The 72,089-nt window shown below is 42.8% G+C and overlaps 1 protein-coding gene across 1 annotated transcript; it reads right to left on the reverse strand.

The window, feature by feature from the left end:
* Positions 1 to 427: 427 nt before the first annotated feature.
* Positions 428 to 50,839, reverse strand: LOC134933981 (olfactory receptor 6F1-like). The gene is made up of 5 exons (XM_063929510.1): positions 50,726 to 50,839; positions 48,892 to 49,509; positions 1,972 to 2,065; positions 699 to 749; positions 428 to 501 (listed from the first exon to the last, which is right to left on the reverse strand). Exons 1-5 carry the CDS (start codon positions 50,837 to 50,839, stop codon positions 428 to 430), a joined length of 951 nt encoding a protein of 316 aa, XP_063785580.1.
* Between the last annotated feature and the right edge of the window lie 21,250 nt (positions 50,840 to 72,089).

Genomic DNA, 72,089 nt, shown 5'->3' on the forward strand with positions numbered 1-72,089 from the left:
TAACTTACAGACTGTAGCTGTTGGGATGATCATTACTATAAGTCCTAAGAGCCAAACCCAAACCACGAGGTGGTTACGAGTCCTGATGTTTATAATTGAGGAATATCTCAAAGGGTTGCAGATGGCCAGGTATCTGTCATATGCCATAACTGTAAGGAGAAGACACTCAGCACATCCAGTTGACGTTCCCAAGTAGAGCTGAGAGATGCAACCATAGAAGGACATGGATCCTCCATTCCACCACACAATATAAAGTATGTTTGGCATAATAATGGAGATGAAAAGCATTTCACACACAGACAAATTACAGAGAAAAAAGTACATTGGAGAATGGAGCCTTCGGCTGTAAGTTATCAAAATAATAATAAGAATATTTCCAGAAAGAGTGATGAGATAAACTATAAGAAATAGAGAAAAAAACAAATTATTAAAATGTTGGAGATTTCCAAAACCCAGAAGAACGAACTCCATCACCATGGTCTTGTTCATTCCACATGAATCCTGTAAAAAAATAACAAATAAATACTTAAATATTAAATACTGTATATAGCAGTGTTACTTTATATAGTAAGAAGTGGTTGTTGTTATTATTATTATTATTATTATTATTAATATTATTCACAATCAAATGCTGCAGACAAGCATGACTGGGGAGCCAGAAAATGATGATACCAGAAGTGGAGTACAAATTGATGTACCTCTTACTGAACTAGAAAATCCTGTTGAACCAGTTGATGGTCTGCTTTGATCTTAAAGTCAGAAAAAAGATCTTTGCCTTAGAGCAGATCAATGACCCTACTCTTAAAAGCTACAGAGTATGTAGTCGTGAATGACGGAAAACACGTAGACTTTGATAGTCAGCTGTCATATCCTCACATGGAAGTATGTCAGGATTTTTTGTACTAAGTGACTAAAAATGGGGAGAATATTGTGGAACAATTGGTAGTTCCTAAGGCATATAGGAGAACAGTGTTAGACTTAGCTCATGGTCACATAATTGCAGATCACCTAGGGATAGAAAAAACACTGACATAATTGTACAAAGGTTTTTATGGCCCAACGTCCATAAGCAGTTTCTGAAAATTGTGCATCATGCCCAAAATGTCAGTATCATGCTCCAAGGCCACATTTTAAGTCTGCTTGTCCCATTACCTATACCAGAGGTTCCGTTTGAGAGAATAGCTATGGATTTGGTTGGATCACTAATACACTATATGGACAAAAGTATTCGTACTCCTGACCATTACACCAACAGAGACTGTAATGAGATTGTTTTCAAATGATACTTCAATATGGAGTTGCACCCCCTTTTGCAGCTATAACATCTTCCATTCTTCTTTGAAGGCTTTCCACAAGATTTCGTATTGTTTCTGCGGATATTTGTGCCCATTCATTCTGTACAGCATTTAGGAGGACAGGCAATGATGTTGGACGATAAGGCCTGGCTCACAATCTCCATTACAGTTCATCTCAAAGTGCAGGCCAGTCAAGTTCTTCCACACAAAACTCATCAAACCATTTCTTTATAGTCCTTGCTTTGTGCACTGGTGCACAGTCACATTGGAATAGAAAAGGGCCTACCCCAAACTGTTGCCACAAAGTTGGAAGCATAGAATTGTACAGATATCTTGGTATGCTTAAGCATTGAGATTGCTCTACACTGGAGATAAGTGCACTAATCCAAACCCCGAAAAACAGCCCCATACTATTATCCCTCCTCCACCGAAAGCATGATTTGTCACTCCACAGAACATGTTTTCACTGCTCCACAGTCCAGTGTTGGTGTGTTTTACACCACTCCATCTGACGCTTGGCATTAGACTTGATGATGTGAGGCTTTCACACAGCTGATCGGCCATGAAAACCCATTCCATTAAGCTCCCACTGCACAGTTTGTGATTACAATCATGCTATTGGAAATTCAGAATTCTTCAGAATGGAATCAGCAGAGCATTGGTGACTTTTACGCACCATGTGCCTTAGCAGTCGTTGACCCACTGAGTGATTTTACATGGTCTTCTGCTTCATGATTAAGTTGCTGTTTTTTCCTAAATGCTTCCACTTTCTAATAATATAACTTACAGGTGACTGTGGAATATCCAGCAGGGATGAAATTTCACGAATCGTCTTTTTGCAAAGGAGGCATCCTATCACAGTACCATGCCGGAAGTCACTGAGCTCCTCAGAATGACCCATTTTGTATCACAAATGTTTACAAATGTAGACTGCATGGCTAGGTGCTTGATTTTATACACCTGTTGCAATGGGCCTGATTGAAACAACTGAATTCAGTAATTAACAAGTGTCACCAAATACTTTTGTCCATATAGTGTAACATCCATCTGGGGCCATCAATATATTTTGGTGACAATGCATAAAGCTAACAGATATCCAGAAATGATACCATTGCACAATACGTCAACAAAGACCATTGTTAGATAACTAGTATATGTCTTCAGCAGATTGGGAATACCTAAGAAAATCCTGATTGACCAGGGTACCTCATAACTCCCATGCATAGGCACCATCTTCACTCCGGCTGTGGAGAGTGTACTGTGTGGCATGTGGTGTGTGTGCCCTGTCTGCTGTATCTAAAAGGGGTGCTCTCTTCCTGCTGTATCTGAAAAAGTGGTGCTCACTCTTTTTGCAGTATCTGAAAAAGTGGTGCAATCTCTGTCTTCTGTATCTAAAAGTGGTGCTCTGTTTGCTGTATCTGGAAAAAGGGGTGCTCTCTTTTCCTGCTGAATCTGTTCGTCCATCCGGGGGCTCTGCCCCAGTGTAAAATTAAAATAATAAAAGCTAAAAACAAAACAATTAAAATTATAATTATAATATATATATATATATATATATATATATATATATATATATATACCAAACGAAAACAGGTGGCACTCACAGACTTGTAACTGGGTGGAAAACATTCACCCCGTGAAGATATTTATTGAAAACAACAGGTAACGTTTCGGGGACGTGTCCCCTTCCTCAGAGAACTCTTGGAACTTAGCTTGTCTATATGTTCATTTGCAAACTTCAAATGCTGATTTTTGTGGTGAGGACGTAGAGGAGGTTTTCTTTTGATGACTCTTCCATGAAGAAGTATTTGTACAAGTATCTCTTTATAGTGGAATAGTGTACCACAACTCCAGTGTCTGACAGATCTTCCTGGAGGGATCGTGCAGTCAAACGTGGATTTTGACTTGCTTTTCTCACAATCCTGCGAGCTGTTCTGTCTGATATTTTTCTTGGTCTTCCAGATCTTGCTTTAACTTCCACTGTTCCTGATGACTGTCATTTCTTAATTACATTCCGAACAGAGGATATGGGCATCTGATAACGCTTTGCTATCTTCTTATAGCCTTCTCCTGCTTTGTGAGCGTCAACTATTCTCAGTTTCAGTGTTCTACACAACTGCTTAGAGGAACCCATGGTGCTGATTGTTGGAGCAAGGTCAGATGAGTCTGGGCTTTTAAAACCTTTGAGATTGACATCACCTGGTCTTTCCAGACGATGATTGAGAACAATCCATGACACTGCCAGGTCTCAGCTGTCCAAAGGGGGCAGTACAAGGTATTAACTCTGCAGGGTGCCCAAACTTTTGCAGACGCCATTTTTTGTTTTCTGTTCTTTTAATAGTGTAAATGATGGAAATAAAATCAAACTTTTTTTGACGTGTTATAAGAATGTCTAATCTGTAATTTGATGCCTTTTGGAGATTCTTCCATCTTTCCTTGGCTTCTGTTTGCACATTAAAATGAATTTTTGCCTGGGGTGCCCAAACTTTTGATCCCCACTGTATATATATTGTTTGTGCTTTACCCCAGTGTATTATACAATTTTTATTTTATTTTCATAAGTACTATGACACTGCCAGTAAGACCACAGTATATTATTTCCTACTCATACAAGTATTGTGCGAAGGTCAACCGCAGTGTGTAATTATTATAAATATATTTCTGACTCAATTATGCGACACTGTAACTGCAGTGTATGATATAAAAAATACTTATACATATTTCTGACTCATTTGTGCGACGCTGGCGGTGAAGTCAACTACAGTGTGTAATTATTAGATAGATTTCTGACTCATTTGTGTGACAATGTAACCTCCGGTGTAGGTGTGTGATATAAAAGATACTTCAACATATTTCTGACTCATTTATGCAACACTGTAACTGCAGAGTGTGATATAAAAATAATATATATATATTTTTATTTAAATTAATATTTTGTGCTGTGTCATCTCAGTATACATCCAGGGACTGCAGCTGCTCCACCAATCTAGGGGTGATCTGTCAGTCCACCCAAAATAAAACATATCTATTTTTTTATATAATTTGTGCTGTATCCTCCAAGTATACAGCCATGCGTACTCCGTCCATTTCAGGATGCTGTGTCTGTAGCTCATATTCTTATGTTATAACTTATTGTCCTATTTTCATAATTCTTCTTATGACCACATTGTGATTCATTCAAATTAATATTATTAATAATATTTATAAATTAACTAAAATTAAATTAATATAAATAAACTCTCCACACTTGTATAGCAAACCTTCTGCATATCAAATGTATTTTCGAGTAAATGAAGAATTGGATCCAAAATAATAAATTAAAATCATGATTACAGCATCTAAAATATTGTCTTTTTTTATTTTTCTTTGCCTTAATCATCTTTTTGTGAACTGAAATCTTGAGCCTTGCTTAATGAGTCTTTTTTTTAAATACAGTAGATTCTTTTTTTTATATTTTGTGCTGTGTCCGTCCTCCCAGTATATACATCCAAGGGCTGCTGCTGCTCCATTCACCTACCTTAGTGCAACCTTTTGGCTTTAACTGGATATAAACAATATTGTGAGCTATGAGGTGTTCAGACTAGACTAGAAATAATTGGAAATTAATGTATTGAGGTCAATAATACTGTAAGAACAAAAACACCCCCAAATTCTGTTATTTTAGCTGATTTTATGACCTTAAAAAAAAATACAGATCCAAAATGAAAACCAAAACCTGCAAGGGCGGTTTTGGCAAAATCAATCCAGATCCAAAACCACAACACAGAACCCGAAAAATGGCCCGGCACACACCCCTATTATAAAATGTACCAGATCGGGAAAAGTAATCCAGAACAGATCTACCATGTAAGACTCTTTGGAGACTTTCCTCTAGTTTTCAAACCTTCAAGCTTTCCCTGAAAACCCACCTACAGTATTCAGACAAGCTTATCAAATTCTGGAACCACCCACAACCTTCATAAGCTTCCCTATCCAATTATATCAGCACTGTGCAGTCCACACATATCCCCCACATATTTTATCTTTCTTCCCTATCCCTCCTGACCATGGTTTATCATTGCTGTGATGTGATATCATGCAGCCCACCAAGAAACTTTGCAATCTGGTGGACAACTATACAATATACAGCAATTATCTTTGTGTATCAATCCCTATTGCCCCTAGATTGTAAGCTTGTGAACAGGGCCCTCCTACCTCTATGAATGTTTGCTATTATCCAGTTTTGTCTTATCATTGTGTCCAGTTGTAAAGCGCAATAAAATTTGCTGCGCTATCTAAGAAACTGTTAATAAATAAATAAATAAGTAAATACATAAATAAATAATGTAAATCATATAAAACCTTGGAAGGATAGAGCAGCTACAGTATGTCAGCCATCCCATTCCCTCCTGTAAACCCAGTGCCTTTGGTTCCCAAAGAAACAATAGCTAAACCTCTCTCAACTGTTCAACAGCACAAGGCTAAAGAATTTCTTATTAGAAATAAAGTTTTGGTTTTCAGACATACCAGGTAAAACAACAGTATTAAACATGACATAATCACTGACCTAGGGGTTAAGGTTAACATAAAGCCCTATAGAATACCAGAAGCACAACATGAATCACTGTGTAAAGAAAATAAAAGAATATTGGAGTTGGGGGTAATTGAAGAGTTAAAGAGTGAGTGTTCAAGTCCCATTGTGCTTATTCTGAAGCCAGAAATGAGTTTGCACTTCTCCAATGATTTCCATAGCTTGAATAATGTGTCGGAGGTTACATGCCTACCCAATGCTTCCGGTGGATAAACTTATTGAAAGATTAGGAACAGCAAGGTACATGACCACTCTAGACTTAACCAAAGGGCATTGAAAAGTGACATTAACTGAGAATGCCAAAGACAAGACAGCTTTTTCTGCATCAGAAGGGTTGTTCCAAAACAAGATGTTGCCATTTGGGTTACATGGATACACCTGCCACCTTTCAAAAGACCATGGATAAAATTCTAAGCCCATGTACGCAGTATGCTGGTGATAAATCCCCAACTTAATAAACTTGAGGCAATACAAAATTGGCCATGATCCCTAAATAACAAGCAGGTGAGAGCATTCTTAGGAATCTTGTGGTATTATAGAAGGTTTATACCCAATGTTGCACCATTGAAGTCTCACTGACATATTTTTCCAAGGGTAAGCAGAAATTTATGGTTAAATGGAGTCCTGAAATGGAAAAGGTTTTTCAGGCATAGAAGTTAGCATTGTATGTACCCAGCGAGTTCTGATGATGCTTGATTTTTTAAGGGAATTTATGTTGCAAACTAATGCATCGGATGTAGGGATAGATGTGGTCCTGTGCCAGAACAAAGATGGTGAAGAACATCATCTTATTTACTTTAGCAGAAAGTTAAATGTACATAAGAGAAACTATGCCACCATCGAGGCAGAAGCATTGGTAATAAAATGGGCATTAGAAACTCTCAGGTACTACCCGCTGGGAAGCAAATTCAGGGTGATCACTGATCATGCCCCATTGAAATTGATTTCTAAGAATAAAGAGAGGATTGGGAGAGGTGGTTCTTGGTATTGCAAAACTTTACTTTTTTATATATTCTTTATTTCATTTTTGTCAAAAGAAGTTCAGACAGTACAAACAGTACAAACATTTCAAAATTAATAAGGCTATATACAGACTGATAGAACAAGATAGTGTATCAATATGACAATACAATACAATAAAATTGTGTATATTTAATCCTGCAAGAAAACAACAGAATTAAGCATTGCATGCTGAAAAACCATCTGAAAAAGATAAATTCTGTATAATCTATAAAAATAAGAAACAAAAAACAAATACAATAAAATACAGAAAAATCTGAACCGGAGAAACAAGAATATGACATGACAGAGGATAAGGGGAAGGGAAGGGTAAAGTCAGGAAAGAGAAAAAGGGAGGGAGGAAGGGGTGGGGGTTGGGCAAACTAAGTGCATTCGATAACCAGTGTATATCCAGCTAATGTAACAGTCTATACAGGTTAACAGCATTATGGGGAATCTAACTGTATCCAGTTTTTATAGGCGGAAGTAGTTTTAAAAGCTAACAGGAAAACCATGTAGCGACATGATCAGAATGCTTTTTTAGTGCTGAATAATAAATATCTTCCATGGTTCTATCAAACTCAATTCTTTGGAACCATTCTCATATCGTGGGAGGGTTTGGAAAAATGCCAGTGAACCGGTATTACAGCTCTCGCTGCTTTATTAAGGTGTTTAAGAAGAGAATGTTTATATTGGGTTAGTGAAGTTGTAGTGTGGGGGAGCAACCAGAAATCGAGCTCAGTAGGAGCCTGGAACCCCAAGATATCAGAAGTTAGTTGAATAACCTTACTCCAAAAGGTGGTAATCAGAGGGCAGTCCCACCATATATGGAGGAGAGTGCCATTTTCTTTACCACACCTCCAACATAGGGGGGATACAGAAAGGATGAACTTATGTAGGAGGGAGGGGCAGTGATACCACCTAGTAAGCAGTTTGTATTGTGTTTCTATCACCTTCAGGCTCGTGGAACAACGGGACATAGTTTCACAGTGTTTTTTCCTATTGATATGTATTCCTCGAGGAATGGGGTCAGCGTCCCACGCTTTACAGAAAGAGGGGTCCTCAGTGAAATGACCATGTAAAAGTATCTTATATATACCCGATATAACATGGGTGGGTTCAGAAGACTGGGAGCACATGACTTCGAAAGGTGTGAGGACTCGTGTTAGTGCAACCACTGTCCTTTGTGTGGAAATGAAATGGCATATTTGGAGATAAAACCATAAATCTGCTGTGGGAATGTCAGCACCCTCACAAATGTCACTAAAAGGTGTAATCTTCCCCTCTGAGAGTAAATGTGTTATCCTAGACAGAGCCGCCAATCTCCAGCTGGTGACCACACGTCCCTTAAGACTCGGAACAAATAATGGATTGTGACGAAATGGAAGGAGCAGGGAATTTGATCAAGAAAGACCCAATTTGTAGCGTAATGATTTCCAGAGAATCAAAGTAGGTCCAACCGTCAAATGAGGAGAGCGGTTAATGGCCTGAAGCCAGGTGACCGCTGACAGGCATAAACCGGAGGACCATCCATATAATTCCACCCACTGTTTAGAGCTAGTAGCAGGTCTTGACCAATCTAAAATCCTGTGTAAAATTGTGGCTTGATAATACGCTGATATGATCGGCAACTGTTGACCACCCTGGGCTTTCCTACTAAATAAATAACAGTGCTTAAATCAAGGTCTCCTTCCACTCCAAACAAAATGGCTAATTCCTTTGTGTGCATCTACCAAAAACTGAGGGGGGAGCTTTAAAGGAATAGTCTGAAAAAGATATAACAACCTCGGCAGTATATTCATTTTCACAATATTCATACGGCCTAACCAGGAAAATGTCTGCGTAAGCCATTGTGATATTTCCCTACGAATCTTCTGCAATAAAGGAATATGATTCATAGTCACAGTTGTGGACAGAGAGGAGGGGAGTAATATGCCTAAGTATTTAATATGAGTGGAATGCCAGGAAAAGGAAAATGCGCCACTGAGAGAAGGAACTAATTCTACAGGGAGAGAAATATTGAGAGCCGTTGATTTAGCATCATTAATCTTGAAATTAGATAATGCTCCAAAGCGTGATAATTCTTTCATGAGATTTGACAATGACACAGTAGGATTTGTAATATCTGCCAGGAGGTCATCTGCAAATAGAGCGATATTATGTTCAGTATCACCGACCGTCAGGCCCGTGATATCTGGATTCAATCTATTGGCTCTAGCTAAGGCCTCCATGCAAATAACAAATATTAATGGTGACAAGGGGCAGCCCTGTCTGGTCCCATTCAAAATAGTAATGGGATCAGAGAGCAATCCGTTCACCCACACCTGTGCCGAAGGAGCCAGCTACAATGCAAGGATTTTTTGCAGGAATACCTCGCCAAGGCCTAAGCGCCGCAATGTTGCTTCCATGAAAGCCCAGTCTACGCGGTCAAAGGCTTTCACGGCGTCTGTAGAAAGAATCATCGTAGGAGCCTTAATCGTCTGGGTGTGTGCGCTATCAGATCAATCACCCTAATAGTATTATCCCATGCCTCCCTACCCCGTACAAAACCACCCTGATCTGGATGAATCACCCTCAGTAACAATAAATTTAGGCGGTTCATCCAAAAACTTTGCATTTTTCAGTAGAGAATAGACCAGGAAGCCAACTGGCCAATGCAGACGCTTTGTCTTGTGTGATTTGTTTGGGGGCTGCAGTTATTCTTCCCCACAAATCAAAACAAATGGAGGGATATGTGATAAAAGCATGAGCAAAGTGATAAACAGGAGATATTTTTATCTCTGATTTTTCACCAAAAGATGGATCCACGCTATTCGTGGCTCCGCCTGTGCCTGGGCACGCCAATCCCAGCATCCGGGCTGCGCGTGCGTCTGTGATGCACACATGCCCCATTCACAACAGTGGGAGCAACTCTGTGCACTCCCGTAGAGGGGCTAGGTGCCGGGTCGCCTAGTCCCGCCGGGAATGCACGTCTGCGATGCAGCCACACTAGATAAGTGTGGCTCCATCTGTATGTGATGTAAACCATCAAGAAAGGTCTGTTTCTGCTAAATAGACTTATTCGAGTCTGGTTGGCGCTTGGCAGAGCCGGCCATAGGCATAGGCAAACTAGGCAATCGCCTAGGGCATTTGATATGCCTAGGGGCATCAGCAGCTTCTGCTGAGTAAAATGATATGCGGCATGCCTATATTCTGTGTGTAGCATTTCATATGCAGATACAGCCACAGTCTCACACAGTATATAGGCATGCTGCATATCAGTTTAATCAGCGGAAGCTGCTTGTGCATCCTAGCCACATAGCAATGCAAATAAGATTCATTTTCATAAAAAAAATGTGCGGACGTTAGAATTGAGGCAAGATTTATGAGGACACATCTGTATCCAAGCAGAGGCCGAGGTCACAGGTCACAGTGTTAGTGGCAGTGTGAGTGCTGTGTGCATGTGAGTGGGTTGGTTGTGCAGCAGTGTTTGTAATATGTGTAAGGAGCATTATGTGTGTCATGTAAAAATGCATTAATAATGTGCAACATATGTGTAAAGGGCCACTATGTGTGTCATCATGTGCATAAGGGCATTAATAATGTGCGGCATATGTGTAACAGGGTACTACTGTATGTGTGTCATTATGTGTATAGGGGCACTAATAATGTGCAGCAAATGTGTAGGGAGCACAATGTGTGTCATTATGTGTATAAGGGCATTAATAATGTGCAGCATATGTGTAAGGGACATTGGCCCTCATTCCGAGTTGTTCGCTCGCTAGCTGCTTTTCGTAGCAGTGCACATGCTAAGTCACCGCCCTCTGGCAGTGAATCTTAGCTTAGAAGAATTGCGAACTAAGTATTCGCAATATTGCGAAATTATTTTTCTGTGCAGTTTCTGAGTAGCTCGAGACTTACTCTTCAAGTGCGATCAGTTCAGTCAGTTTCGTTCCTGGTTTGACGTCACAAACACACCCAGCGTTCGCCCAGACACTCCCCCGTTTCTCCAGCCACTCCCGCGTTTTTACCAGAAACTGTAGCGTTTTTTCACACACACCCATAAAACGGGCAGTTTCCGCCCAGAAACACCCACTTCCTGTCAATCACACTCCGATCACCAGAACGAAGAAAAAACCTCGTAATGCTGTGAGTAAAATACCAAACTTCTTAGCAAATTTGCTTGGCGCAGCCGCAGTGCGAACATTGCGCATGCGCAGTTAGCGGAAAATCGCACCGAAGCGAAAAAAAATAATGAGCAAACAACTCGGAATGAGGGCCTTTATGTGTAAAAGGGCATTAATAAAGGTTGTCATACTGTGTAAGGTGCATTATGTTTATAAGGACATTAATAATGTGTCTCATATGTGTAAGGGGCTTTACTGTCTGGCATTATTTGAATAAGGTGCTATACTATGTGGCATTGCACAAAGAAAGTGCACTACTGTGTCGTCTAATGTGAATAAAGAGCAATAGGGTGTGGTGTAATGTGAATAAGGAGCAATTCAGTGTGATGTAATGTGAATAAGGGGCTCTACTTTGAGGAGTAACGTTTATAAGGTAAAGCGATACTACTGTGGGATGTAATATGAATTATGGACACTATCGCATGATCAAATGTGAATAAAGTTGCAGTATTGTGTGGCATCATTGGAATTGGGGTTACTATTGTGTGGCCATTCCTCTTGCCAGCAAAAACACCCTCCTTTTTGGCCTGTGCGCCAAATGTGCAACTGTTCCTATTTAAAATATAGGAGGTACAAACACCAAAATAAGGAGTGCTATGGATGAGGGGTGGTGGTGCTGGGAAAGAGGTGCAAGGTCAGAGGCGGAATCAGTGGTGGTGCTAGGGGGCACCAGCCAAAATCTTGCCTAGGGCATCATATTGGGTAGGGCCAGCTCTGGCGATTGGAGTTATTCGGAGAGAATAAACATAGCTAACACTAACCATTCATGACAACACTCCTGGATATCATTTGGACTTTGCATCCACATCTGGACCAGCTTAAAATAATTACAGAGAGAACCACATCCCATGTTAACTCAGGTTACCGGCACCAAGTGAGACAATTCCACAGACAATCTGCATGGATTGCATACCTCTGACTGGGTAAAATATCTCCCGATTACTGAGCATTATTCCGGATTTAAACTTCATGCATTTTCCAATTATTGTGATATGCTTGTCTATTCTTAAAGACTGAGGGAGTAATTCTGATTTAATCGCAGCAGCAAGTTTGTTAGCAATTGGGCAAAACCATGAGCACTGCAGGGGGGGCAGATATAACATGTGCAGAGAGAGTGAGATTTGGATGGGTTATATCGTTTCTGTGCAGGGTAAATACTGTCTGCTTTATTTTTACACTTCAATTTAGATGTCAGTTTGAAAACACCCCACCCAAATCTAACTCTCTCTGCACATGTTATATCTGCCCCCCTGCACTGCACATGGTTTTGCCCAACTGCTAACAAATTTGCTGCTGCGATCAACTCAGAATTAGGCCCTGAGTACTATGATTAATACTTTTTCATTCATTATTTAAAAAAGAACTCAGAATTATGTTATCACTTACAGTATATCCTTGATTGGATTTTTTAATTCAGAGACTGCCTCTGGAAGGATACCCTATGTGGCTGCTCTAGTTTTTTTAACAGTGTCAAACTTATATTATATGTTGAATGTCGTAATAAATTGTAAAATGTAAATTGTAAAATGTTTTAATTGTACCGCAGTTTTTATGTTTATTCTCTCCGAATAACCCCAAGCGCCACCATCATTTGTGATAATACTGTATATTTAAAGAGAGATCCACAGACCCCTTCATGGCAGATGATAGTTGCACTGTGTCAGCCTTTTTTTTCTTTTAGATTTATTCGAATTTAGGCGTTTAGTAAAAGCTAGATAATGGGTCCTGGGGATATGGGTGTGTGAGAGAAGGGAGGGCTCCACACATAAAGCCCATTTTGGGTTTTTAGTCTTCTAGCCTGAGATCAGGCTCATTAGAACTGTACCTGCACCTGTAATAGGGTCATATTCACTGTGCCAGGGTGTTGCTCATGGTCTCACTACCTGGGGCAACAGACAGCAGTCTTGTTATGAGACACTGATTTACTGACTGTAAGTACTGAGCATATGCCTATGTGTGTGGTTGGGGCATTAGCTCCTACCACTCTTATGTTTTGTTTTTATACTGTACAACAAAACTAGCCACGGCTAGATTGCTCAAAAACCCTGGACAGGTGTGTTGTTTTTCTAGCTGCTCTGTGTTTGGAGGTGCCCATCTAATCCAGAAGGGAGCACTCCTACCCTGATCTCCTCACACAACATATAATCCAATATTTTAACTGCATTCTTCAGTATTCTAAACTGTAAAAAAAAAAATTCCTAAAAATCCAACTCAGTGAGTTCACACCATGGTGGTCATTCCTAGTTGTTCGCTCGCTGCCGATTTTCGCAGTGCAGCGATCATGTGAAAAAATGGCAAAAATGTGCATGCGCATGGTACGCAGCGCACATGCGCTAAATACTTTCACACAAAACGTTGTAGATTTACACAAGCTCGAGCAACGTTTTTTCATCGCTCGAGTGATCGTAGTGTGAGTGACAGGAAGTGGGTGTTTCTGGGCAGAAACTGGCCGTTTTCAGGGAGTGTGTTAAAAAAAATGCAGGAGTGCCAGGTAAAAATGCAGGAGTGGCTGGAGAAATGGGGGAGTGGCTGGCCGAACGCAGGGCGTGTTTGTGACATCAAACCAGGGACTAAACGAACTGAGGTGATCGCAGTCTAGGAGTAGGTCTCGAGCTACTCAGAAACTGCAGGGAATTATTTAGTAGCAGTTCATCTAATCTTTCGTTTGCTATACTGCTAAACTAAGATACACTCCCAGAGGGTGGCGGCCTAGCGTTTGCAATGCTGCTAAAAGCAGCTAGCGAGCGAACAACTCAGAATGACCACCCATATACAATATCAGGGTTCATTTTAATATGTCCCTTACATGTAGGGTTTAGCATGGAATTTCACAATACATATTCAGTACTATAATGTACGACTGTTAGAATACTGAAGATTGCTCTAAAAAAATGTGAAATGTGTCAGAATCAAAGTGCTGGTTGCTCTCGCTAATATAATCCATCCACATCATAATAACATACTGATTTTACTGCACGTTAATGTTGTACTATACTGTATCTGTTGTGTGGGTCAAATCCTTCTTTTACATCGACATAACACTTTGCAATAGTGGCACAGGCATTGTAAGGTGCTATACAGGAATAAAAACCCAATATATAGACATGGGGTGGCTGGACTTTTCAGACCCAGGATCTACTTTTTGTTCACTAGCCTACCAGTGATGTACTGGCGTCCATGCATTGAAACTTGGCTGTTTCAACGCTTGACTGTTATTATAAGAATGACGCCATCAAATAACACCAAAAATAACATGCACATTTAAAAAAAAACATTAATAATTTACAAAATGAAATAATAGCACCACTAGGAATGTTCATATTACAAAAAAAAAATCTTTAATATTAATTAGAGATAAGTGGGTTTGGTTCCCTGAGAACTGTACCCTACCGGACTTCACTACCCAAGCCCGGCTCGGGTTTTCCCACCTAACTCGGAAACCAGAACAGGGCAAAATGTCATCATCCCGCTGTCAGAATCTCGCGGGGTTTGGATTCCATATAAACAGCCGCGCGTCGCCACCATTTTCACTCCGGCATTGGAGAGTGTAGAGAGAGGACGTGTCTCCGTCCTCAGTGTCCTGCATCAGTTTAGTGTTAGTGTCTTGTGCTGCATCAGTCCAGTCACAGTGGTGGTGTCCTCTGCTGCCATATGTCCAGTGCTGCTGTATAAGTCCAGTCCAGTGGTGCTGTGTTGTGCTGCATCAGTACAGTGGTGGTGTCTTGTGCTGCATCAGTCCAGTTACAGTGGTGGTGTCCTCTGCTGCCTTGTGTCCAGTGCTGCTGTATAAGTCCAGTCCAGTGGTGCTGTGTTGTGCTGCATCAGTCCAGTGGTGGTGTCTTGTGCTGTATCAGTCCAGTTACAGTGGTGGAGGCCTCTGCTGCCATATGTCCAGTGCTGCTGTATAAGTCCAGTCCAGTGGTGCTGTGTTGTGCTGCATCAGTCCAGTGGTGGTGTCTTGTGCTGCATCAGTCCAGTCACAGTGGTTGTGTCCTCTGCTGCCATATGTCCAGTGCTGCTGTATAAGTCCAGTCCATTGCAGTGGTGCTGTGTTGTCCTGCATCAGTACAGTGGTAGTGTCTTGTGCTGCATCAGTCCAGTCACAGTAGTGGTGTCCTATGCTGCCATATGTCTACTGTGGTGCTGTGTTGTCCTGCATCAGTCTGTTGGTGTCCCTGTGCTGCTGTATATGTCCAGTGGTACTGCCGTATATGTTTAGTGATCCTGCCATATAATTCCAGTGATCCTGCCGTATAATTCCAATGATCCTGCCGTATAATTCCAGTGATCCTGCCGTATAATTCCAGTGGTACTGGCGTATAAATCCAGTGATCCTGCCGTATAATTCCAGTGATCCTGCCGAATAATTCCAGTGGTACTGGCGTATAAATCCAGATAACCTGCCGTATAATTCCAGTGGTACTGGCGTATAAGTACAGTCCAGTGATACTGCTTTATATGTCCAGTGGTACTGCAGTATAAATAAAGTGGTACTGCCGTATAATTCCAATGATCCTGTTGTATAATTCCAGTGGTACTGGTGTATAAATCGAGTGATCCTGCCATATAATTACAGTGGTACTGGCGTATAAATCCAGTCCAGTGATTCTGCCGTATATGTCCAGTGGTACTGCCGTATAAGTCCAGTGGTACTGCCGTATAATTCCAGTGGTACTGGTGTATAAATCCAGTGATCCTGCCGTATAATTTAAGTGGTACTGGCGTGTAAGTCCAGTGTTCCTGCCATATACTTCCAGTGGTACTGGCATATTATTCCAGTCCAGTGATACTGCCGTATATGTCCTGTGGTACTGCTGTATAAGTACAGTGGCACTGCCGTATGATTCCAGTGATCCTGCCGTATAATTCCAGTGGTGCTGGCGAATAAGTACAGTGATCCTGCCATATACTTCCAGTGGTACTGGTGTATAAATCCAGTCCAGTGATACTGCCGTATATGTCCTGTGGTACGGCCGTATAAGTCCAGTGGCACTGTCGTATAATTCCAGTGATCCTGCCGTATAATTCCAGTGGTAGTGGCGTATAAATCCAGTGTTCCTACTGTATAATTCCAGTGATACCTGCGTATAAATCCAGTGATCCTGCCATATAATTCCAGTAATCCTGCTGTATAATTCCAGTGGTACTGGCGTATAAATCAAGTCAAGTGATACTGCCGAATATGTCCAGTGGTACTGCCGTATTATTATTATTATTATTATTATTATTATTATTATCCTTTATTTATATGGCACCACAAGGGTTCCGCAGTGCCCAATTACAGAGTACATAAATAATCAAACAGGAAAACAGCAACTTACAGTTGATGACAGTATAGGACAAGTACAGGGTAAATAAACATAGTTACATCAGCAGATGACACTGGAAAAAGTATCAGGTGGCAGAAGACTGCTGGATGTGGTACAGTTGAAGATTATTAAATTAAGACAAAGGATAAGCACATGAGGGAAGAGGGCCCTGCTTGTGAGAGCTTATAATCTAAAGGGGAGGGGTAGACAGACAGGGTGACACAGATGGGGTACATAGAGAGCGTGGAACAGAGGCTTAGGATGAGATTTGGTGGGGCTTGGTGAAGAAGTGGGTCTTGAGAGCCCTTTGAAGTTTTGTAGAGAGGTGGAGAGTCTGAGGGGGAGAGGTAGGGAATTCCAGAGAAGTGGTGCAGCACGTGAAAAATCTTGGAGGTAGGAGTGGGAGGAAGTAATCCGTAGGCAGGAGAGTCGTCGTGCATTAGCAGAGCGAAGAGGACGGGTGGGAGTGTAAAGGGAGATAAGGTCAGAGATGTAGGTGGGAGAGGAGTGGGTGAGGGCTTTGTAAGCGAGTGTGAGAAGCTTGAAATGGATTTTGAAAGGGAAGGGGAGCCAGTGAAGGTCTAGTAGGAGAGGAGAGGTAGACGTAGTGCGTTTGGTGAGGAAAATGAGCCGGGCAGCAGCATTGAGGATAGATTGGAGTTGAGAGAGGTGTATGTCAGGAATGCCAGTCAGGAGGAGATTACAGTAGTCCAGTCTGGAGATGACCAGTGAGTGGATAAGAGTCTTAGTAGCATCCTGGGTCAGAAAGGGTCTGATCCTGGAAATACTTTTTCGATGAAAATGGCAGGTTTGTGAGAGGTGCTAAATGTGTGGTTTGAAGGAGAGGGAGGAGTCAAGGATTACTCCAAGACAGCGCACTTAGGGGCTAGAGGAGATAGTAGTGCCATCAATAGATAATGAGATTGTACGAGGTGAGGTTATGCGGGAGGGAGGGAAGATGATCAGCTCGGTCTTAGACATGTTAAGTTTAAGAAAGCGCTGGGACATCCAGGAAGAGGTAGCAGAGAGACAGTTGGAGATACGAGTGAGGAGAGCAGGGGAGAGGTCTGGAGAGGAAAGATAGATTTGAGTGTCATCAGCATAGAGATGATATTGGAATCCAAAAGAACTAATGGGTTTACCTAGTGAGGATGTATCGAGAGAGAAGGGGTGGTATTCAGTATGCCGAATGTCGGGATACCGGAGCACGGTATACCGGTACCGGAATCCCGACAGATATTCTCCCTCGTGGGGGTCCATGACCCCCCAGGAAGGAGAATAAATAGCATGGCGCACGTAGCGCGCCACCGTGCCCACAGCGTGGCGAGCGCAGCGAGCCCACAATGGGCTCCTTTGCACTCGCCACGATGTTGGTATGCCTGCGGTCGGGCTCCCGGCGCCGGTATGCTGGTTGCCAGGAGCCCGGCCGCCGCCATACCATACTACACCCGAGAGAAGAGAAGAGGAGCAAGGACAGAACCTTGGGGTACACCTACAGTTAGTGGAAGTGAGGCGGAGGTGGAGTCATGAGAGGAGACAGAGAATGATTGGTCAGAGAGGTAGGAAGACAGCCAAGAGAGGACAGTGTCACGCAGACCAATGGAGTGAAGGATTTGCAGTAGGAGAGGATGGTCCACAGTGTCAAAAGCAGCAGAGAGATCAAGTAGAATAAGAAGATTTAGCAACACGGAGGTCATTGCATACTTTTGTAAGGGCAGTTTCAGTGGAGTGGAGAGGACGGAACCCAGACTGGAATGGGTCAAGTAGTGAGTGTGAGGAAAGAAAGGAAATAAGGCGGTTGTAGACAATACGCTCAAGGAGTTTGGAGGCAAAAGGGAGGAGAGAGATGGGTCGGTACTTGGAGAGAGTGTTTGGATCAAGGGTAGGTTTTTTTAAGAATAGGAGAGATGAGTGCATGCTTGAAGGCAGAGGGGACAGTGCCTGATGAGAGGGAGAGATTGAGAAGGTGGGAAAGATGGGAACAAGCAGAAGGAGAGAGATAGCAGAGGAGGCAGGAGGTGATAGGGTCAAGTGGGGAGGTGGTGAGGGGATAGGAATGAATGAGGGCCATGACTTCCTCTCCAGATGCATGGGAGAAAGATGTCAGAGTTGGTGGGAGGGATGGGGAGGGGAGGTAAGGGATGGGAGAATGCTGGTTACTGATGGTATGGTGTGATGTGATGTCCTTACGTATGGAGTCAATTTTGGATGTGAAGTAAGTGGCAAAGTCAAGAGCAGAGAGTGAGGAAGGGAGACGAGGTGGAGGTGGGCAGAGGAGTGAGTTGAGAGTGGCAAAGAGGCACCGGGGGTTGGAAGACTGGGAGGAGATGAGGTTCTTGAAGTATGACTGTTTAGCAAGAGAAAGGGCAGCATTGAAGGATGAGAGCATAAGTTTGAAATGGAGGAAGTCTGCCTTAGAGCGTGATTTCCTCCAGTGACGCTCAGCAGTACTTGAGCATTTTTGCAGATATCTGGTGCATTTGGTGTGCCAGGGTTAAGGTTAGTGATGTGCACCGGAAATTTTTCAGGTTTTGTGTTTTGGTTTTGGATTCGGTTCCACGGCCGTGTTTTGGATCCGGATGCGTTTTGGCAAAACCTCCCTGAAAATTTTTTGTCTGATTCGGGTGTGTTTTGGATTCGGATGTTTTTTTACAAAAACTCCTCAAAAACAGCTTAAATCATAGAATTTGGGGGTCATTTTGATCCCGTAGTATTATTAACCTCAATAACCATAATTTCCACTCATTTCCAGTCTATTCTGAACACCTCACACCTCACAATATTATTTTTAGTCCTAAAATTTGCACCGAGGTTGCTGGATGGCTAAGTTAAGCGACCCATCTAGGAGTGGCACTGCAGTGTCAGACAGGATGGCATATTTAAAAAATAGTCCCCAAACAGCACATGATGCAAAGAAAAAAGAGGCGCAATGAGGTAGCTGTGTGACTAAGCTAAGCAACCCAAGTGGCCGACACAAACACCTGGCCCATCTAGGAGTGGCACTGCAGTTTTCTAGCGAGAGGATGAGTACTTCCATCCTCATGTGAATCTGAACCACTAGCCATGAACATAGGCCAGGGCCTCAGCCGCTCCTTGCCACTCCGTGTCGTAAATGGCATATTGGCAAGTCTACGCTTCTCATCAGACGCTTTTAATTTTGATTTTTGGGTCATTTTACTGAACTTTTGTAGTATACTTGACGACACAGAGGTAGAGCAGTGGAATACTGTACCGTACTGCTATATATATACTGGTGGTCACAGCAACATTCTGCACTGTCCCCTCCTACTATATACTGCGCACAACTAAAATGCAGCACAGGTACGGATGGATAGTATACTTGATGACACAGAGGTAGAGCAGTGGACTACTGTACCGTACTGCTATATATATATATACTGGTAGTCACAGCAACATTCTGCACTGTCCCCTCCTACTATATACTGAGCAGCCATGAACGTCAGTAGTCCTGCAGGCAATGTCCCTGGCAAGACTGAGGAGTCCTCTCCTAACCGGGATTCCTTGGGAGGATCCTTGAGTGGTACGCCTGCTGTTGCTGCCGCTGCTGTTGTTGCTGCTGGTAGTCGATCGTCAACGCAGAGGGGAAGTCGGAAGACCACTTGTACTACTTCAACTAAGCAATTGACTGTGCAACAGTCCTTTGCGAGGATGATGAAATATGACAGCAGTCATCCTTTTGCAAAGCGGATAACTGAGGCCTTAACAGCTATGTTGGTGTTAGACGTGCGTCCGGTATCCGCCATTAGTTCAGTTGAACTTAGAGAATTGTTTGAGTTACTGTGTTCCCGGTACCAAATCCCATCTAGGTACCACTTCACTAGGCAGGCGATACCAAGAATGTACAGAGACGTCAGAAAAAGTGTCTTCAGTGACCTAAAAACTGCACTGCTTTGACGTTGGCTATCCCTGATTCCCCAGTGCCGATTTTCAAATATCTGGTACCCAAAGAAAAAGGGGACCCTCAACTATCAGCCTAGGGCCCTTATCCAACTGCCTATTGAGCCCATACAAAAATATGTCCCTGTCTCTATGCAGAACAACCCTGTATGCAATGCACCCCTCTGCGCAGATACTCTCATGTGAAGCATACCCCCCTTTCATTCCCATTGCAAAACAGCCCGCTGTGCAACATACCCCCCCCCCACCATGTGGAGAGTCCCTGTCTGTGCAATCACCCCACCCCGTGCAGAATACCCCCTCCTCCTCTGTGTAGATCCCCGCCTTGTCTAGATTTTCTCCTTTGCAATATAACCCCCCTCCCAATCCAGAATAGCCTGCTGTGCAACTCATTGTAATCCACGCTGGCTGGCTCCCTGCTATGATGCTTCAAGACGCTGCTGACTGGATCCAACAGTGCACAGGCTCCTCAAATCGTGGTCCACGGGAGCTTTGCGAGCTACCGGTAGTAAGCGATAGACGTTTTGGCCGCCTCTGACCATTTTTTCTCCATCTATAAAACTGTATTTGCTGGCTCAGTTACTAAAACCCCTGCAATCTAACATGGGCCCTTATTCCGAGTTGTTAGCTCGTTCTTTTTCTTCGCATCGGTGCGATTAGTCGCAAACTGCGCATGTGCAATGTTTGCAGTGCGGCTGCGCCAAGTAAAATAGCACAAAAGTTTGGTATTTTACTCACTGCGTAACAAGGTTTTTTCATCGTTCTGGTGATCTTAGTGTGATTGATAAGAAGTGGGTGTTTCTGGGCGGAAACTGGCCGTTTTATTGGTGTGTGTGAAAAAACGCTGGCGTTTCTGGGAAAAACCTGGGAGTGTCTGAAGAAACAGGGGAGTGTCTGGGCGAACGCTGGGTGTGTTTGTGATGTCAAACCAGGAACGAAAAGGACTGAACTGATCGCAGTGGCAGAGTAAGTCTCGAGCTACTCAGAAACTGCAAAGAAATTTCTATTCGCTATTCTATTCGCAATTCTGCTAATCTTTCGTTCGCAAATCTGCTATGCTAAGATTCACTCCAAGTAGGCGGTGGCTTAGCGTATGCATTTCTGCAAAAAGTAGCTAGCGAGCGAACAACTCGGAATGAGGGCCATAACGCAGCTTAAAGTGCTCAATTTAAAATACAGTACTGTCGTCGGGGCATTAAAGCTGTTATCAGTACATTCATTCTGCTGTTAAATCCTAAAAATTCTATGTCCAAGATTTCTACAACAACAAGAAACTGCGGCTGTGAAATACAGTATTTAGTATATATTTTGTATATGAATTTAAATGCATGATTGCAATACAATTTAATTAATTGATTAGGTATCTTCTTATGTAATGCTTCATAAAATTAATTTTGCCTTCACAAACAACAGGATTACTAATGTAACGTGGGAGTTATCACTTCATAGTCACAGATGGTGCTTTATCCTTCATTTTATATAGTATATATGGATTTTAATTGTAAGTGATTTACCGTACATATATATTGTATTTTTACACAATACAGAGATTTTGGAGTCTTTTCTCTATTCCCACAATCACTTCCATTTTTTACATTTACCTGTCTTTATTAGTAAGGTGTACATTTTAACACTCCTGTAAGATACAATTAATGTATAGTGATTACCCCCCCCTTAAGAATCTTTTTTAATTGTTTCTTTAGAATCTTATTTCTTTACCACATAAACAAAGATACATTGGATTACAAATTAATTTGAATTACTATAGTGGTTTTGGAGCGTGAGGGGGAAACAAGATCATCAGAGGAAACTCAGGTTACCACATGAAGAACATGCAAACCCCACAATGATAAGGCCTTGGTCAGAACAGAACTCATAGAACTGTTATGTTAAAGACTAAACATTTGCCGCCTAATATATCAAGTCAGGCTACACACTATAGAAACTTTGTAGATGTAAGAAATACGCTGGGAGAATTAAACTATGGGAAAGTTAGTGACATATTTATCATTTGGAAATGGAGACGGACTTACCATACTCTTTAAGTCTTTGCCCATACAATGGTTCCCCCACTGACAGCTGCGCCAGGGCCGGCTCTAGGCATGTTCGAATAGAGCGGCCGCGCAGGGCGCCACCCTTAAAGGGCGCCGCGCGCTGGCGCCGCCATATTCGATGCTGGAGCCGGCCCTGTGTGTGCAGCATTGGCCCGTCCCGCCCGTGTGTGCGCGCTGCGCGGCGCCGGTGTCTAACGTCAGACGCCGGCAACGCGCATAGCGCACACAAGTGGCCGCCCGCACCCGGACCCAGGCTCAGGGCTAAAACACACTACCCGGTTTCTGCCGGCCGGGAAAAAGCCGGACGGCTTTTTCCCGTGCCGGCATTGTAGTTAACAGTGTGAGGGCTAGGGTCCCTTCACACTGCACGGCCCCGGCCCGGCTGCCGGGTTGCAGCCGGGTCTCACCACTGGAAGGGCGGGCGGCCGCCGGGCCGTCTTTGCAGCCAGTGAACCGTGTGTGTGAAGGGGAGCTTTCACACATACAACGTTTTTTTCTCAAGCCGTGTCTGATGCTGCGCATGCGCACAGCATTACACACGGCTCAAAGCCGTCCTGTGTGCGAGACTCTGCCGGTTTCTCCCGGATGGCAAAAAGCCGGACAAAGTTTGTCCGGCTTTTTGCCATCCGGGAGAAACCGGCCAGTGTGTTACAGCCCTCACTCGCCTGCCCGCCCGCCAGCACTCCCGCCCGCCAGCACTCCCGCACTCGGACAGGCGGACAGCAGTACTCCTCCCCAGCGCCGCAGGTATTTGGGGGGGGGGGGATCCGCACTGTGGGGGCATTTATCTGGCACTGTGGGGGCATTTCTGGCACACTGGGGGCATTTTTGGCTCTGTGGGGGGCATTTATCTGGCACTGTGGGGGCATTTCTGGCACACTGGGGGCATTTCTGGCTCTGTGGGGGGCATTTCTGGCACTGGGGGCATTTATCTGGCACTGTGGGGGCATTTCTGGCACATTGGGGGCATTTCTGGCACACTGGGGACATTTCTGGCACTGTGGGGGCATTTCTGGCACTGTGGGGGCATTTATCTGGCACTGTGGGGGCATTTCTGGCACACTGGGGGCATTTCTGGCACACGGGGCATTTCTGGCTCTGTGGGGGGCATTTCTGGCACTGTGGGGGCATATCTGGCACTGTGGGGGCATTTATCTTGCACTGTGGGGGCATTTATCTTGCACTGTGGGGGCATTTATCTGGCTCTGTGGGGGCATTTCTGGCTCTGTGGGGGCATATCTGGCACTGTGGGGGGCATATCTGGCACTGTGGGGGGCATATCTGGCACTGTGGGGGCATATCTGGCACTGTGGGGGCATATCTTGCACTGTGGAGGCATTTATCTTGCACTGTGGGGGCATTTGTCTTGCACTGTGGGGGCATTTATCTTGCACTGTGGGGGCATTTCTGGCTCTGTGGGGGCATATCTGGCACTGTGGGGGGCATATCTGGCACTGTGGGGGGCATTTCTGGCACTGTGGGGGCATATCTGGCACTGTGGGGGCATATCTGGCACCGTGGGGGCATTTATGTATCAGGCACTGTGGGGGCATTTATGTATCAGGCACTGTGGGGGCATTTATGTATCTGGCACTGTGGGGGCATTTATGTATCTGGCACTGTGGGGGCATTTATGTATCTGGCACTGTGGGGGCATTTATGTATCTGGCACTGTGGGGGCATTTCTTGCACTGTGGGGGCATATCTTGCACTGTGAGGGCATTAATGTATCTGGCACTGTGGGGGCATATCTGCGCTGTGGGGGCATTTATCCATCTGGAACTGTGTGGCCATTTATGTAGCTGGCACTGCTGGGGGGCATGTCACGTGTAGCTGGCACTGCTGGGGGGCATGTCATGTGTAGCTGGCACCGCTGGGGGGCATATCATGTAGTGTTCCCGCTAGGCGTCTGTGGCTGGGCAGTGTGTCTCAGTGCTCTACCTGGCGCAATGTGTCTAACGTGCTCTTATAGGAGGTTCTACCTGGTGCAATGTGTATTAGCTGCACTACTGTGTGGTGTAATGTGAATTGCCACTATAATGTGGCTACGCACCTTCCCCACGAAGTAACTCCCCTAAATATTTGCTGCGCGCCTTCGGCGCGCACTGTCCATGCTTTAGCGTGTGGAAATGGGAACAACAAGCATTACAAAATGTACATAATTTTGCCCACCTAACTTAAAAATGTGCCCTCCCTGTGATCAGAAACCTGCCCTAAAAAGTGAACACTATCATGTGTAGCTGGCACTGCTGGGAGTCATGTCACGTGTAGCTGGCACTGCTGGAGGGCATGTCATGTGTAGCTGGCACTGCTGGGGGGCGAGACCACGCCCACTTTTCAGGAGGCCACACCCACTTTTCCAGGAGCGCGCGCGCGCCTTCGGCGCGCGCATGGGGGGGGCACTTTTAAATTTTCTCGCTCAGGGTGCTAGTAGGCCTGGAGCCGGCCCTGAGCTGCGCTTCCCATTCCCTGTGCAATACAGTGACCGGACACAGCACACGGGGAAGCTGTTGTATGTTACTGCTTGTGATTTACTGTGAAGCCATCAGGTTTTATAAGTTAGGTAGTCTCATTATAGCTACCGTGCAGGTGGGGAATAAGGCACAGTACACACGGATGACAACATAATTGGAGATGAATTAAATCTGTGCCAGTTTTAATTAATACCCTAATGACTTTTATGGAAATTTGTGTAAAACAAGTTAAATCTTAGCCAGGTAATATTCAGACAAGGATATACAGTGGTAGTAGAAATCTATCTCCTTGCGTTCGATCTTCAATAATTTATGATAAAGGTCCTCAGAGGGTATAGATTCCTGTTGATCCTGTAGTGATTCTGTATAAAGAATATTTTCAGCCTCAGCTTCTGAATAACTACTGTATCCACATCACCTAGTGGGTAATCCACAAAGTAGGAGCCACTCTCCCAATGATACAGAGTCAGCCATTACAGAAAGAAGGCAGCATACTTCCTGGAGATGTAGCCTGCTGAAATACTGTATATAAAGATGTTGCTCCTCATTTACAGACGGAGCCGCACTCATCTAAGGCGGCTACAATGCATATGAGCGCTTCTGGCATGACTAGGCGATCCGTTCGCCTAGTCACGCCTGGAGCACACAGAGATGATCCCATTCTAGTGAATGTCGCGTGTGCGCATCACGGAAGCATCTGCGCCCCCCTGACGTGGCAGTTGGCCCCACAGATGGAGCCACGATTAGTGTGGCTTTGTCTGTATATGCAGGTTCAGTGGCGCACCCAGGGGGGGGGTTTCCGAGCACCCAGAAACCCCCTCCACAAAACAAATAAAAATATTTTTTTTTATTTTTTTTAGCTGCATGAGTATTATGAATGGCTGTCTAGCGTCCTCTGCAGCCTGCTGTCTTCCTGGTGGCACTTGTAAGTGCAATAAAAGTTTACTTTATTTTAATTATAGTACATATATATCCATGTGCATACATATATACACATGTATAATATACATACATACATATAAACACACACACACACACACACACATACATATGATAGATATATATATATATATACATGTGTATATATATATATATATGTTTACTGTACATATATATATATATATATATATATATATATATATGTATGCATGTTTAATATGCTATGTATATGTGTATATGTATGTGTGTGTATGTATATATATATATATATATATACACATGTATATATATATGTGTAGATATATGTACAGTATATATATATATATATATATATATATATATACACACACACAGACACACTAGTTTTACGGACCCAGCATATACTGGGTCACCTCAGTCCCCACCCCCGTGATTGGCTCCGCCCAGTTCTGGAAACCCCCCCATGCAAATCCTGCGTTTGCCACTGAGGTTGTCAGGTGCATACCGAAATTCAAAATGCAGCGTGCCATTAGCTCGCTTGAAAAAAGTGCAGTGCAAACACACATTCAGACCTTACACATAACTGTGCAAGTACTCATGTATAAAAACAATAGAACTAGCACCAGATGAACAGTCCCAGTATTAAAAAAGAATCCATGTGGGGAGCATTGGCTAGAGATGTCAGCATGTGCCCATGCTGCAGCCCAAATATAGTCCAGTATGCCCGGCTCTCCCTATACAAAAATCACCTGCACCGGGTGCCTCCACAGGTATGTCAATACAGGATCTGGAGGTGCGACACTCCTGGCGGCTTGGAGAATAAGCACTAACTAGTAGCATGGGAATACAACTGTGTAAACAGGCATCGATGTTAGCACATTTCAAGTCAGGGTATTGCACACTGTATAATAGCATATATATAGTTGTTATCAATTATTGATAAGCTATTATACAGTGTGCAATACCTTGACTTGAAATGTGATAACATCGATGCCTGTTTACGCAGAGCTGCCTTTTTGCTATGGTGATGGTGTTGGTGAGGGGACACTTCCGGGTTGTCTGACCGCATACCGACGTCACTGGAAATGCGTTTCTGGAAACGGGAGAGTGATCTGCTCCAGTCATTGAAACATTGTAATCCCATTCTGCTATTTAGTGCTTATTCTTCAAGCCACCAGGAGTGCCGCACCTCCAGATCATATATATATATATATATATATATATATATATATATACTAGAGATGAGCGGGTTCGGTTTCTCTGAATCCGAACCCGCCCGAACTTCATGTTTTTTTTCACGGGTTTTTTTTCACTCGGATCTTCCCGCCTTGCTCGGTTAACCCGAGCGCGCCCGAACGTCATCATGACGCTGTCGGATTCTCGCGAGGCTCGGATTCTATCGCGAGACTCGGATTCTATATAAGGAGCCGCGCGTCGCCGCCATTTTCACACGTGCATTGAGATTGATAGGGAGAGGACGTGGCTGGCGTCCTCTCCATTTAGATTAGGGTTGAGAGAGAGAGAGAGAGATTGACCTGAGGCTGTGATACTGTAGAAGAGAGTGCAGAGTTTAGTGACTGACGACCACAGTGACCACCAGACAGTGCAGTTGTTTGTTTTATTTAATATATCCGTTCTCTGCCTGAAAAAAACGATACACACAGTGACTCAGTCACATACCATATCTGTGTGCACTGCTCAGCCCAGTGTGCTGCATCAATGTATATATATATATCTGACTGTGCTCAGCTCACACAGCTTATAATTGTGGGGGAGACTGGGGAGCACTGCAGTGCCAGTTATAGGTTATAGCAGGAGCCAGGAGTACATAATATTATATTAAAATTAAACAGTGCACACTTTTGCTGCAGGAGTGCCACTGCCAGTGTGACTAGTGACCAGTGACCTGACCACCAGTATATATAATATTAGTAGTATACTATCTCTTTATCAACCAGTCTATATTAGCAGCAGACACAGTACAGTGCGGTAGTTCACGGCTGTGGCTACCTCTGTGTCGGCACTCGGCAGCCCGTCCATAATTGTATATACCACCTAACCGTGGTTTTTTTTTCTTTCTTTATACATACATACTAGTTACGAGTATACTATCTCTTTATCAACCAGTCTATATATTAGCAGCAGACACAGTACAGTGCGGTAGTTCACGGCTGTGGCTACCTCTGTGTCGGCACTCGGCAGCCCGTCCATAATTGTATATACCACCTAACCGTGGTTTTTTTTTCTTTCTTTATACATACATACTAGTTACGAGTATACTATCTCTTTATCAACCAGTCTATATATTAGCAGCAGACACAGTACAGTGCGGTAGTTCACGGCTGTGGCTACCTCTGTGTCGGCACTCGGCAGCCCGTCCATAATTGTATATACCACCTAACCGTGGTTTTTTTTTCTTTCTTTATACATACATACTAGTTACGAGTATACTATCTCTTTATCAACCAGTCTATATATTAGCAGCAGACACAGTACAGTGCGGTAGTTCACGGCTGTGGCTACCTCTGTGTCGGCACTCGGCAGCCCGTCCATAATTGTATATACCACCTAACCGTGGTTTTTTTTTCTTTCTTTATACATACATACTAGTTACGAGTATACTATCTCTTTATCAACCAGTCTATATATTAGCAGCAGACACAGTACAGTGCGGTAGTTCACGGCTGTGGCTACCTCTGTGTCGGCACTCGGCAGCCCGTCCATAATTGTATATACCACCTAACCGTGGTTTTTTTTTCTTTCTTTATACATACATACTAGTTACGAGTATACTATCTCTTTATCAACCAGTCTATATATTAGCAGCAGACACAGTACAGTGCGGTAGTTCACGGCTGTGGCTACCTCTGTGTCGGCACTCGGCAGCCCGTCCATAATTGTATATACCACCTAACCGTGTTTTTTTTTTCTTTCTTTATACATACATACTAGTTACGAGTATACTATCTCTTTATCAACCAGTCTATATATTAGCAGCAGACACAGTACAGTGCGGTAGTTCACGGCTGTGGCTACCTCTGTGTCGGCACTCGGCAGGCAGTCCGTCCGTCCATAATTGTATACCACCTAACCGTGGTTTTTTTTTTCTTTCTTCTTTATACATACATAGTTACATAGACATCTCTTTATCAACCAGTCTATATTAGCAGCAGACACAGTACAGTACGGTAGTTCACGGCTGTGGCTACCTCTGTGTCTGCACTCGGCAGGCAGTCCATAATTGTATACTAGTATCCATCTCCATTGTTTACCTGAGGTGCCTTTTAGTTGTGCCTATTAAAATATGGAGAACAAAAATGTTGAGGTTCCAAAATTAGGGAAAGATCAAGATCCACTTCCACCTCGTGCTGAAGCTGCTGCCACTAGTCATGGCCGAGACGATGAAATGCCAGCAACGTCGTCTGCCAAGGCCGATGCCCAATGTCATAGTACAGAGCATGTCAAATCCAAAACACCAAATATCAGAAAAAAAAGGACTCCAAAACCTAAAATAAAATTGTCGGAGGAGAAGCGTAAACTTGCCAATATGCCATTTACCACACGGAGTGGCAAGGAACGGCTGAGGCCCTGGCCTATGTTCATGGCTAGTGGTTCAGCTTCACATGAGGATGGAAGCACTCAGCCTCTCGCTAGAAAAATGAAAAGACTCAAGCTGGCAAAAGCAGCACAGCAAAGAACTGTGCATTCTTCGAAATCCCAAATCCACAAGGAGAGTCCAATTGTGTCGGTTGCGATGCCTGACCTTCCCAACACTGGACGTGAAGAGCATGCGCCTTCCACCATTTGCACGCCCCCTGCAAGTGCTTGAAGGAGCACCCGCAGTCCAGTTCCTGATAGTCAGATTGAAGATGTCAGTGTTGAAGTACACCAGGATGAGGAGGATATGGGTGTTGCTGGCGCTTGGGAGGAAATTGACCAGGAGGATTCTGATGGTGAGGTGGTTTGTTTAAGTCAGGCACCCGGGGAGACACCTGTTGTCCGTGGGAGGAATATGGCCGTTGACATGCCAGGTGAAAATACCAAAAAAATCAGCTCTTCGGTGTGGAGGTATTTCACCAGAAATGTGGACAACAGGTGTCAAGCCGTGTGTTCCCTTTGTCAAGCTGTAATAAGTAGGGGTAAGGACGTTAACCACCTCGGAACATCCTCCCTTATACGTCACCTGCAGCGCATTCATAATAAGTCAGTGACAAGTTCAAAAACTTTGGGTGACAGCGGAAGCAGTCCACTGACCAGTAAATCCCTTCCTCTTGTAACCAAGCTCACACAAACCACCCCACCAACTCCCTCAGTGTCAATTTCCTCCTTCCCCAGGAATGCCAATAGTCCTGCAGGCCATGTCACTGGCAATTCTGACGAGTTCTCTCCTGCCTGGGATTCCTCCGATGCATCCTTGCGTGTAACGCCTACTGCTGCTGGCGCTGCTGTTGTTGCCGCTGGGAGTCGATGGTCATCCCAGAGGGGAAGTCGTAAGCCCACTTGTACTACTTCCAGTAAGCAATTGACTGTTCAACAGTCCTTTGCGAGGAAGATGAAATATCACAGCAGTCATCCTACTGCAAAGCGGATAACTGAGGCCTTGGCATCCTGGGTGGTGAGAAACGTGGTTCCGGTATCCATCATTACTGCAGAGCCAACTAGAGACTTGTTGGAGGTACTGTGTCCCCGGTACCAAATACCATCTAGGTTCCATTTCTCTAGGCAGGCGATACCGAAAATGTACACAGACCTCAGAAAAAGAGTCACCAGTGTCCTAAAAAATGCAGCTGTACCCAATGTCCACTTAACCACGGACATGTGGACAAGTGGAGCAGGGCAGGGTCAGGACTATATGACTGTGACAGCCCACTGGGTAGATGTATGGACTCCCGCCGCAAGAACAGCAGCGGCGGCACCAGTAGCAGCATCTCGCAAACGCCAACTCTTTCCTAGGCAGGCTACGCTTTGTATCACCGGTTTCCAGAATACGCACACAGCTGAAAACCTCTTACGGCAACTGAGGAAGATCATCGCGGAATGGCTTACCCCAATTGGACTCTCCTGTGGATTTGTGGCATCGGACAACGCCAGCAATATTGTGTGTGCATTAAATATGGGCAAATTCCAGCACGTCCCATGTTTTGCACATACCTTGAATTTGGTGGTGCAGAATTTTTTAAAAAACGACAGGGGCGTGCAAGAGATGCTGTCGGTGGCCAGAAGAATTGCGGGACACTTTCGGCGTACAGGCACCACGTACAGAAGACTGGAGCACCACCAAAAACTACTGAACCTGCCCTGCCATCATCTGAAGAAAGAAGTGGTAACGAGGTGGAATTCAACCCTCTATATGCTTCAGAGGTTGGAGGAGCAGCAAAAGGCCATTCAAGCCTATACAATTGAGCACGATATAGTAGGTGGAATGCACCTGTCTCAAGCGCAGTGGAGAATGATTTCAACGTTGTGCAAGGTTCTGATGCCCTTTGAACTTGCCACACGTGAAGTCAGTTCAGACACTGCCAGCCTGAGTCAGGTCATTCCCCTCATCAGGCTTTTGCAGAAGAAGCTGGAGACATTGAAGGAGGAGCTAACACGGAGCGATTCCGCTAGGCATGTGGGACTTGTGGATGGAGCCCTTAATTCGCTTAACAAGGATTCACGGGTGGTCAATCTGTTGAAATCAGAGCACTACATTTTGGCCACCGTGCTCGATCCTAGATTTAAAGCCTACCTTGGATCTCTCTTTCCGGCAGACACAAGTCTGCTGGGGTTGAAAGACCTGCTGGTGACAAAATTGTCAAGTCAAGCGGAACGCGACCTGTCAACATCTCCTCCTTCACATTCTCCCACAACTGGGGGTGCGAGGAAAAGGCTCTGAATTCCGAGCCCACCCGCTGGCGGTGATGCAGGGCAGTCTGGAGCGACTGCTGATGCTGACATCTGGTCCGGACTGAAGGACCTGACAACGATTACGGACATGTCGTCTACTGTCACTGCATATGATTCTCTCAACATTGATAGAATGGTGGAGGATTATATGAGTGACCGCATCCAAGTAGGCACGTCACACAGTCCGTACTTATACTGGCAGGAAAAAGAGGCAATTTGGAGGCCCTTGCACAAACTGGCTTTATTCTACCTAAGTTGCCCTCCCACAAGTGTGTACTCCGAAAGAGTGTTTAGTGCCGCCGCTCACCTTGTCAGCAATCGGCGTACGAGGTTACATCCAGAAAATGTGGAGAAGATGATGTTCATTAAAATGAATTATAATCAATTCCTCCGCGGAGACATTGACCAGCAGCAATTGCCTCCACAAAGTACACAGGGAGCTGAGATGGTGGATTCCAGTGGGGACGAATTGATAATCTGTGAGGAGGGGGATGTACACGGTGATATATCGGAGGGTGATGATGAGGTGGACATCTTGCCTCTGTAGAGCCAGTTTGTGCAAGGAGAGATTAATTGCTTCTTTTTTGGGGGGGGTCCAAACCAACCCGTCATATCAGTCACAGTCGTGTGGCAGACCCTGTCACTGAAATGATGGGTTGGTTAAAGTGTGCATGTCCTGTTTTGTTTATACAACATAAGGGTGGGTGGGAGGGCCCAAGGACAATTCCATCTTGCACCTCTTTTTTCTTTTCTTTTTCTTTGCATCATGTGCTGATTGGGGAGGGTTTTTTGGAAGGGACATCCTGCGTGACACTGCAGTGCCACTCCTAAATGGGCCCGGTGTTTGTGTCGGCCACTAGGGTCGCTAATCTTACTCACACAGTCAGCTACCTCATTGCGCCTCTTTTTTTCTTTGCGTCATGTGCTGTTTGGGGAGGGTTTTTTGGAAGGGACATCCTGCGTGACACTGCAGTGCCACTCCTAGATGGGCCCGGTGTTTGTGTCGGCCACTAGGGTCGCTAATCTTACTCACACAGCTACCTCATTGCGCCTCTTTTTTTATTTGCGTCATGTGCTGTTTGGGGAGGGTTTTTTGGAAGGGACATCCTGCGTGACACTGCAGTGCCACTCCTAGATGGGCCCGGTGTTTGTGTCGGCCACTACGGTCGCTAATCTTACTCACACAGCTACCTCATTGCGCCTCTTTTTTTCTTTGCGTCATGTGCTGTTTGGGGAGGGTTTTTTGGAAGGGCCATCCTGCGTGACACTGCAGTGCCACTCCTAGATGGGCCCGGTGTTTGTGTCGGCCACTAGGGTCGCTAATCTTACTCACACAGCTACCTCATTGCGCCTCTTTTTTTCTTTGCGTCATGTGCTGTTTGGGGAGGGTTTTTTGGAAGGGCCATCCTGCGTGACACTGCAGTGCCACTCCTAGATGGGCCCGGTGTTTGTGTCGGCCACTAGGGTCGCTTATCTTACTCACACAGCGACCTCGGTGCAAATTTTAGGACTAAAAATAATATTGTGAGGTGTGAGGTATTCAGAATAGACTGAAAATGAGTGTAAATTATGGTTTTTGAGGTTAATAATACTTTGGGATCAAAATGACCCCCAAATTCTATGATTTAAGCTGTTTTTTAGTGTTTTTTGAAAAAAACACCCGAATCCAAAACACACCCGAATCCGACAAAAAAAATTCGGTGAGGTTTTGCCAAAACGCGTTCGAACCCAAAACACGGCCGCGGAACCGAACCCAAAACCAAAACACAAAACCCGAAAAATTTCAGGCGCTCATCTCTAATATATACAGTTGTGCTCATAAGCATACATACCCTAGCAGAATTTGTGATTTTCTGGCCATTTGTCAGAGAATATGAATGATAACTCACAAACTTTTCTTTCACTCATGGTTAGTGGTTGGGTGAAGCCATTTATTGTCAAACAACTGTGTTTAATCTTTTTAAATCATAATGACAACAGAAACGACCCAAATGACCCTGATCAAAAGTTTACATACCCTGGAGATTTTGGCCTGATAACATGCACACAAGTTGACACAAACGGGTTTGAATGGCTACTAAAGGTAACCATCCTCACCTGTGATCTGTTTGCTTGTAATCAGTGTGTGTGTGTGTATAAATGGTCAGTGAGTTTCTGGACTCCTGAAAGACCCTTGCATCTTTCATCCAGTGCTGCACTGACGTGTCTGGATTCTGAGTCATGGGGAAAGCAAAAGAATTGTCAAAGGGTCTGCAGTAAAAGGTAATTGAACTGTATAAAACAGGAAAGGGATATAAAAAGATATCCAAGCAATTGAGAATGCCAAACAGCAGTGTTCAAACTCTAATTAAGAAGTGGAAAATGAGGGATTCTGTGGAAACCAAATCACGGTCAGGTAGACCAACACACATTTCAGCCACAACTGCCAGGAAAATTGTTTGGGATGCAAAGAAAAATTCACAAATAACTTCAGCTGAAATACAGGACTCTCTGAAAAAAAGTAGTGTGGTTGTTTCAAGATGCACAATGAGGAGGCATTTGAAGAAAAATGGGCTGCATGGTCAAGTTGCCAGAAGAAAGCCATTATTACGCAAATGCCACAAAGCATCCCGCTTACAATACTCCAAACAGCACAGAGACAAGTCTCAAAACTTCTGGAACAAAGTCATTTGGAGTGATGAGACCAAAATTGAACTTTTTGGCCACAACCATAAACGTTACATTTGTAGAGGAGTCAACAAGGCCTATGATGAAAGGTACACCATTCCTACTGTGAAACACAGAGGTGGATTGCTGATGTTTTGGGGATGTGTGAGCTACAAAGGCACTGGAAACTTGGTCAAAATTGATGGCAAGATGAATGCAGCATGTTATCAGAAAATACTTGAGGAAAATTTGCACTCATCAGCCCGTAAGCTGCGCATGGGACGTACTTGGACGTTCCAACATGACAATGATCCAAAACACAAGGCCAAGTCGACCTGTCATTGGCTACAGCAGAATAAAGTGAAGGTTCTGGAGTGGCCATCTCAGTCTCCTGACCTCAATATCATTGAGCCACTCTGGGGAGATCTTAAACGTGCAGTTCATGCAAGACAGCCCAATAATTTACAGGAACTGGAGGCTTTTTTGCCAAGAATAATGGGCAGCTTTACCATCTGAGAAAATAAAGAGCCTCATCCACAACTACCACAACAGACTTCAAGCTGTCATTGATGTTAAAAGGGGCAATACACGGTATTAAGAACTGGGGTATGTAAACTTTTGATCAGGGTCATTTAGGTAGTCTCTGTTGTAATTATGATATAAAAAGAGAAAACACAGCTGTTTGACAATAAATGGCTTCACCCAACCACTAACCATGAGTGAAAGAAAAGTTTGTGAGTTATCATTCATATTCTCTGACAAATGGCCAGAAAATCACAAATTCTGCTAGGGTATGTAAACTTATGAGCACAACTATATATATATATATATATATATATATATATATATATATATATATATGTATAAAAAGTTTCAGAGTTTTGGAGTTGGAAAGTTGCTGTTGCTCTATCTCCACAAATGCTGGTGGACCTGATGGTCAAAACTTAGAACCATTTATACCCTGATTCTTCATTAGATGTCGGTTTTCAAATAACCATTATGTAACATGTTTATAGAATCTCAGTCCGTTTTCTCAAAGCCTATAACAGAGGGCTATCCAAGGGAACCACTGTTATGGTAGAACTTCATCAAATGTTGCAATCCTATCGAGATCTATATTTTGATTGAAATGCTAGACACATACCCCTGAAGAAGTCTCCAAGGAGATGAAATGCGTAGGCTTCAGATGTTTGTGAATAAATATAACACTGTGAATCATTGAACTGTTATGAAGAACATATTGTACACATTCTAAAGTGGAGAATTTTAGTTGTCATGCAGAATGCTGACTTGTTTTGTGAACATTCATTGTATTAAATTTGAATGCCAATTTTAATGAGAGTTGACAGAAATTCTTATACCTTTTACATAGATTATTTATTCTCTAAAGGGTACACCCATCTACTGTAGCTCTTCCTACATCACCCTAATAATATACTACCTTAAGAGGTGTGGTTTGCTCAAGCACTTTCTCATAAACTTCTTCCTATATATATTAATGCATTTAAAGAAGGCACTCAGAGACATCAATACTGCAAACAATCTCCAGTGTATTGGTCAAGTACTTTCGGGATCACAGCCCCGTCCTCAGGACCATAGCAGTCAGAGAGTTACAAACAAAACAATGTCACAACTTACCCATCATTAAGTGTCAGCCGAAGATACTAATTTGCATGAAAAGCCACTTGAAAGGACTACATAATTAGCTCACTAATACTGACTCTTTATATAAGACACCCCTGATGAAGTCATAGATGATGAAACGTGTTGGTTGATATAGTGTCTGTATCTACATTGAAAGAAAAGATCAGCTATCTAACTATCTAGAAATGTAATTGTACCTGTGTATTAGTACAAACTATTCTCCTGTTGCCATAAGGCTTCAACACTTTTAAGAGTTTTTTAAGAAAGTATTTTAATAAATTTATACATATTTGAAAAGGAATTGATGTGGTTGTACCTAATGAAAAATTTGTTGTAAAAATTTTAAAAACCCTTGCACTGCAGATACAAGTTTTGATGTAGAGGAAAGGTTCCATCCTATACAAATTTATATAATAGGTATGCCCTAGAGAATCCATTTCCATATATCTATCAAAGAGGCTCTTTCAGGCAGAGTACCAATCTGTGGGGTTGCCGCTGACCATATTTAAAAAAAAAAAAATGTGGTTATAGAAATTTCTACTATATAGAACTAAAGTATTACTAAAGTGATTAGTTACTAAATATTATATATATATATATATATATATATATATACACCGTATATATATATATATATATATATATATATATATATAGATATTAGCGATGAGCGGGTTCGGTTCCTCGGAATCCGAACCCCCCTGAACTTCACCCATTTTACACGGTTCCGAGACTGACTCGGATCCTCCCGTCTTGTTTGGTTGATCCGAGCGTGCCCGAACGTCATCATCCCGCTGTCGGATTCTCGCGAGATTCGTATTCTATATAAGGAGCTGTGCGTCGCCACCATTTTCACTTGTGCATTGGAGATGATAGGGAGAGGACGTGCAGCGTTCTCTCAGTTTCTGTGTTCAGTGTGCTGCAAATATCTGTGCTCAGTGTGCTGCAAATATCTGTGCTCAGTGTGCTTGCAAATATCTGTGCTCAGTGTGCTGAAAATATCTACGTTCTCTGCCTGAAAAACGCTCCATATCTGTGCTGCATTGTAGTATATAGTAGGAGGACAGTGCAGAATTTTGCTGACCAGTGACCACCAGTATTATATAGCAGTACGGTACAGTAGTCTACTGCTCTACCTACCTCTGTGTCATCAAGTATACTATCCATCCACACCTGTGGAGCATTTTAGTATGCGCAGTATATATAGTAGGAGGACAGTGCAGAATTTTGCTGACCACCAGTATATAATATATAGCAGTACGGTACAGTAGTACACTGCTCTACCTACCTCTGTGTCGTCAAGTATACTATCCATCCATACCTGTGGTGCATTTTAGTTGTGCGCCATATATATAGTAGGAGGACAGTGCAGAATTTTGCTGACCACCAGTATATAATATATAGCAGTACGGTATAGTAGTCCACTGCTCTACCTACCTCAGTGTCGTCAAGTATACTATCCAACCATACCTGTGGTGCAATTTAGTTGTGCGCAGTATATATAGTAGGAGGACAGTGCAGAATTTTGCTGACCACCAGTATATAATATATAGCAGTACGGTACAGTAGTCCACTGCTCTACCTCTGTGTCGTCAAGTATACTACAAAAGTTCAGTAAAATTACCCAAAAATCTAAATTAAAAGCGTCTGATGAGAAGCGTAAACTTGCCAATATGCCATTTACGACACGGAGTGGCAAGGAACGGCTGAGGCCCTGGCCTATATTCATGGCTAGTGGTTAAGATTCACATGAGGATGGAAGCACTCATCCTCTTGCTAGAAAACTGCAGTGCCACTCCTAGATGGGCCAGGTGTTTGTGTCGTCCACTTGGGTCGCTTAGCTTAGTCATCCAGCGACCTTGGTGCACCTCTTTTCTCTTTGCATCATGTGCTGTTTGGGGACTATTTTTTAAATCTGCCATCCTGTCTGACACTGCAGTGCCACTCCTAGATGGGCCAGGTGTTTGTGTCTTCCACTTGTGTCGCTTAGCTTAGCCATCCAGTGACCTCGATGCAAATTTTAGAACTAAAATAATATTGTGAGGTGTTCAGAATAGACTGGAAAGGAAATGAGTGGAAATTATGGTTATTGAGGTTAATAATACTGTGGGATCAAAATGACCCCCAAATTCTATGATTTAAACTCACCAGAATCCGACAAAACATTTTCAGGGAGGTTTTGCCAAAACGCGTCCGAATCCAAAACACGGCCGCGGAACCGAATCCAAAATCAAAACACAAAACCCGAAAAATTTCCGGTGCACATCACTAATATATATATATATATATATATATATATATATATATACAAACCAATGGAACCCGGCACTCACTATGGGAAAGTCCAATAAACAACTGCAGTGCCCTCCATAAGTCGCAAACGTGGCCTGTATACAAATAGCAGAAAGTAGCGGCACTCCACAGGCTTGAAAGAATTAAAACAGCTTATTCATTATGGACTCAATTCTTTCAAGCCTGTGGAGTGCTGCTACTTTCTGCTATATATATATATAAATATATATATATATATATATACAGTATATCTCTCTATCTCTCTATCTGTCTGTCTATCTATCTATCTATCTATCTATCTATCTATCTATCTGTAAAAGCCCCTTCAAGAAATATGCTTATATTTATAGTGTATATCTACTGAAGTTTTATCTATCTTCTTCTTCTTCTTCTTCTCCTTCTTCTTCTTATTATTATTATTGTTATTAAAACTATTATTAACAGCACAGCAAATTCCATTGCTCTTTACAATTGGAAACAACAGTGATAGAACAAGACTGGGTAGTAACTAGAGACGTGCTGGTTTGGATTTAGCCGTATTTACCCGGATCTCGAAATGGCATCTTATTGGCTCTCGGATGTCATGTGTTTTTGCTAACGAATAAGAAAAATCCGGATAAATCCGAACTCATGTTAATTCTGTCATTAAAAACTGAGTAAATCCGAACCTGCACATATCTAGTAATAGACTTCTCAAGGTTGCAAGAGGAGTTGGGAGTTTCCTTAGAGAGTTTTGACTTAGTTAGAGGCTGTTATTACATGTCCCTGGTCCTGACAATCTATTGAAGTACATATCATGGTCATCCGAAAAGAGGGCAAGGATCCCACTCAGTGTTCCAGCTACTGCCCAATGTCATTATTAAATTGTGATGTGAAACTATTGGTGAAACGGATCACTACTCGCCTCCAACCACTCATACCTGACACTATCCACCAGGACCAGTGTGGGTTTGTTCCAGACGACAAGGCATTGGACAACATCACCAAGGTCATTAACCTTATTCCCCATCTGCTGATGTTGCAATTTATTTAATGCTGCATCCTAGCACGCAGCCCAGATCAGTAATTAATTTAAGGCTGCATTACCATATTAGTGCTATCACTGCTGCTTCCATGCAGCAGGAATAGTAACTCCATCCACACCTGAATCAGACATATTGCCACAAAGTGGCCTCAATAAATATAACCACTCAACAAATTTTAAAAAACTCTCTGTATCTGGCATGTGAGTATGTAATTTTGCCTAATTTAGGGATGCTGAATTCAGTGGAAAAATCAGATTTTCTCTATCATGACGTATTTATTAGATACACGCAAATAACAAAATCAGTTATAACTAGTGATGTGCACCGGAAATTTTTCGGGGTTTGTGCTTTGGTTTTGGATTCGGTTCCACGGCCGTGTTTTGGATTCAGACGCGTTTTGGCAAAACCTCCCTGACATTTTTTTGTTGGATTCGGGTGTGTTTTGGATTCGGGTGTTTTTTTACAAAAAAAACTCAAAAACAGCTTAAATCATAGAATTTGGGGGTCATTTTGATCCCATAGTATTATTAACTTCAATAACCATAATTTCCACTCATTTCCAGTCTTTTCTGAACACCTCACACCTCACAATATTATTTTTAGTCCTAAAATTTGCACCAAGGTCGCTGGATGACTAAGTTAAGCGACCCAAGTGGCCGACACAATCACCTGGCCCATCTAGGAGTGGCACTGCAGTGTCAGGCAGGATGGCACTTCCAAAAAATACTCCCCAAACAGCACATGACGCAAAGAAAAAAAGAGGCGCAATGAGGTAGCTGTGTGACTAAGCTAAGTGACCCAAGTGGCCGACACAAACACCTCGCCCATCTAGGAGTGGCACTGCAGTGTCAGACAGGATGGCAGATTAAAAAAATTGACCCAAACAGCACTAGATGCAAAGAAAAAAAGAGGCGCAATGAGGTAGCTGTGTGACTAAGCTAAGTGACCCAAGTGGCCGAACACAAACACCTGGCCCATCTACGAGTGGCACTGCAGTGTCAGACAGGATGGCAGATTAAAAAAATAGTCCCCAAACAGCACATGATTCAGAGAAAAAAAGAGGCGCAATGAGGTAGCTGTGTGACTAAGCTAAGTGACCCAAGTGGCCGACACAAACACCTGGCCCATCTACGAGTGGCACTGCAGTGTCAGACAGGATGGCACTTCAAAAAATAGTCCCCAAACAGCACATGATGCAAAGAAAAAAAGAGGCGCAATGAGGTAGCTGTGTGACTAAGCTAAGTGACCCAAGTGGCCGACACAAACACCTGGCCCATCTAGGAGTGGCACTGCAGTGTCAGACAGGATGGCAGATTAAAAAAATTGACCCAAACAGCACTAGATGCAAAGAAAAAAAGAGGCGCAATGAGGTAGCTGTGTGACTAAGCTAAGCGACCCAAGTGGCCGACACAAACACCTGGCCCATCTAGGAGTGGCACTGCAGTGTCAGGCAGGATGGCAGATTAAAAAAATAGTCCCCAAACAGCACATGATGCAAAGAAAAAAAGATGTGCAATGAGGTAGCTGTGTGACTAAGCTAAGTGACCCAAGTGGCCGACACAAACACATGGCCCATCTAGGAGTGGCACTGCAGTGTCAGACAGGATGGCACTTCAAAAAATAGTCCCCAAAGAGCACATGATGCAAAGAAAAATGAACAACAACAGGTGTCTCCCCGGGTGCCTGACTTAAACATACCACCTCACCATCAGAATCTTCCTTGTCAATTTCCTCCCCAGCGCCAGCAACACCCATATCCTCATCCTGGTGTACTTCAACAGTGACATCTTCAATTTGACTATCAGGAACTGGACTGCGGGTGCTCCTTCCAGCACTTGCAGGGGGCGTGCAAATGGTGGAAGGCGCCCGTCCAGTGTTGGGAAGGTCAGGCATCGTAACCGACACAATTGGACTCTCCTTGGGGATTTGTGATTTAGAAGAACGCACAGTTCTTTGCTGTGCTTTTGCCAGCTTAAGTCTTTTAATTTTTCTAGCGAGAGGATGAGTGCTTCCATCCTCATGTGAAGCTGAACCACTAGCCATGAATGTAGGCCAGGGCCTCATCCGTTCCTTGCCACTCCGTGACGTAAATGGCATATTGGCAAGTTTACGCTTCTCCTCAGACGCTTTTAATTTAGATTTTTGGGTCATTTTACTGAACTTTAGTTTTTTTTATTTTACATGCTCTCTACTATGGCATTGGGCATCGGCCCTGGCAGACGACGTTGATGGCATTTCATCATCCCGGCCATGACTAGTGGCAGCAGCTTCAGCACGAGGTGGAAGTGGATCTTGATCTTTCCCTATTTTACCCTCCACATTTTTGTTCTCCATTTTTTAATGTGTGGAATTATATGCCAGTAATATATCAATAGCAATTGCCTACTACTATATATACTGCGCACAACTTAAATGCACCACAGGTATGGATGGATAGTATACTTGACAACACAGAGGTAGGTAAAGCAGTGGCCTACTGTACCGTACTGCTATATATTATATACTGGTGGTCAGCAAAATTATGCACTGTACTCCTACTATATATACTACAATGCAGCACAGATATGGAGCATTTTTCAGGCAGAGAACGTATAATACTGGCGGTCACTGGTCAGCAAAACTCTGCACTGTCCTCCTACTATATAATACTGCTGGACCCCAGTCCTCACAATTAAGCAGTGTGAGCACAGATATATGCAGCACACTGAGCACAGATATGAAGCGTTTTTCAGACAGAGAACGTAGATATATGCAGCACTCTGAGCACAGATATTTGCAGCACACTGAGCACAGATATTTGCAGCCCCCTGAACATAGAAACTGAGAGAACGCCAGCCACATCCTCTCACGATCATCTCCAATGCACGAGTGAAAAATGGCAGCAACGTGCGGCTCCTTATATAGAATACGAATCTCGCGAGAATCCGACTGCGGGATGATGACGTTCGGGCGCGCTCGGGTTAACCGAGCAAGGCAGGAGGATCCGAGTCTGCTCCGAACCGTGCAAAAAAGGGTGAAGTTCGGGCGGGTTCGGATCCCGAGGAACCGAACCCGCTTATCAGTAGTTATAACGATAACGAATAAAGTAAGAGCAGAGGTGGCCAAAAGGTCAATCGCGATCTACCGGTAGCTCATGGAGCTCCCGCCGGTAGATTGCGACCAACTTCTGCATTCCAGTGTAACTTGCCACCTCTGTGAGTCCCGTTCCCAATGAGGCATTGCGCAGGTGACGTCATGACGTCAGCCGCGCACCCGCGCTATGCATCATTGGGAACGCGAACGGAGGAGCCTCTGTGCCTGTTGGATCTTGTTTGATCCAGTCAGCTCAGACGGGAACAGGCACACTGACAGTGCCAGCCCAGTGGGGAGCCAGCCAGCGATCCAGCCACCAGGAATCCAGCAGACCAGGCAGTTCAGGTACATTGTCTTGGAGGGGAAGGCTCAGCACTAATGGAATAATTAAAGGAGGTCTTATTTTAAGTGTGGCTACTTGTGCAGGGCATCACTCATGGCAGTTTGCATTGAAGGGCAAGTGGAGCCATTGCTATTCCTCCTGGAATTTTGCCATAACCTGTAATATTTTTATATATGTGTTATTACTGACTTGTCTAATTTGACATATCATTTTTTAGCCTGCCTGCAATGAATTTGCTAATAGCTCCCCACTCAGTTCCTGTGCTCAGCATGTGATGCAGAGAATGACCATATCTGTAATCTGGCACTGTGGGGGCATATCTGGCACTGTGGGGGCATATCTGTAATCTGGCACTGTGGGGGCATATCTAGCACTGTGGGCACATGGCACTGTGGGGGCATATCTGTATCTGGCACTGTGGGGGCATATCTAGCACTGTGGGCACATGGCACTGTGGGGGCATATCTGTATCTGACACTGTGGGGGCATATCTGGCACTGTGGGGGCATATGTGTATCTGGCACTGTGGGGGCATATGTGTATCTGGCACTGTGAGGGCATATGTGTATCTGGCACTGTGGGGGCATATGTGTATCTGGCACGGTGGGGGCATAGGACGCCAGGCCTATTAGGACGCTGCAGTGGCTAGTATATGAAGTGGCTAGTTATTAAGTGGCAGCTAATATCATTAGCAGTGTTATACCTGTGTTTCATTGGTTGCATCTTCAGCTGATATTTGGAATTGACTCCTGTCTCTCCTTTTCACCAACAGGTAACTAATGCAGAGGGCTGACCACTGTTTCTAGCTAAAGGATTTATTTGGTAACTAATGCAGAGGGCTGACCACTGTTTCTAGCTAAAGGATTTAGTTGGTAACTACTGCAGAGGGCTGACCACTGTTTCTAGCTAAAGGATTTATTTGGTAACTAATGCAGAGGGCTGACCACTGTTTCTAGCTAAAGGATTTATTTGGTAACTAATGCAGAGGGCTGACCACTGTTTCTAGCTAAAGGATTTATTTGGTAACTAATGCAGAGGGCTGACCACTGTTTCTAGCTAAAGGATTTATTTGGTAAATTGTTAAATGGATTAATATCTGTAGTCAGCAAAAACTTTGTGATTGACTTTGTTTAGTGATCTCACATTTGGCAGTAATTAACACCTTTTGGAGGAGCGTTGCTGTGTGGGGGAGGGGGTTGTAATCACAAGGAGCTTGTGTTGGTAGACTTACTTAACCAGTATAGCATAGGACGCCAGGCCTATTAGGACGCTGCAGTGGCTAGTGTATGAAGTGGCTAGTTATTAAGTGGCAGCTAATATCAATAGCAGTGTTATACCTGTGTTAAACCAAAGGAAAACAGAAGGCAAACAAACTAATAAGATAACAAACGAATGCATTACAACCTAAATACTCTGGAACTTTACGTGGCCTCTCCTCGCCTCAAACATGAGAACACCAAAACCAGGCTTACCACCTCTCTGGCTGAAAACATCAAGTCTGCCCCTGGGCCTAACCATCAAGATGAACAGGGAACTGTGGGGGCAGAGCACCAGGACCAGGATCAGCAGGAACATCACCATTGCGTCTGAGTATGCCCCCCACATTCTCCTACCCACCCGTACTAAGACCTGATCAAAATGTTATCCCACTCCTACTTCTGCCACTAGTTATCTGCTATTGTGGTTTTTTTTTTTTTTTCCTCTTCATTGCTCGCTTCCACCCCACCATGTGTTTTTCCTGTAATGTTTACCTCCACTGATTGCACACCTTTCCATTGTGCCCTACATGCAGGGTACATCGTACTACTACATGAGCATCAGTTTTCCCATATATGAACTTGGCCTTGTATGGCTCAAAGTGCGCCCAACATTGCTGCCCCATATTGTACACTTGTGGATGGGATGAAAAATACATGGACCTTGTGGTTTTATTGGAACCCTACTCTAAACTGTAGGACTCTGAAATCACCCCCATTTTGTGTCATCTCTTCTAGGGGTAGACTATTCCACCCTGGGTAATCCTACGCGGAGCGCCCAAGATGGCTGCTGCACTTGGTACCTGTGAGGGTGGAATACACAACCCTTGGAAGTTATTACCCAAAATACCTTCACCAATCCTGCGTTATGCTTTCTGTGGGCTTAAGGTTTTCTTTTATGTCTGTGTTGCTTGTCTATTGTAGTATTACTCAAATCCTCTGTATCATGTGTATTGTTTTTGATGTCTGTAAAGCACCTTGAGTCCGGTTGGAGAAAGAGCGCTATATAAATAAAATTATTATTATTATTATTATTATCATTATATGTGGTTGAGGTTTTTACCTGTTGGGGCCAATGTGTTATTTCGTGCGAGACAGTCATTACACTCTGTGCAGCAAGGCTACGTCCCTTTTTTCGTTATACCACACCCACATTTTTGCTATGACACTCCCCATTTTTGGGCGCGCGCCTGCGGCGCGCGCTGTTATTCCTCCTAGGTAGATCACAAAAGCTTTTCAGCTTTCAAAGTAGATTGCCGACTCCAAAAGTCTGGCCACCCCTGCTATAGAATTTAAATATTCTCATCGTATTAATTTATAAAACACTAATAAAACTATAGAAAAACTTAATGGCAGAAACTAAAGTTTAGAAACTCTTTACAATACAAATAAGCCTGAATGTAATTGGTAATAAAAGATAAAATATAAAATACAGTGTCTCATCAGTCTCTCTAACAAGGAACCAACAGTAGCCCCCATCATTGCAGGGTACCAGCGTCCTTGGTGGCAATGTTCCATGGATGTATGGGCGAAAACTTTCCCCCTGTTTATCACTTACACTACCCAAACTGTCATGAAAAGTCTAGATGGAAATAAAAAAAGTGAATTTTAAGTGACATTCTGCAACCCATATTCTTGTAGTTGTTTATTATTATTTGTGTTTATAATACGATACTACATTTTAATAAAAAATAACTTTGCTATGGGACACTGATTCCTGGTTCATTTGAAAAAGTGCTATTTGACGTTTTTGACAATTAAACTTGTACTTGTTTCTTGTAATCATAGCACATAATAAAAACATAGCATCGTAAGGTATATTTCTATTCAAGCATACTTGTTCACTCTGAAATGTGCTCTATACGGCAGCGGCCACATACAGTACAAAAGTATCTTAGTGACCACCTTAAAATACAGAGAGCATCCTAGTGATTGTGATGTTTTCATTAGCAAAACACTGTGGGAAAGTCCAATAAACGGCTGCAGTGCCCTCCATAAGTCGCAAACGTGGCCTGAATACAAATAGCAGAAAGTAGCGGCACTCCACAGGCTTGAAAGAATTAAAACAGCTTATTCATTAGCAAAACACTGTTATTAGCAAAATAAGAACAATGCAACAAGCTAACGCAATTTGGGGTCTATTCACTAAAACTCAGGCAGAGAAAAAGTGGCCGGAGATAAAGTACCAGCCAATCAGCTCCTAACTGCCATGTCACAGGTTTGAAAAATGACAGTTAGGAGATAATTGGCTAGTATTTTATCTCCGTCCACTCAGGGGCGTAAGGAGGGTAGTTCTGGTGGAGCTCGAGATCCAAGCGCCCAAGACAGTACAGGGCACCGCAGCTCAACTCTGCTGGAACCTCCGCCTGGCCGCAACGCAGCTCACAGCCGCAGCTGTCAGTCACTGACAGTTGAGAGCCTGAGCTGCGTCATCTCTCTACCTCCCTCACTTTTCCCCTACGAACTCCGTGACTTGCCTTTGAAGTCCTGACCTCACACGTACGGGCTTCAGAAGGACGGAGACGCGGCCAGACTCACAGGTACTGTGGAGGCGGAGCAGCAGCAGCAGAAGCAGCAGTTGGGAAGCAGGAGCGGGGCAGGTGAGTTTTTTTGTTTTTTATCTTTAGTGTTTGTAAGCGGCGCTACCAGGTGGCACAGCTACAGGGGGCACAAACCAGGGGGAACAATTACTCTGGGAACAGCTACAGGGAGCACAACTACAGGGGGCACAGCTACAGGGGGCACAACTACTGTGTACAAAGCTACAGGGAGCACAGATACTGGGGGCACAGCAACTGGGGACACAACTACGGGGGGCACAATTACTCCGGGCACATCTACAGGGAGCACATCTACAGGGGGCACAGCTACTGGTGGCAAATCTAAAGGGGGCACAACTACTGGGGGAAAATCTACAGGGGGCTCAGCTACAGGGGGCACAACTACTGGGTCCATAAGTACAGGGGGCATAACTTTGGCCATGCCCTTTCCCTTTGAATCCACACTCCTATTTTTTGCCCGCACATTCGGCGCACCCTATGTTTGACCTATGGGTGGGGGGGCGCCAAAGGAAACTTTCACCCTGGATGCCACAAGGTATAGAACCGGCCCTGGTGGCCACGCCCCCAATTCAGTACAGGGGAGGGAGACACCAAAACATACCTTGCTCCAGGCAGGTGTGGTATGGAAAGTAGATAGTAACTAGGTCGACAGGGTGTCTAGGTTGCCATGGTCTTTAGGTCAACATGGTCTAGGTCGACAGGTCAAAAGGAAGACATGAGTTTTTTATGTTTTTTTGGTGTCATTTTCTTTGTAGAGTGACCGGGAACCCCAATTAATGCAACGTGTTCACTCGCCATGCTTCGGGCATGGTGCCTTGCTGCGCTACTGCTTCGCTCGGCACAGATTACTGTTCCAGTCGTAGCACATGTGGATCATTAAGTATGAAAAGGTTTTAAAAAAGGAAAAAATTGTGAAAAACTCATGTCGACCTTTTGACCTGTTGACCTAGAACATGTCGACCTAGAGACCCTGTCGGCATAGTTACTGTCGACCAATAGTGGTCCACCTAGATAGATTCGCTCTAGTTACTGTCAACCTAGAGACCGGATCCCGCTCCAGGCACCATGACACCTTGCTACACCTCTGCGTCCACTTTATCTCCACCTGATGCTTAGTAAATAGATCCCAATATCTGCCCTAAATGACCTGACATGTTGATATTATTTTTACTTACTTTCACTTTGCAGAATGCAAACAGGAAATGACAACTTGTAGCAAGTTACAAATATATTATTTATTTAAAATAAAAATTTGATAAAATGTAAAAAGTACTTGTCATGATCTTATGAAAACTTACAAAAACTATAAAATTCTGTACTTGTTTTTGGCACTTGACATTAGTTGAAACATAGTAGCTACACAATTGTAATGTGGATGTGCTTCGACTCTTGGGGACAATTAGGTGTGCAATTTTCGCAGGTAAAATGACTCCGGCTGTTGTGACCAATTTTTAAAAAGTGCAGGTATATTCATTCCCGTTTGCTGTGTTATACAGTAGAAAAACAAAGGTCACTAAATTGTTGCCGCCAAACACCCATGGTAACCTTTTCAATAAAATTGGGGCACAGTCTGTAATAAAAAACAGAAATATTGGGTAACAGTATAGATGTATATTTCTGTCTGAGAAAAAATATATATATTTAGTGCTATTAAAACGCTTTAAATAGCAGATTTGTGCACTTAAATTTTTTTTCAAAAATGAAAACAAGCATACGTTTTTTATTTTAAGGACACAAATAAAATATAAAAAAAATTATAAAAAGGTAAAACCAATCTGATTTGGGGATAATTTAAAAGTAAATTTATTGAAAAATGTAAAAAAAATGCAATTGTTTTCCATTTGAATAAATACTTCTATTAAATTTGGGGTGCTTAAAAAAAAATAAGTTGATTTTGGGGTAATTGGAGGCGATATTTTTACCACAATAACGGCACGTGCTTATTGGCCCATTTACACCAATTAAGTATTCCGGGGGTTCTGAAGCAAGTCCTGACATTTTTAGGATTTTTCCTAACTTTGCACCTATGCTGAAGATGCAAGAAAAAAAGCTGCAGTAATTCCTATAACACTTCCTTCAGCAGAATTGAATAGGGAAACCTTATGGCTGCCTGAAGAATTTCAACTTCTAATTGGATATGCCCCTTGGTTTCCATTTACTAGGAAAAAAAGATAAAAAGCAGGCCTTCATTTCCTGATTTCTCAGGCTGTAAATAATAGGATTAAGTAGCGGAGTCACACTTGTATATAATAAAGAGATTATCCTCTTTATGTTTGAGTTCTGTTGGGAAGGTACCAAGTAAATGATAAATATTGTCCCAAAGTATGCACACACAGATGCGGGATGGGCACTGAAAGTGGAGAACATTTTCTTTCTCCCAATCTTTGAGGTCACTCTCAGGATAGTCCAAAATATGGACACATAGCTAAGAATGATTAACACAAATGGAAAAACACTCACAATAATAGCTATCAGAATGGCTTCCATTTCTACCAGGGCAGTATCTGTAGAAGACAATTGTAAAAGTGGAGCTAGATCACAAAACAGATCATCAATAGTGTTTGAATCACAGAACTGTAACTTGCAGACTGTAGCTGTTGGGATGATCATCACTATAAGTCCAAAGAGCCAAACCCAAACCACGAGGTGGTTACGAGTCCTGATGTTCATAATTGAGGAATATCTCAAAGGGTTGCAGATGGCCAGGTATCTGTCATATGCCATAACTGTAAGGAGAAGACACTCAGCACATCCAATCGATGGTGCCAAGTAGAGCTGAGAGATGCAACCATATAAGGACATAGATCCTCCATTCCACCACACAATATAAAGTATGTTTGGCATAACAATGGAGATGAAAATCATTTCACATGCAGACAAATTACAGAGAAAGTAGTACATTGGAGAATGGAGTCTTGGGCTGTAAGTTATCAAAATAATAATAAGAATATTTCCAGAAAGAGTGATGAGATAAACTATAAGAAATAACTCAAACACCAAATTCTTATAATGTTGGAGATTTCCAAAACCCAGAAGAATGAACTCCATCACCATGGTCTTGTTCAATCCACATGAATCCTGGAAAAAATAAAAAATAAATAATTTAATATTAATTACTGTATATTGCAGAATGACTTTATATAGTAAGAAGTTATTATTATTATTATTATTATTATTATTATTATTATTATTATTATTATTCTTGCAGACAAGCATGATTGGGATGCCAGAAAAGTATGATACTAGTAGTGGGGTAAAGAATGACATAACTTCTTCTCAACTAGGAAATGTGCTCAATGGGGTTGAGGTCAGAGCTCTGTGTGGGCCAGTCAAATTCTTCCACAATAAACTCATCAAACCATGTCTTTATAGTCCTTGCTTTGTGCACTGGTGCACAGTCATATTGGAATAGAAAAGGCCTACCCCAAACTGCTGCAACAAAGTTGGAAGCATTGCATTGTCCAAAATATCTTGGTATGCTTAAGCATTAAGTTTGCCCTACATTGGAGATAAGGGGCGTAGTCCAAGCCCAGAAAAACTGCCCCATACCATTATCCCTCCTCCACCAAACTTCACAATTAGCACAATGCAGTCAAGCAGGGGGATCAGTACTAAATCCCGCTGGACGGGAACCCGGCGGTCGAAATCCCGACGCCGGAATCCCGACCACACAATCCCGACAGGGGTGGTGAGCGGAACGCGGCCCCTTATGGGCTCGCTTCTCTCACCACGCTGCGGGCACGGTGCCCTGCTATGCTCAGCACACTATTATATTCTCCCTCTATGGGTTTTGTGGACACCCACGGAGGGAGAATATGTCAGGATTGTGCTGGTAAGGATTCCGGCGTCGGTATTTTGACCGCCGGAAACCCGTCCAGCGGGATCTTGACCGCCTCCCCAAGCAGGTAACGTTCTACCGAACATCTGACTGCCAAAAAGAGAAGCATGATTTGTCAGTGCACAGAACATGTTTCCAGTGCTCCACAGTCCAGTGTCAGTCTGCTTTACACCACTCCATCTGACTTCTGGCATTGGACTTGATGATGTGAGGCTTTCACGCAGCTGCTCGGCCATGAAAACCCATTCCATTAAGCGGCCACTTCACCATTTGTGATTACAATCATGCTATTGGAAATTTCAGAACTCTTCAGAATGGAATCAGCAGAGCGTTGGTGACTTTTACGCACCATGCGCCTTAGCAGACATTGACCCTCTGTGTGATTTTACATGTTCTTCTGTTTCGTGGTTGAGTTGTTGTTCCTAAATGTTTCCACTTTCGAATAATATCACTTACATGTGACCGTGGAATATCCAGCAGGGATGAAATTTCATGAATCATCTTATTGCAAAGGAGGCATCCTATCACAGTACCATGCCTGTAGTCACTGAGCACCTCAGAATGATCCATTTTGTATCACAAATGTTGACTGCATGGCTAGGTGCTTGATTTTATACACCTATGGCAATGGGTCTGATTGAAACACCTGAATTCAGTAATTACAAGTGTCACCAAATACTTTTGTCCATATAGTGTAACATCCATCTGGGGCCATCAATATATTTTGGTGACAATGCATAAAGCTAACAGATATCCGGAAATGATACCATTGCACAATACATCAACAAAGACCATTGCTAGAGAACTAGAACATGTCTTCAGCAGGTTGGGAGAACCTAAGGAAATCCTGACTGACCAGGGTACCTCATTTATGTCACAAATCGTGAAAGAATTACGCCGTCTTTTTAAAACTACTCGGTTAAGAAACTCTGTGTATCACCCCCAGACTGATGAGTTAGTGGAGAGGTTTAACAAAACTTTAAAAAACATGCAAAAGAAAGTGGTGGATAAAGATGGCAGGGATTGTGATTATTTACTACCTGATTTATTGATGGCCATATGAGAGGTTCACCAATCCTCTACATGATTTTCAACTTGTGATTTGTTGTACGGGAGACACCAAAGGGGATAGCTAGACATTGCGAGAGAGACATGGGAGGGGCAACACAGTCCTTATAAAGCTGTTATTGAGCATGAGCCTTAGATGCAGGAAAGGATTGCTGCAGTGGTGCCAATAGTGGGAGATCACCTGGAACAGACCCAACAGGCACAGCAGTGGGTGTACAATCACAATGCCCAGTTAAACGTCTTTGCTCCTCGGGACAGCCTGCTTGCTTTGGTTCCCACAGTAGAAAGTAAACCTTTGACTAAGTGGTAAGGTCCCTTTGGAATCCTAAAAAAGTGGGGGAGGTTAATTATAAAGCAGGGATGAGTTTGTTATGTTCCCTGGGATCCCAACCCAGCCGAACATTGCGATCCAAGGTGGTATCCATGTCCGGCTTGGGACATCCCGCCTTACTCGGATCCCAAAGTGAGGCCGAAAATCATCTTCCTGCTGTTGGATTCTCGCTGGTTTTGGTTTCTATATAAGTCCCGTGCATAGATGCCATCTTCACTCTGGCTGTGGAGAGTGTACTGTATAGCGTGTGTGTGTGTGGGTGTGTGTGTGTGTGTGTGGGTGTGTGTGTGTGTGTGTGTGTGTGTGTGTGTGTGTGTGTGTGTGTGTGTGTGGTGTGGGTGTGTGTGTGGGTGTGTGTGTGTGTGTGTGGGTGTGTGTGTGTGTGTGTGGGTGTGGGTGTGTTTGTGTGTGTGTGTGTCTGTGTGTGTGTGTGTGTGTGTGTGTGTGTGTGTGAGTGTGTGTGTCTGTGTGTGTGTGTGTGTGTGTGTGTGTGTGTGGGTGTGTGTGGGTGTGTGTGTGTGTGTGTGTGTGTGTGTTTGTGTGTGTGTTTGTGTGTGTGTGTGTGTGTGTGTGTGGGTGTGTGTGTGTGTGTGTGTGTGTGTGTGTGTGTGTGGGTGTGTGGGTGTGTGGGGGGTGTGTGTGTGTGGAGGTGATCTATCTGATGTATCTGAAAGGGGTGCTCTCTCTGTCTACTGTATCTGAAAGGGGTGCTCTCTCTCTGCTGTATCAGAAAGGGGTGCTATCTCTGTCTTTCTGCTGTATATGAAAGGGGAGCTCTCTCTCTGCTGTATATGAAAGGTTGCTCTCTCTGTCTGCTGTATCTGAAAGGGGAGCTCTCTCTGTCTGCTGTATCTGAAAGGGGCGCTCTCTGTCATCTGTATCTGAAAAAGGGGTGCTCTCTCTGCTGTATCTGAAAAAGAAGTGCCCCATGTCTGCTGTATCTAAAAAGGGGTGCTCTCTCTCTGTCTGCTGTATCTGAAAGGGGTGCTCTCTCTGTCTGCTGTATCTGAAAGGGGTGCTCTCTCTCTGTCTGCTGTATATGAAAGAGGAGCTCTCTGTCTGTCTGCTGTATCTGAAAGGGGTTCTCTCTCTGTCTGCTGTATCTGAAAGAGGAGCTCTCTGTCTGTCTGCTGTATCTGAAAGGGGTTCTCTCTCTGTCTGCTGTATCTGAAAAGGGCGTTCTCTGTGTCTGCTGTATCTGAAAGGGGCGCTCTCTCTGTCTGCTGTATCTGAAAGGGGTGCTCTATCTGTCTGCTGTATCTGAAAGGGGTTCTCTCTCTGTCTGCTGTATCTGAAAGGGGTGCTCTCTCTGTCTGCTGTATCTGAAAGCGGTGCTCTCTCTATCTGCTATATATGAAAGGGGTGCTCTCTCTGTCTGCTGTATCTGAAAACGGGGTGCTCTCTGTCTGCTGTATCTGAAAGGGGTGCTCTCTCTGTCTGCTGTATCTGAAAGGGGTGCTCTCTGTCTGTCTGCTGTATCTGAAAGGGGTGCTCTGTATGCTGTATATGAAAGGGGCACTCTATCTGCTGTATCTGAAAGGGGTGCTTTCTCTGTCTGTTGAATTTGAAAGGGGTGCTCTCTCTGTCTGCTGTATATGAAAGGGGCGCTCTCTCTGTCTGCTGTATCTGAAAGGGGTGCTCTCTCTGTCTGCTGTATATGAAAGGGGTTCTCTCTCTTTGTCTGCTTTATATGAAAGGGGTGCTCTCTTTGTTTGCTGTATCTGAAAGGGGTGCTCTCTCTGTCTGCTGTATCTGAAAGGGGTGCTCTCTCTGTCTGCTGTATCTGAAAGGGGTGCTCTCTCTGTCTACTGTATCGGAAAATGGGTGCTCTCTCTCTCTCTCTTTGCTGTATCTGAAAGGGGTGATCTATCTGCTGTATCTAAAAAAGTGGTATTCTCTGTCTGCTGTATCTGAAAGTGGCACTCTCCCTGTCTGCTGTATCTGAAAGGGGTGCTCTCTCTCTGTTGTATCTGAAAGGGGAGCTCTCTCTGCTGTATCTGAAAGGGGAGCTCTCTCTGTCTGCTGTATCTGAAAAAGGGGTGCTCTCTGTCTGCTGTATCTGAAAGGGATGCTCTCTGTCTGTCTGCTGTATCTGAAAGGGGTGATCTGTCTGCTGTATATGAAAGGGGCACTCTCTCTATCTGCTGTATCTGAAAGGGGTGCTTTCTCTGTCTGTTGAATCTGAAAGGGGTGCTCTCTCTGTCTGCTGTATATGAAAGGGGTGCTCTCTCTGTCTGCTGTTTCTGAAAAGGGGGCGCTTTCTGTCTGCTGTATCTGAAAGGGGCACTCTCTCTGTCTGCTGTATCTGAAAGGGGTGCTTTCTCTGTCTGTTGAATCTGATAGGGGTGCTCTCTCTGTCTGCTGTATATGAAAGGGGAGCTCTCTCTGTCTGCTGTATATGAAAGGGGTGCTCTCTCTGTCTGCTGTATCTGAAAGGGGTACTCTCTCTGTCTGCTGTTTCTGAAAAGGGTGCTCTATCTGTCTGCTGTATCTGAAAAGGGTGCTATCTCTGCTTTACCTGATAAAGAGGTGCTCTCTCTCTGCCTGCTGTATCTGAAAAGGGGTGCTCCATCTTTATTCTGTATCTGAAAGGGGTGCTCACTCTGCTGTATCTGAAAAAGTGGTGTTCTCTCTCTGTCTGCTGTATCTGAAAGGGGTGCTCTCTCTCTCTCTGCTGTATCTGAAAAGGCGGTGCTCCCTCTTTATGCTGTATCTGAAAAAGGGGTGGTCTCTCTGTTTGCTTTATCTGAAAGGGGTGCTCTCTCTGTCTGCTTTATCTGAAAGGGGTACTCTCTCTGTAATCTGAAAAAGGGGTGCTCCCTCTGTCTTCTGTATCTGAAAAGGGAATGCTCCCTCTTAAGGCTGTATCTGAAAAAGGGGTGCTATCTCTGTCTGCTGTATCTGAAAGGGGTTCTCTCTCTATCTGCTGTATCTGAAAGGGGCGTTCTCTCTGTCTGCTGTATCTGAAAAGGGGGTGCTCCCTCTTTATGCTGTGTCAGAAAAAGGGGTGCTCTCTCTGTATGTTGTATATGAAAGGAGTGCTCTCTCTGTCTGCTGTATCTGAAAAAGGGGTGCTCTCTTTGTCTGCTGTATCTGAAAGGGGTGCTCTCTGTCTGTCTGCTGTATCTGAAAGGGTGCTCTGTCTGCTGTATATGAAAGGGGCACTCTCTCTCTTTCTGCTGTATCTGAAAGGGGTGCTCTCTCTGTCTGCTTTATCTGAAAAAGGGGTGCTCTCTCTGTCTGCTGTATCTGAAAGGGGCGCTCTCTGTCTGCTGTATCTGAAAGGGGTGCTCTGTCTTCTGTATATGAAAGGGACACTCTCTCTGTCTGCTGTATCTGAAAGGGGTGCTCTCTCTGTCTGTTGTATCTGAAAGGGGTGCTCTCTCTGTCTACTGTATATGAAAGGGGAGCTCTCTCTCTCTGCTGTATATGAAAGGGGTGCTCTGTCTGTCTGCTGTATATGAAAGGGGTGCTCTCTCTGTCTGCTGTATCTGAAAGGGGTGCTCTCTCTGTTCTGCTGTATCTGAAAAAGACGTGCTCTCTATGTCTGCTTTATCTGAAAATGGGTGCTCTCTCTCTCTTTGCTGTATCTGAAAGGGGTGCTCTATCTGCTGTATCTAAAAAAGTGGTGCTCTCTCTCTGTCTGCTGTATCTGAAAAGGGTGCTCTATCTGTCTGCTGTATCTGAAAAGGGTGCTCTCTCTGCTGTACCTAATAAAGAGGTGCTCTCTCTCTGCCTGCTGTATCTGAAAAGGGGTGCTCCCTCGTTATTCTGTATCTGAAAGGGGTGCTGTAGTGGAAAAAGTGGTGCTCTCTCTCTGTCTGCTGTATCTGAAAGGGGTGCTCTCTCTGCTGTATCTGAAAAGAGGGTGCTCCCTCTTTTTGCTGTATCTGAAAAAGAGGCGGTCTCTCTGTCTGCTTTATCTGAAAGGGGTGCTCTCTCTGTCTGCTTTATCTGAAAGGGGTGCTCTCTCTGTCTGCTTTATCTGAAAGGGGTGCTCTCTCTGTCTGCTTTATATGAAAGGGGTGCTCTCTCTGTCTGCTTTATCTGAAAGGGGTGCTCTCACTTTGTCTGCTGTATCTGAAAGGGGTGCTCTCTGTCTGCTGTAATTGAAAAGGGGGTGCTCCCTCTTTATTCTGTGTCTGAAAGGGGTGCTCTCTCTGTCTGCTTTATCTGAAAGGGGTGCTCTCACTTTGTCTGCTGTATCTGAAAGGGGTTCTCTCTCTGTCTGCTGTATCTGAAAGGGGTGCTCTCTCTGTCTTCTGTATCTGAAAAGGGAATGCTCCCTCTTTATGCTGTATCTGAAAAAGGGGTGCTCTCTCTATCTGCTGTATCTGAAAGGGGTGTTCTCTCTGTCTGCTGTATATGAAAAGGGGATGCTGCCTCTATATGCTGTATCTGAAAAGAGGTGCTCTCTCTCTGCTGTATCTGAAAGTGGTGCTCTCTCTGCTATATCTGAAAAAGAGGTGCTCCCGCTCTGTCTGCTGTATCTGACAAGGGTGCTCTCTCTGCTGTATCTGAAAAAGGAATGCTTTCTCTCTGTCTGCTGTATCCGAAAAAGGAATGCTTTCTCTCTGTCTGCTGTATCTGAAAGGAGTGCTCTCCCTGTCTACTGTATATGAAAAGGAGGTGCTCCCTCTTTATGCTGTATCAGAAAAAGGGGTGCTCTCTCTGTATGTTGTATATGAAAGGACTGCTCTTTCTGTCTGCTGTATATGAAAAGGGGTGCTCCATCTTTATGCTGTATCTGAAAAAGGGGTGCTTTCTCTGTCTGCTGTATCTGAAAAAGCGGTGCTCTCTCTGTCTGCTGTACCTGAAAAAGGGGTGCTCTCTTTGCCTGCTGAATCTGTTCATCCATCCAAGGGCTCTGCCCCAGTATAAAATGAAAATAATAAAAGCTAAAAACAAAAAGCCTAAAATGTATAATATATATATATATATATATATATATATATATATATATATTTCTTTTGTTTGTGCTGTACTTCAGTGTACTATACAATTATTATTTTATTTTCATAAGTACTGTGATACTTCCTGTCTGACCACAGTATATTATTTCCTACTCATACTCACATTGTGTGATGCTGTCGGTGATGGTCAACCGCATTGTGTAATTATTATATATATATTTCTGACTCAATTGTGCGACACTGTAAATGCAGTGTGTGATATAAAAAATGCTTATACATATTTCTGACTCATTTATGCGATGCTTTCTGTGAAGTCAACTGCAGTGTGTAATTATTATTTATATTTCTGACTCATTTGTGTGACACTGTAACCGGCGGTGTGGGTGTGTGATATAAAAAATACTTTTATATATTTCTGACTCATTTGTGCAAGACTGTAACCACAGTGCGTGATATAAAAAATAATACATATATTTTTATTTAAATTAATATTTTGTGCTGTGTCATCCCAATATACTTCCAGAAACTGCAGCTGCTTCATCCATCTATGAGTGTTCTGTCAGGCCAGCCAAAATAAAACAAATTTTTTAATATATATTTTGTGCTGCATCCACCCAGTATACAACCAGGCATGCTCCGTCCATTTCAGGGGGTTGTGTCAAAAGCTCATATTCTTATGTTATAACTTATTGCCCTATTTTCATAATTCTTCTTAGGACCACATTGTGATTCATTCAAATTAATAATATTAATAATAAATATAAATTAACAACATTTTTATTAAATTAATATAAATAAACTCTCCACACTTGTATAGCGAACCTTCTGCATATCAAATATATTTTTGAGGAAATTGCGTTAATCATCTTTTTGAGAACTGAAATCTTGAACCTTGCCTAATGCATCATTTTTTAAAAATACAGTACATTTTTTTTTATATTTTTTGCTGTGTCCATCCTCCCAGTACATACATCCAATAGCTGCTGCTGATTCATCCACCTACCTCGGTGCTACCTTTTGGCCTTAACTGGAAATAAACAATATTGTGAGCTATGAGGTGTTCAGAATAGACTGGTAATGATTGGAAATGAATGTTATTGATGTCAATAATACTGTAGGAACAAAAACACCCCCAAAATCTGTTATTTTAGCTGTTTTTATGATTTTTAAAAAAAAAATACAGATCCAAAAACAAAACCCGCAAGGACGATTTTTGCAAAACCAATACAGATCCAAAACATGAAGGAGATTTAGATCCAAAACTATAACACAACACCCCAAAAATGGCCCGCCGCACCCCCCCCCCCCCCCCATTATAAAGTGTACCAGCCCAGGAAAAGAAAGCCAGGGAAGATCTACCATGTAAGACTCTTTGGAGACTCTCCGCTAGTTTTCAAACCTTCAAGCGTTCCCTGAAAACTCACCTACAGTATTCAGACAAGCTTATCAAATTCCAGAACTGCTCATATTGCCTTCATAAGGTTTCCTATCCAATTATATCACCACAGTACAGTCCACACATATCCTCCACATATTTTCTCTTTCTTCCCTTTCCCTACTGACCCTGGTTCATCATTGCTGTGATGTGATATCATGCAGCCCACCCAGAACCTTTGCAATCTGGTGGACAACTATACAATAGACAGCAACTATCTTTGTTTATCAATGCCTATTTCCCCATAGATTGTAAGATTGTGAGCAGGGCCTTCCTACCTCTATGACTGTTTGTTTTTACCCAGTTTTGTCTTATCATTGTGTCCAGTTGTACAGCGCAACGAAATTTGCTGAGCTATATAAGAAACTGTTAATAAATAAATAATGTAAATCATATAAAACCTTGGAAGGATAGAGCAGCTACAGTATGTCAGACATCCCATTCCCTCCAGTAAACCCAGTGCCTTTGGTTCCCAAAGTAAGAATAGCAAAAACCCTCTCAACTGTTCAACAGCACAAGGCTAAAGAATTTCTTATTAGAAATAAAGATTTGTTTTCAGACATACCAGGTAAAACAGTATTAAACATGACATAATCACTGACCCAGGGGTTAAGGTTAACATAAAGCCATATAGAATACCAGAAGCACAACATGAATCACTGTGTAAAGATTTTTACAAAATATTGGAGTTGGGGGTAATTGAAGAGTCACAGAGTGAGTGGCCAAGTTCCATTGAGCTTATTCTGAATATTCTGAAGCCAGACAAGAGTTTGCATTTCTGTAATGATTTCTGTAAGTTGAACAATGTGTCGAAGTTCAATGACTACCCAATGCTTTGGGTGGATAAACTTATTGAAATATTAGGAACAGAAAGGTACATGACCACTCTAGACTTAACCAAAGGGTACTGGCAAGTGCCATTTATTGAGAATTTCATTGACAAGACAGCTTTTCTGCATCGGACGGGTTGTTGCAATACAATATGTTGTCATTTTAGTTACATGGGTACACCCGCCACCTTTCAGAGGTCCATGGATAGGATTCTAAGCCCCTATACACAGAATGCTGATGATAAAGCTCCTACTTAATAAACTTGAGGCAATACAAAATTGGCCATGATCCCTAAATAACAAGCAGCTGAGAGCGTTCTTAGGAATCATGGGGTATTATAGAAGGTTTATACACAATTTTGCCACCATTGAAATCCAACTGACAGATCTTTCCAAGGGTAAACAGAAATGTATGGTTAAATGGAGCCCTGAAATGGAAACTGCTTTTCAGGAGTTGAAGGTAGCATTGTGAGTACCCAGCAAGTTCTGATGATGCCTGGTTGTCAAAGGGAATTTGTGTTACAAACTAATGCATCAGATGTAGGGATAGGTGCAGTCCTGTCCCAGAACAAAGACGGTGAAGAACTTCATCTTATTTACTTTAGCAGAAAGTGAAATGTACATGATAGAAACTATACCACCATCGAGACAGAAGCATTTGCAATAAAACGGGCATTAGAAACTCACAGGTACTTCCCACTTGGAAGGAAATTCAGGGTTATCACTGATCATACCCCATTGAAATGGAGTACTGAGAATAAAGAGAGGAATGGCAGAGGTGGTTATTGGCATTGCAAAATGTTAAATTTTTTAGTAGAGAACAGACCAGTAAGCCAACTGGCCAATGCAGAGGCTTTGTTTTGTGTGGTTTGTTTGGGGGCTGCAATAGTATCCAACCGACAACTCAAAACAAATGGGGGATATGTGATAAAAGCACGAGGAAAGTTAAAAATGTGAGATATATTTATCTCAGATTTTTCACCTACACATGTCTAATCGTGGCTCCATCAGTGCCTGGGCGCGCCCTTTACAGCGTCTGAGCCACGCATGCATGCGTAATGTGCACACACCCCATTCACTACAATGGGAGCATCTCTGTGCACTCCCATAGCGGGGCTAGGCGCAGGATTGCCTAGTCCCACCGGGAGTTCATGTCTGTGATGGAGCCGTACTAGATGAGTGCAGCTCCATCAGTATGTGATGTAAACTATCAGGAAATGTCTATTTATACTAAATAGACTTTATTCGAGTTTGAGCTTTTAGAAAAAGCTAGATAATAAGTCCTGGGGATGTTGGTGTGAGAGAGAAGGGAGGGCTCCACAAATAAAGCCCATTTGGGGTTTTTAGGCCTTTAGACTGAGATCAGGCTCATTAGTACCTGCACCTGTAAGAGGCTGACATTCGCTGGGCCAGGGCTTAGCTCATGGTCTCACCACCTGGGGAAACAGGCAGCAGGCTTGTTATGAGACACTATGATTTACTGACTGTGAGTACTGTGCATATGCTTGTGTGGGGTTGGGGCATTAGTTCCTACCACTCTGAGAGAGTGGATCTATTATGTTTAGTTAGTGCCCAGATTGGCTAGGATTTATTATTTTGTTTTGTTTTTATACTGCGCAACAATACTATCCATGGCTAGATAGCTCGAAAAAACCCTGGACTGGAGTACAGTTTTCCTAGCTGCTGTGTGTTTGGAGGTACCCATCTAATCCAGGAGAGGGCACTCCTCCCCTAATTTCCTCACGCAACATATAATCCAATATTTTATCTGCATTCTTCAGTATTCTAAACCTTTTTTTTTTTTAAATACTATTTTCCTAAAAATCCAACTCAATGAGTCTCACATCATATACAATATTAGGGTTAATTTTAATTTGGCCCTTACATGTAGGGTCTAGCATGGAATTTCACAATACATATCCAGTTCTAGAATGTACGACTGTAAGAATACTGAAAATTGTTCTAAAAAAATGTGAAATGTGTCAGAATCAAAGTGCTGGTTGCTCTAATTTATATAATTCATCCACATCATAATAACATACTGATGTTACTGCATGTTAATGTTGTACTATACTGTATCTGTTGTGTGGGTCAAATCCTGCTTTTACATCGACATAACACCTTTGCAATAGTGGCACAGGCATTGTAGGGTGCTATACAGGAATAAAACCCTAATACGTATATAGAACAGGGGTGGTTGGACTTTTCAGACTCAGGATCTACTTTTTGTTCACTTGCTTACCAGGATAAAAAAACAGAGTGTGACACCTTTCAGAAGGTACTGAGGACTTGGGGATCAGAGTTCAGGAGCCAGAGCAATCCACCAATGAAATATAAATCTGCATAACAGTCATGTGGAGTTGGAGCAGGGACCAGCTGCTGGAAGGCTGATATCTCTGGTTCTGGGCATAGTAAAGACAAGCTGCCAGTGTCCACCAAAAGTGGAGAATCCCAGCTTTTGGAGTATACCCCCAGAAACACTCTGCATTAGACAGAACCTGATATATCTGGCTGGGAAGAGCAATTAATAGTCTTGGATGGGGACCACTGCTTTGAAGTTAGACATCTCTGGTTCCCATGGACAAATGTTCAAAAATCTGGTACCCCTGGAAAAAGGGGAACCTCGTCTATCAGCCTAGGGCCCTTATACACCTGTGTCCCTTAGGCAACTGGCCATTGAGCCCATACAAAAATACGGGCCTGCATCTATGCAGAACAGCCCTTTGTGCAAGGCACCCCTCTGTGAAGGTACTCTCATGTGCAGCATTGCAAAACAGCCCACCATGCAACATACCCCAAACACCATGTGGAGAGTTTTTCTCTGTGCAATTCACGAGCCCTGTGCAGAATACTCCTCACCCCTCTGTGCAGACCCCCCCCCCCCCCCCATGTAACATACTGTAAATCCATGCTGGCTGGATAGCTGGCTTCAGAGGATCCCCATTGGCTGTCTCCCTGCTGTGACACTTCCCACCACTGCTGACTTGATCTAATGGTGCACAGGCTCATCAACTTGTGGTCTGCGGGAGATTCATGAGCAACTGGTAGTTAGAGATCTACGTTTTGGCCACCTCTTATATAAACCATTTTTCTCCATTTATAAAACTGTATTTGCTGGCTCAGTAACTAAAACACCTGCAATCTAACATAACGCAGCTTAAAGTGCTTAATTTAAAATATAGTACTGTCAAGGTGTTACAGCTGTTATCAGTTCATTAGTTCTGCTGTTAAATCCTAAAATTTCTATGTCCAAGATTTCTACAACAACAAGAAACTGCGGCTGTGAAATACAGTATTTAGTATATATTTTGTATATTAATTTAAATGTATCATTGCAATACAATTTAATTCATTGATTAGTTATCTTTTTCATAATTTTTTTTTGCCTTCATAAACAACAGGATTACTAATGTAATGTCGGAGATATTATTGCATAGCCTCAGATGGTGCTTTATCATTCAGATTATATAGTAAATACGGATTTTAATTGTAAGTGATTTACATATACAGGTTGAGTATCCCATATCCAAAATGCTTGGGACCAGAAGTATTTTGGATATTGGATTTTTCTGTATTCTGGAATAACTGCATACCGTAATGAAATACAGTATCATGCCGATGGGATACAAGTTTAAGCACAGAATGCATGTACATTTTATATACACCTTATACACACAGCTTGACTTTAATTTTAGCCAACATTTTGAATAAAATTGTGCATTAAACAAATTTTGTGTACATACACACAATTAATTTATGTTTCATATGCACCTTTTACACACAGCCTGAAGGTCATTTAATACAATATTTTTAATAACTTTGTGTATTAATCAATTTTTTTGCACATTGAGCCATCAGAAAACAAAGGTATCACTATTAATATTATTATTATTATCCTTTATTTATGTGGAACCACAAGGGTTCCGCAGCACCCAATTACTGAGTACATAAACAAATAATCAAACAGGAAAACAGCAACTTACAGTTGACTGTATACATCTAAAAAAATAATAACTGAGATAGTCAGTACATGACCATTGAGTGCCCTTCAATTCCGTTCCTGTACTGCTTCACCAAATTACACAAAATCCCTGTTAACCCCCCCCCCCCCCTCCCAGTGGACCCAATGTGGCTGGTACCAATTCAATATTGGTGAATCTATCTAATTTTATAGATCACATGTTGCAGCCAATGGTGGATAAAACCCTGACCTATTTAAAGGACACTATATCAGTTATTAAGAAAATAAATGAAATAATGTGGGAACCGGGTAGTATACTAGTTACCGCCGAAGTAAAATCGCTCTATACCATTATTGAACAGACTATAGGTATAGAAGCAATTAAATACTTTTTATGGAAGGTGTCTCTATCGGAGGATAAAATAAACTTTATAATAGAGGGTATTTCTCTTATTTTGTATAATATTTTTTTCTATGATGGATCGTCTTTTCTGCAACTGAGGGGTACAGCCATGGCACCAGACTCACAGCCAGTTATGCCAATTTGTTTATGGCTTACTTGGAGGAACATAACATCTGGAATTCTTCTATCCTGGGTGCGGCTCTGGTGTCATGGTGTAGGTACATCGACGATGTACTTTTTCTGTGGAAAGGAGATCTTGCCTCATTAAATAGTTTTTGCGAAGCACTTAACGTAAATACTTTTAATATTGAGTTTAGTTTTGATAAAAGTCCAAAACAGGTGAATTTTTTGGACTTAACGATATACTGTAAGTTGAGGATTAACAAATTTAGACAAAAGGATTCTCTCCCACAGAATGCAACTCTTTTATTGCTTTAAAGAGTAATCACCACATGAATTGGCTGAGAAGCATACCAGTTAGTCAATATCAATGCATCATGCAAAACTGTACTAAAAAAGAAGTTTATGAGGTACAACCAGGAGCTTTAAAACAACAATTTGTATCAAAAGGTTTTAATGAAAGCCAGGTAGAAACTGTATGTCAGATGTATGGACAGGTAGATAGGCTTGAGATGTTAAAACTGAGAATAAAAACTAAGGATATGGAAGGTGGTAATAGTATTTCTATGATCATGGGGTATAGTGGTCAGCATAAACAGGTTGACATTTTTTAAGGAGGCATTGTAAAGTCCTGACCAATGACACCATCCTCAAGTTAAATATTAATAAAAACACACATTTTGTGTATTGTAAGGCTAAATATTAGAAAAATAGTTTAATGAAGAGTGTTCTGCCCATTAAGCCAATAAACCAAATCACCTCTAAAGGGTTTTACTGCAGCATGTGTAAGGCCTGCAAGTGTAGTACATCTAAGATCACAGAGTATAAATCACCTCAAACAGGGAAGGTTTATAGGATTGATGATTTTATGACCTGTCATAGTAAGGGATGTATATATTTGTTGGAGTGTTCATGTGGTAAGCAGTATATTGGGAAGACCAAGCATCATCTAAAGGAAAGTTTAGCAGAACATGTCCGCAATATGGCCCTCATTCTGAGTTGTTCGCTCGTTAGCTGCTTTTAGCAGCATTGCACACGCTAAGCCGCCACCTACTGGGAGTGAATATTAGCTTTGCAGAATTGCGAACGAAAGATTAGCAGAATTGCTAATAGAAATTTCTTAGTAGTTTCTGAGTAGCTCGAGACTTACTCCTACGCTGCGATCAGTTCAGTCCTTTTTGTTCCTGGTTTGACATCACAAACACACCCAGCGTTTGCCCAGCCACTCCCCGTTTCTCCAGACACTCCTGCGTTTTTCCCTGAAATGCCTGCGTTTTTCCGCACACTCCCGCAAAATGGTCAGTTTCCGCCCAGAAACACCCACTTCCTGTCAATCACACTACGATCACTTCAACGATGAAAAAACCTTGTTACGCCGTGAGTAAAATACCAAACTTTTGTGCAAATTTACTTGGCGCAGCCGCACTGCGAACATTGCGCATGCGCAGTTTGCGACTAATCGCTCCGTAGCGGAAAAAAATAACGAGCGAACAACTCGGAAAGAGGGCCTATATGCGCAAAGGATGTATTACTCGTAATTGTAAAGCGCAATGGAATATGCTGCGCTATATAAGAAACTGCTAATAAATAAATAATAAATAAATGTGTTGATGCACTTTAAAGAAATGCATGCATATGATACCAAACATTTAGCCTTTTTATGGGGAGAAAATGTATTAAACCAAAATGCAGGTGTAACAAATTTGAGAAAGATTTGGCCAAGGTAGAAATGAGGAGCAATTTTTTTTTAAACTATGATCCCAAATGGGTTAAATGCAGAATATGAGATTAAGTGGTTTCTCTAAAAATGTGGTAAATGGGGTATCCTATCTAATATGAATATGAATATGGAAATATCATGCTTGCTTTCTGTTGCAATATATGGTATTATTTATTTGTTTTGATGTTCCATTTTTAATATTGTGTACTTTTTTTGCATGTACAGTATTCATGATGAAATGCATCTCTGGGGACATCTGGTCCCGACACCACCGTATTTTCTGTACCTTGAATAAGGAAATGAACCTGTTATACATGGGAACCTAACTTTAAGTGTGTGGAGATTGGATTGAGATGGGGAATCGCAACAACGTGGCAATTTCTGGAATTTACCTGAAGTGACGTACCACAATTTGTTCCAAGGATTTTTGGCTTGCGTCTCACCGACCGGAAGTAGTGGAAAAAGATGGTGGTGTTCCTTGAGAGAGATTGCTCTGAAACCTTCACAACACCATCTTCGGAGACATATAGAGAAAGAAAAGAATAGGGCCAATAACAGAGCCTTGGGGTACACCTACAGTTAGTGGAAGTTAGGGGGAGGTGGAATTATGAGAGGAGACAGAGAATGAATGGTCAGAGAAGAAGGAAGACAGCCAAGAGAGGGCAGTATTACGCAGACCAATGGAGTGAAGGATTTGCAGTAGGAGAGGGTGGTCCACCGTGTCAAAAGCAGTAGAGAAATCAAGAAGAGTAAGTAGAAAGTAGTGGCCCTTAGATTTAGCAGCATGGAGGTCATTGCAATCTTTTGTAAGGGCAGTTTCAGTGAAGTGGAGAGGACGGAAGCCAGACTGGAATGGTTCGAACAGTGAGTGTTGGGAAAGAAAGGAAGTATGGCGGTTGTAGACAATATGCTCGAGGAGTTTGGAGGCAAAATGAAGAAGAGAGATAGGTTGGTTGGTGGAGAGAGTGTTTGGATGAACGGTAGGTTTTATAAGAATAGGAGATATGAGTGCATGCTTGAAGGTTGAGGGGACAGTGCCTGATGAGAGGCAGAGATTGAGAAGGTGGGAAAGAAGGGAACAGGCAGAAGGAAAGAGGTAGCGGAGGAGGTGGGTGGGGATAGGGTCAAATGGGGAGGTGATCAGGGGACAAGAATGAATGAGGGCCATGACTTCCTCACCAGATGTGTGGGAGAAAGATGTCAGAGTTGGTGAGAGGGATGGGGGGAGGGGTGGTAAGGGATGGGAGGAGGCTGGTTACTGATGGTCTGGTGTGATGTGATGTCCTGACGTGGAAACTGAACATCGACCAGTGCACCTGTACATCATGATGATTTTTTGAGTTAATCACTATGATCTGTGCAGACTTTGTTGTCTAAAACAGTAAATAAATGTTTAAGTAAAAAAAAATTATGTGTGCGGTTCCCCAAAAAACCATAACCAGCCTCAAGCCACTCAGCCCAGTCTTCTACTGGAAAACTAGGGAAGCAACTGACGTGGAGTCAAAGTCTGGTACAAGGATTATTAATACAGTGGCTGTAATATAGTGATGGATAAATACAAGATACAGTATGAGGCAAATTAACATTGGATGAGGCAGATGGCACGGTCAAATGAGAAATAGTTCTCAAAAAGTGCTAGATACATTACCGGTGAATCAACTAAATGATGTCAACCATATTGATTCAAACATTTTGCGACTAGGATAGGCAGAAGTCTCTGATGAAGTTGCACTGGACTCAATAATAACACCTTTCAAATGAAGCAGCACCCTGTAGGTAATGCCGTGTAATCAACGGTGATCTCAGGAAAATATCACCCTGTGCTACAGGAAATTATATTTTTGATAGATAGAGAATAGTAGCCAACTCTCCCTGATCATCAGGGAGACTCCCTGAAATAGCAGCAATCTCCCTGACTCCCTGAAGAGTCCAGAAATCTCCCTGATTGCACCTTACCCTCATTTTGTAGCTGTTATATTCTTGGGGGGAAAATGAATCAGAGATCTGTAAATTCAAATGGGATCATCTGCACCATTTTCCTGCATTGGTGATAAGTCACAATGATCCCTATGGTTATATGCATCTTTAAATAAGGTCTCTCATGGGCACTTATATGGAACCACCTGCAAAACACAATACATGAGCAAGAACTGAAAAGTATCGGTGTCTTTTTGTCAGGAAGTACAGTAGATCTTATTGACAGCTTTGGGGCTCATTAATATTAGGAGGTAAGTCATTTTATGACACACGTCTCAGATGTAGCAGTACACGTCTGCTTTAACACCGCGCTTATAGGTGTTGCTTTCACAATCTATCTGAAATGCTTTTTCAAAAGTCGGCCACTTATGAGATAGAGGGATGGCACTATACTCCCAATCTCTCATATTCTCCAGCTTCTCCATTTGTAAGAGGGGAGTCTACTCATTCCACCTCTATGTTTTCTTATTCGTTATAGGGGTAAATGTAATAGGGTTTGAGAAGCCAGAAGTATGGGAATGCCTGTATTTTTTAAAGCTGCAGTCATCTACAAGGCAAAACCAACTTGGTTTTTTACCATGTAAATGATTGCTGCTTTAAACGTATGGGCATTCTCGCACAAAATTCTGTACCTCCAGCTTCTCGAACCCTATTTTATTTACCACAATGTCTGTGATACTAGATAGTGAATAAAACATTACACAGGAAAATCAAGTTCCGCAAATGCTTTTAGTTCACAACTCTAGCCTATTTCTTCGGATCCTTTCCTCAAAGTTGCCAGAACATTTTTGCAGTAATGTTGAGTCACTGTTGCGCATTTTGGAGCCCAGTCTACAAAATAACATCTTTCATGTAAAAAACCCTCCAATTAGTCTGGCGATGAATTTGGATTTGCTTTGACGTGCTTTCTTCATTGTTGGTGATGGTGGTTTTCTCCAGTACATGGACTGGTGTGTTGTCTCTGGATCGCACTGGAACATACATGTTTCATCATAGGTAATAATGTTATCTAAAAAATGTGAATCCACTTGAATTTGTTCCAAAATGTCTGTACAAATTTTCTTTCTGGTCAATGAGAAGCCTGGAACCATCTTAGCACAAACTTTTGTCATGTTAGGATATTGATGTAGAACTTGTTTTTTGTCCATTTCTGCTGTCATTCGGATGCTGAGTCAACAGTCAATTCAAAAATTTTCAAATATTTTCCGCATTTTCATTTGGTTTTGATGTGAAAGGCATTTCGGGAAGTTTGCCATCTTTGATATCCTCACAACATCACTAAATCTTTTGTGCCACTCAAACACATACGTTTGACATACAATCTGCCCTGTCAGCCTTGGTTAGCATATAGAAAGATTTGGTGGGCATTTTGTTCAATTGAACAAAAAATGTAACGTTATCACTTTGCTCTAATTTTGAACTAAGCAAAAATGTCTGCCACTCCATTTTCCCAGTGATTAATTGTGAGCTTGGTGCCACCGACGAGGGACTCATACAGTAGAATATCAAAGAAATGGGTGCAGACTGTGCAGTGTGGACCCCACTGGACCCACACACATTGCACCTATTCTAAATGCGCCAGTGGGGTGTAACCATAAAGTGCATCTTAGTCAGTATGGTTAAAGGAGTTGGTAAAATTTTTATTTCGCAGGTGCAGCTAAACAAAATGAAATTTGTAAGCAAAAAATTCACTGATTGCTTCAGCGTCCAACTCCAAATGAGCCCCTGCGCAATAAAAATGCACTAGCAATTTATATACAGTAAGTACTTTTTATCAAAGACATGGAAGTGTTTCTTAACTATATACAGAATTGGTGGAAACTGGTGATAGATACATAATTTTTTCATATTTTTTTTTTTTACTTGTTTTACACAATTTTCCATAAAAGTCATTGGGGTATTAATTATAACTGGCACAGATTTAATTAATCTCCCTGCGTGTTGCCATCTGTGTGTACTGTGCCTTATTCCCCACCTGCACGGTAGCTGTAATGAAACTACATATCTTATAAAACCTGATGGCTTCACAGTAAATCACAAGCAGTAACATAAAACAGCTTCCCCGTGTGCTGTGTCCTGTTACTGTATTGCACACGGAAGCGCCGGTGTTAGTTGGGTTGCCATTGTATGGCTAAAGACCTAAAGAGTATGGTAATTCCATCTCCATTTCCAAATGGTAAATATGTCACTCACTTTTCCAGAGATTACTTTTCCCAGCATATTTCTTACACCGGCAGTGTTTCCATAGTGTGTAGCCTGACTTGATATATTAGGAGGCAAATTGTGAGTTGTTAACATAATAGTGCTATGAGTTCTGTTCTGACCAAGACCTTATATGTGTGGGGTTTGCATGTTCTCACTGTATTTACCTGAGTTTCCTCCGGAGGATCTGGTTCCCCCCTCATTATCCAAAACCACTATAGTAGTTCAACTAAATTTTGATCCAGTGGATCTTAGTTTATGTGGTAGAGAATTAAGATTGGAAAGAAAAAAAGATTCTTAAGAGGAGGCAATCACTTTACATTAATTGTATCTTATAGGAGTGTTAAAATGTACACCTTACTAATTAATAAATGTAAAAAAAATTGAAGTGATTGAAAGAATAGAGAAAATACTCCAAAATCTCTGTATTGTGTAAAAATACCATATACATTTTGAGTATCCCATATATAAATATTCAGAAAAACAGAATATTCCGAAATACAGAATTTTTTGAGTGAAACTGAGCTTGTAAAACCTTTGTTTCCTGATGGCTCAATGTGCAAAAACTTTGATTAATACACAAATTCTTTAAAAATATTGTGTTAAATGACCTTCAGGCAGTGTGTAAAAGGTGTATATGAAACATAAATGAATTGTGCACAAATTTATTAAAAATATATACTAAAATTACATTCATGTGTGTGTATAAGGTGTATATAAAACATACATGCATTCTGTGCTTAGACTTGGGTCCCATCGCCATGATAATGTATCTCATTACGGTATGCAGTTATTCCAAAATACGGAAAAATTCGATATCCAAATTACTTCTGGTCCCAAGCATTTTGGATATGAGATACTCAACCTGTATATGTAAATCACTTACAATTAAAATCCGTATTTACTATATAATCTGAATGATAAAGCACCATCTGAGGCTATGCAATAATAACTCCCACATTACATTAGTAATCCTGTTGTTTGTGAAGGCAAAACGATTTTTATGAAACATTACATAAGAAGATAACTAATCAATGAATTAAACTGTATTGCAATGATGCATTTAAATTCATATACAAAATATATACTAAATACTGTATTTCACAGCCGCAGTTTCTTGTTGTTGTAGAAATCTTGGACATAGAAATTTTAGGATTTAACAGCAGAATTAACTGATAACAGCTTTAATGCCCTGACAGTACTGTATTTTAAATTGATGCATTTAAGCTGCATTTAGATTGCAGGTGTTTTAGTTACTGAGCCAGGAAATACAGTTTTATAGATGGAGAACAAATGGTCTATATCAGAGGTGGGCAAAACGTTGATTGCTTACTACTGGTAGCTTGAGAAGCTCCTGTGCACCATGATTTGAGGAGCCTGTGTGCCGTTGCATCCAGTCAGCAGTGGCGGGAAGCGTCACAGCAGGGAGGCAGCCAGTCAGTAGGAAGCCTCCGGAGCCAACCAGCGTGGATTACAGTATGTCACACAAGGGGGGTTCTGCACAGAGAGGGACTCTCTACATGGTGGAGGGGTGAGGGGTATGTTGCACAGTGGGCTGTTTTGTAATGGTGAGATGGGTGTATGCTGCACATGAGAATATCTGCACAGAGGGGTGCATTGACCCCGGGGCTGTTCTGCATAAAGGCAGGGATGTCTTTTCAAATGGGCTCAATGGGCAGTTACCCAAGGGCCCCAGCAATATAAGGGCCCTAGGTTGATAATTATGGGTCCCTTTTTCTACGGGTACCAGATTTTTTAAAATTTGCCTTGGGGAACCAGAGATATCCAACATCCAAGCAGTGGTCCCCATCCAAGACTATTAATTGTTCTTCCCAGCCAGATATCTCAGGTTCTGTCTGACTTAGAGTTTTTCTGAGGGTATATTACAAATGCTGGGAGTCCCCTTTTAGTGGAAACTGGCAGATTTTCTCTACTAGGCCCAGAACTAGAGATATCAGCCTTCCAGCAGCTGGTCCATGCTCCAGCTCCGCACGCCTGGCATGTAGTTTTATATGTTCATCCTTGGATTGCTCTGACTCCTGAACCCTGATCCCAAAGTCCCCAGTACCTCCTGAAAGGTGGGACTCTCTATTTTTTTATTCCAGTAAAAAGCTAAGAAATCTATTTCCAGGAACTGGAGATATCTGCAGTGAAGCAAGCTGCCCTCCCACCTGAAAATTGTGAATATTAAGCACACTCCACAATCCACCCCTCCTCTATGTATTAAACACCCCTACAACTCTGGAAGTCATGTACTGGGGCCCCTTAATTTAGCTTAATGCCCCATTCTACTGTTTAATGTTCTCCCTCTCGCCCCATCTTCCACCATCTGTGCAGTAAAGGAGTAATCAGCAGAAATTACTGCTCCAGGTCCTACACGCTGAGTGGAAGATAGAACACCCCCTACTGCCCATGAGACATCAAAGCTGTCACTGATAGCACCCCCCACCCATACTGCTGGTGAATGAGTAGGGACTATAGTGCATTGCTTTTCCCAGGGACTTACACTACTGTTAAAACGCCCCTCCATAAAGGGGGGTATAGCAATGGGTGCTGTTCTGCACTGTGCGGAGGAGTTGGGTATTCTGCATAGGGGAATCTGCTTTGTTTTTAACAATATTCAAGTTTTATTTGTAATGTGAACATTACTATTGGTGCTGTTATTTCATTTTGTCATTATTGGTTTTTTTTTTAAATAATCATGTTATTTTTGGTGTTGTTATTTGATGGTGTCATTCTTAAAATAACAGTCATGCATTGAAACAGCCAAGATTCAACGCTTGGACGCTGGTGCATCACCGGAAAGCGAGTGAACAAAAAGTAGATCCTGGGTCTGAAAAGTCCAACCACCCCTGTTCTA

This window comes from Pseudophryne corroboree, chromosome 6 (genome assembly GCF_028390025.1).
Source record: "Pseudophryne corroboree isolate aPseCor3 chromosome 6, aPseCor3.hap2, whole genome shotgun sequence".
In the NCBI taxonomy this organism is placed as follows: domain Eukaryota; kingdom Metazoa; phylum Chordata; class Amphibia; order Anura; family Myobatrachidae; genus Pseudophryne; species Pseudophryne corroboree.

What these genes read in the sequence shown, in the direction of transcription:
- LOC134933981 (XM_063929510.1), bottom strand. Translation starts at nt 50,839, where the DNA reads ATGGATCATTCTGAGGTGCTCAGTGACTACAGGCATGGTACTGTGATA. An exon ending in TGGATATTCCACGGTCACAT is followed by an intron (nt 49,510 to 50,725) that starts GTAAGTGATATT and finishes TATTTTTTCCAG; the next exon opens with GATTCATGTGGATTGAACAA. An exon ending in AACGACTGCTAAGGCACATG is followed by an intron (nt 750 to 1,971) that starts GTGCGTAAAAGT and finishes TCTGACTTTAAG; the next exon opens with ATCAAAGCAGACCATCAACT.